At 36.1% G+C, this 72,089-nt stretch overlaps 2 protein-coding genes across 8 annotated transcripts; both read right to left on the bottom strand.

Annotated features, from left to right (window-relative positions):
• Positions 1 to 29,235: 29,235 nt before the first annotated feature.
• LOC145168860 (V-type proton ATPase subunit a2-like) lies at positions 29,236 to 56,279 on the bottom strand. The gene is made up of 18 exons (XM_079087531.1): positions 55,809 to 56,279; positions 55,266 to 55,310; positions 34,719 to 34,841; positions 34,533 to 34,640; positions 34,330 to 34,437; positions 34,063 to 34,233; positions 33,853 to 33,990; positions 33,638 to 33,745; positions 33,390 to 33,497; positions 33,142 to 33,290; positions 32,503 to 32,656; positions 32,217 to 32,377; positions 31,340 to 31,546; positions 31,062 to 31,245; positions 30,652 to 30,735; positions 29,915 to 30,102; positions 29,671 to 29,730; positions 29,236 to 29,566 (listed from the first exon to the last, which is right to left on the bottom strand). Exons 1-18 carry the CDS (start codon positions 55,920 to 55,922, stop codon positions 29,362 to 29,364), a joined length of 2,415 nt encoding a protein of 804 aa, XP_078943657.1. The 5' UTR covers positions 55,923 to 56,279; the 3' UTR covers positions 29,236 to 29,361.
• Positions 56,280 to 57,663: 1,384 nt separating this feature from the next.
• LOC145108345 (coatomer subunit beta-1-like) lies at positions 57,664 to 62,989 on the bottom strand. 7 transcript variants are annotated; one of them, XM_079045362.1, is made up of 10 exons: positions 62,826 to 62,987; positions 62,384 to 62,678; positions 62,229 to 62,307; positions 61,561 to 61,617; positions 61,430 to 61,487; positions 61,129 to 61,292; positions 60,128 to 60,339; positions 59,644 to 59,795; positions 58,960 to 59,408; positions 57,664 to 57,855 (listed from the first exon to the last, which is right to left on the bottom strand). In XM_079045362.1, exons 8-10 carry the CDS (start codon positions 59,758 to 59,760, stop codon positions 57,717 to 57,719), a joined length of 705 nt encoding a protein of 234 aa, XP_078901488.1. In that variant the 5' UTR covers positions 59,761 to 59,795; positions 60,128 to 60,339; positions 61,129 to 61,292; positions 61,430 to 61,487; positions 61,561 to 61,617; positions 62,229 to 62,307; positions 62,384 to 62,678; positions 62,826 to 62,987; the 3' UTR covers positions 57,664 to 57,716. The 7 variants fall into 7 exon arrangements, with proteins under 7 accessions (XP_078901488.1, XP_078901490.1, XP_078901489.1 ...); XM_079045364.1 differs by having other exon boundaries at positions 60,128 to 60,249; XM_079045363.1 differs by having other exon boundaries at positions 60,128 to 60,236.
• Between the last annotated feature and the right edge of the window lie 9,100 nt (positions 62,990 to 72,089).

The raw sequence follows: 72,089 nt of genomic DNA, 5'->3' as shown, positions 1-72,089 counted from the left end.
TCGAAAACCATCTTCGCGATCAGAATCAGCATATACTTCCTTTAAGTTTATTCACTTTTCTTTGATTCTCAAAACATCAACATGTGACCAAGTCACATCATGTAATAAGAATCTCAGAATAGAAACTTAACAGAGTTAGATAGTGAACTTTACCTGAAGCAGAGTCAAACTTCTTGACTTGATCAACCTTATGATCTTTCAGGTAAATAGGCAGCTTCGCAATCAATGCCCCTTCCTTTGGCAAGAGAAACATATGGACTAAATGGGAATGGTACATGGGACTATCGCAGACTTAGCCTTTCTCTTTACCATTTGGTCAACCTAGTTGACTATGGTCAAACCCTTTCTTTGGGATGAGAAGGCTTTTCTAGATATCCAATGTTACCATTGTCAATGTCCATTGGGAAGTTAATCTCCTAATCAATTTGCTTTACTAGTCCTCAAATCATTGCTGACCAAGCAAATAGATAAGATCATTAAGGGTAATGTCATAGTCTGTTTCATAGTAGTCCCAAAGGAACTCACTAAGTGACTTAGAAAGTGATTGAACATCCAACCTTCTTAAGACTTTGACATCCAACTCTCCCGTCTTGTCAATATGTGACTTCATCTCCAAGATGCGATCACACATAGACCTTGCTTGCCAATAGGGATTGAGTGACCTTTGAACTTGTGGGTTAGGGAGAATAATTGGAGGAAGTGGAGGAAGTAAAGTTCCAAGAGATTTGGGAGGATCATAGATGTCTGAACTAGATATCTTTTGGGAGATATTCAAGATAGTTGATCTAAAGTCCTTAATATAACACCCAATATGAAATATCAAGGCTAGGATCCAACAACCTATTTATAACTGGAAGAGGGATGCCGTAATCCGAGTTATAAAATAGTTGAAGGTAGGTAAATGACGATTTACCAATTTCCACCATGAAAAACGAAATATAATTAAGTTTTAATTGGATTTGAAACTCCTAGATCTTTTGAGATTCATTGAACTTTTCAATGGCATGTTTCAATCTCGAGTGTGCCCTTCAGGTTTTGTGACTGGGATGCCGAGGATCACAAAACAAGGTATGAAGTAACCATGCAAATATACTTGGTACCCTTAATATTTACCCCTCAATCGATGTGCCGGTTAACCACACGAGCTCCACCGATACTATGATAAATATTAAGTTACCCTTTGCCTACCTTGTTAAATTCAGGTTAGTGTGCCGGTTAACCACACACGCTCCACAAACGGTTTAAGCAGAGTGCAAAGTGTAATTTCATAGATTAGCACCTTATTCACATTTTCCTAAGTAACTAAGATTGGGAATTTATAAGTGTTTAGTTACTTAGTATTTATCATTAATACTTTTAATGAAGGGAGAATTATAGTCCTTGTCCTACCTGTTCGGCTAACGACCCTCCACCAGTCAAGGAAGCGGTGGGTGAGAGTGGACACCCATTAAGCTGCCATTTTATAGGCAACAACCTTATACCCCCCTTATAGACCGGCTTCGTGAATGAGGCCTACTAATGGTAAGACTGACTTGCTCTTATATATATATATATATATATATATATATATATATATATATATATATATATATATATATATATATTATTAACTTATAATATTATAAAGTATAAGGGTTGAATTTTAACTTTTAAAATTCTAAGGGCTTAACTTGGAATTAAAGTATTCATTAGAGATAACTTTTCAAATTCCAAAACTTGAGGGCAAGTTTTGAAACTATTCAAAACTCTTGGATTTTCATAACTTATGAGTTTTAAGTAAAGCTTTAAAACCTTTAATGAAGAGACTCTTGGACATCCATAACTTGAGGACAAGTTATGGAGCCATAAAAACTATTTATAAGAAAAGACTCTTCATTTTTTTTGTAACCTAAGGCATATTTATGAGTTTTTAAGATTCATAAATGTGACTTTTCATATAACTTGAGGACAAGTTAAAAAAAAACACATTTTATGAAAAACTTTTAGATTAATTAGGATTGAAAACAACTAAAACACAATTTTTTTCCATTAATCTAAACTAACTCATAAATCAAGGAAACATAGAACTTTTGGTAATCCATAACTTATGGAGTTAAATGCTTGTTTTATGATGAAACTTTTCATGTTCCATAACTTAAGAATAAGTTATGGAATTCTTTAAAACATTAACACCAAATTTTGTAACTCCATAAAAACTTTGAATCAATTTTTTTTAAAACATTTTCATATCCATAACTTATGGAGGTTTCAAAACACATAAGATCACAACTTTAAAAAAACTTTTTGAGCTCCAAAATTTTATGACAAAATTTGTAACTCCTTAAAACATTTACATCAAACTTTTAAAACTAATAAAATAATCATATCATTTTATCTTTTACTAAATTTGACCTAATTCAACTCATATAGCAAATGATTCAAATTTTACAAATAATTAGTTTTTCACAAAACAAGTAATTATCTTAAAATTTGACAAACTTCATGTTTTTTTTCCTTTTTTTTCAACTTTGAAAATCAAACATTTGCATGAATATAACAGAAAACAACCCATGGCTCTGATACCACTGTTGGGTTTTAGTATACTATAACATCCTATGGTGCACATTCAACCCTAAATACCTTGGATCTATGTTTTCTCTATTATACATGCAAATATGAAGTTTCCAAGATATTACCCTATACTAGCATACAAATATCATATACTTGGGTAATAAAATAGATAGAATACATACCTTTTTTTATGTAACTTGTCTTCATGAAGCTTGAGTGCCTAGTGCCCCAAGTGTGACACCTCAAATGGTTCACACAACACCATGAACACTTGGAATAACCTTGAGAATAAGGATACTTTGGTTCTCTCTAGTGAAATCGGCCTTGCCCTTTTGTGTACACACACTAGTTCCAATTTCACCAACCAAGGACATCTTTATATAGTGTGGAGATTAGGGTTAAACCCTAATACCCATGACCTTTCATTTCATATGATCCATGGGTTAAACACTCCATGGACTATCCATTAAAGCTTAGCCCAACCTAAATGAACTTGGCCCATCACACACATATATCTTAGAGTCCATATTTAATTAGTTCATTTTGATCACTTAATTAATTATAAATTAATTCTTGATCAATACTAATTAAATAATATGATTATATATTAATATATTAGAACTTATAATATATTAATATAAATCACTAGTATCCTTTTTCCTCATCTTGTCTATCCAATTGTCAAGATGCCATGCAACCCAAATGGACCATGTCGGGTCGAGTCAAGTCTTACCAATTATAGTTATGGACTTAGACATTAATCCAACAGCCATCAGGTTGGACACTTGAGGGCCAACTGCCCACAGTTTGCTGCAGGATCGGTGCAGGCTCCAGCACCAGCCACTTTGAGGATTACTGGCAGGGGTCAGGGTGGAGCGGAGCCTCCGAGGGCTCAGGGACGCGCATTTCAGTTTACAACAGAGGAGGTCGGGGCAGAGCCAGATGCAGCTGCGGGTATGTTTCCATTGTGATATCTTGTTATCTTGTTAATTGTGTAGTATGGTAAATCTGTCTGCCTTGTTCCGCATGTTTCATAGTATGATTGAGGATCTTAGTAGTTAGGAGTGGTAGTTAGTGTTCAGGAGGATTCTTGGTCGAAAGATAAGGTATATGATCTCGTTGCTTGGAATAGCGACTGCGTTGCGAGGAGTGTTCAGTTGAGATTCGAACTTCCTTGGAGTTCAGGTGTGCGATGGCGGAAGGGTTATACAGTGAAGGTTACTCACTCCCGAGGGAGTCAGTTCATGGATAAGAAGGAATATATGGATTAAGGGCGATTGAGCCATGCCGGTTTTGGGAACGGTGGTTAGTAGTCTATGCACTAAGTGGGGGAGAATTGGAAAATTCTCCGGTGGAACAACATGCATCCAGGGATGGTTAGCTGTTGGATTTCAGCGTTGTGTTAGCCGAGAATGTGGAGATAGACACGTGGGGCAGGGAACAGACCATGGTTTTCAAAGAAAGTGATTGTTGAGAGGCCTGGATCAGGCCGGGGTAAAAGATTCATAGAACGGATGTGGAGTTCGGAACCCCTAGAGGGCTAGAACAGACTGCATGGGAGGGATTCCCGGAAGGAATGGTTCAGGGTGATGTGCGACGGTATTTGAGCGGTCCGGATAGACTGAAGGCCAGGAGGCGTACCAGTCAAGCCGAAGGCTCAGGGAACGGTCCAGACAGGCTGAAGGCCCAGGAGGGCGGTCCAGACATGCTGAAGGTTCTGAGAGTGGTCCAGATAGGCTGAAGGCCTGGGAAGGCGGTCCAGTCATGCTGAAGACTCTGTATGTGTTCATGGATCGATAGAAGGAGAATGAGTGAATAAGTCACCATGCAATAGTAATCGATATGGTCTGGCCCTAAGGATTGATCATGATGATGGAGTCGGCCGGAGGTTCAGGGAACGGTCCAGACAGGCTGAAGGCCCAAGAGGGCGGTCCAGACATACTGAAGGTTCTGAGAGTGGTCCAGATAGGCTGAAGGCCTGGAAGGGCGGTCCAGTCATGCTGAAGACTCTGTATGTGTTAGTGGATCGGTAGAGTGGAGTTTAGCTCAGTGGCACTTATAAGTGCGGTTATGGTTGTGGAGTAGACTTCCTGGAAAGGAAATGTATGTAACTCCGGAAGGAGTGTGGGTCCTCTGAAAGGGAGGCAGTGGAGTAAATGGATGATCGAAAGTGCTTCAGCTATTGGTAGTAAGCACTAGGATTGTACCAGATATATGGAAGCACATACGGGTTGGATGCCCGTTGAGGTTGTGGCAATGTTGGATGATGCGCAGGCATGTTTTCTGTCTCCTTGGAAAAGGAGGAGGATAGTGGTTCCAGATCGGGGAATGGGACAGAGGAAGGTGATTCAGCAGGATAACAGACTCGGGAGCAGTCTGGACCGGTGCTGAGGACTGCATAAGGATATTACAGTCGGAGGTCAAGGACCTAGAGATCGCGATAGGGAAGTGTGAGTGGGTTATACTCAAGTGTGGCGAACCGGAGAGTTCGAAGGGGGACGCAAGGACAAGGTCCTTGGTTCCGAGTATGGTTTTGGGTTTGAGTTATGTATGTGGAGGTATTCCAATCTGGGGTATTCCATCATGAGGATGACCGGACCCTATGATTGATTGGACCTGATGTGTTTAGTATTCCAACCCGAGGGTTGATTGGGCCAAACATGTGTAGGGATACGAGGGTATTCCATCCTAGGGATGAGCGGACCCGTCGTAGGCATGCCAGGTATTCCAGCCGGAGGCTGATTGGGCTAGGTGTGAGTGTTGGTTTTGGTAAGGGTATTGATGTATGTACGTTTGGGTAGCCAGAGTTAACATTTGGCGATTTCGAGCCGAGATCATATTTAAGTGGGGGAGAATTGTAACGCCCCGTTCTAAGAGTAATTATTCATGGATCCCCGAGATCAAGAGTAAGGGCGTTTCGCTCTTTTATGGGCAATGAGTTTTATTCGAGAAGGTTTCGGGTCAGGGTGTGTTGCTAGAAGCGCAGGGCTTCTCGCCACCTTTACGTGGATATAAAGTTCGTCGGGAACGGACTTAGGATAGAGGAGATATTGTAAATTAAAGATATTGGCATCAATGGTCCCTAAGGGGGGGAAGTTTGGCAAAGGGGTCCCATGCATGCTAAGCATGCATGCACGTGTTTGGTTGGGTACGCCCAGCGTAAGTTGGATGTACGCCCAGCGTAATGGAATAAATGAACGCGGGAGTCCCTCGACGTACGCCCAGCGTACTGGATGTACGCCCAGCGTACGTCTATCATCCAGAAACCCTAATATTTCGGGTGTGGAGGCTATTTAAACAACTTTAAGAGCTCATAACCCTCCCTTACCCTAGCCTCCATTGTTTAGAGCCGTTTTCCCCAAACCCTAGCCAACTTCTTGAGTGTGTGAACTTTTGAAGTGAATTTGGAGTGTTTTGAGAAGAAGGTGTTGCATCTAGTGAGTAGAGGAAGAAGGCCAGCGTGTAGATCTGAAGTTTTCTGGTGGTTCAAGAGCTCCTAAAGGTATAAAGCTTCTTGCTTGACATATATTTTGTGTAGATCTAAGTGTGGTGAAGTTTTGACACCATTCTTGTCCCAAAAACCCCCCATTATGATGCATGATGTGTTTTGGTTAAGATGAGTTGTCCTTTCAGACCATTGGAGAGGTCTTGAGTAAGAAAAATGAGGTCCCAATGGCTTTGGTTGTCCCATGTAAGAAGTAGGAAGGTCTTAATGGATTAAGACCTTGAGTTAAGAGCTTTATGGACGTCCAAAAGGATAAAGATTGAGACTTTATGAGTCCTAGGCCCTTTTTGTCACTAGATCTGGCATATGGGCTTAAGTGCTTAAGCCATTAAGCACATGGAAGGATTTTTGGTGCAGACGTGCGTACGCCCCGCGTACCAGAGGAGTACGCCCAGCGTACGCCCTCTGTTGGGTTTTCAATTTTGGGCCTTGAGTAATTGGGCTGTTTATGGGCTAGCTGGGCTTGGGCCGTGACTGAACATTATGGATGGAGTAATTTAGACCCAATAATTATTATGGACCTTGGATCTAGGCCCATTTGGTGAGGTGGGCCCAATTTAGTAAATTGGGCCAATATTGGGCTTTGCATGAGGATTTGGTTTTGGGTCTTGGCCCAATAAGAGGATGATGGACTTAATGAGTGTTGTGGGCCCTTGGCCTAGAAAGTCATGTTGGATTCTAACTTGGTGATTATCATGTGATAGTTGGGCGTCCCGGTGAGTCAGCGGTCAGAGATTTGCAGGATTTCGGCAGTTGCAAGGTGAGTTATCCTCACTATATAGACAGGGTCTACGGCACCAAGGCCGGCCCTTTATCGGATGGAAATCCGGGTATTGTTGTTATGTTATTGTTTTGCTAGATCTGCATCCTGGTATTTAGGATGGTGTTATGTTAGTGACCTGGTTAAGGTCGGTACCCGGGATATAGGGTAATGTTATGCTAGTGACCGGTTAGGTCGGAATCCTGGTTAGGATGTTGATATGCTATGTGATCTGTTAGACTGTTTGTCTGGTTGAGGATTGTTATGTGATTAATTGTTGTATGTGCACATGGTTGTTTGACGGGGGTTGGGTTGAGGCGGGTCCTACTTTGTGCTGTAGGCCAACATACCCAGGGCGGACCGGATATTCCGAAGGCCCAGCTAGCGGTCCGGATAGGCTGAAGGCCCCAAGAGGGGGGACCAGACGTGCCGAGGCTCGGAGAGTGGACCAGGCCGACTGAAGGCCCGGTGCGGGCGGACCAGTCATACTGTAGACTCAGAGAGTGGACCAGGTGGATTGAAGGCCCGGTGCGGGCGGACCAATCACACTGTAGACTCGACGTACATGGCTAGACTCGGAGGGTGGGCTAGGTGGACTGAAGGCCTGGTGCGGGCGGACCAGTCACACAGTAGACCCGATGTGCATGGCTGTTCTATTTATGATATGTTATGAGTATGATATGTGTGTTTGGTATTTTGGGGGTAACTCACTAAGCTTTCGGGCTTACAGTTTCAGTGTATTGTTTCAGGTACTTCAGGATATCGTGGCAAGGCGAAGGCGTGATCGTACCGCTCCTCATGTTTTATGATTTATATGATATGGTTCTGGGGGATACTCTGATGTTTAAACTATTTTGAAAACGAGTTGTATGAACGTAATGGTTTTTGAATGATTAAAATGTTTTAATTTGGCTTAAATTTTATGGGTGTTACAGTATATATTGTATATGGAATGTTATAATGTTGGTTTAACTTATAAAACTATGTTGTTTTATTTGTAGATGGAAATGCTTCAAACAATGTTAAAAGATCCGACATATAGTGCCGCACTTGAAGATTGCTTTCGTTCGTTGCCACAACGAAATGAAACTGGAGGAAACGATGAGAGCGATGATGACGAGTAACTAGTTGTAGCATTTTTTGTATGTTTTGTTTGTGTAAGTATTTTAGAGTACTATTTTCGATATTTTGTATTATATTAAATTGGATGAGTATTTTAAATGGATGTTGGATTAATATTTTGGAATGAACAGATGTAGAATTAGCTTAATTAAGATCATAGCAGTTTTTATACTTTTTATACAGTTTTTTTCAATTTTAATGTGAAATAAAAAAAGGAAAAATAGCAATACCGACGACGCCTTTAATGACGACAGTTGGTTATTAGCGGCGACACCTCTTTAGCGGCAACGCCTGCTTATTAGCGGCGACATTTCGCAATAGCGGCGACATATTGATTCTCAGCGACAAAGCATCAACGACGGCGTTTTAGCGACGACGTGTTGCCGCTAATACTATTAGCGACGACAAAGGCTAATTTTAGCGGCGATGTCTGTTGCCAGTAATACACTAATTTCTTGTAGTAATACACTAATTTCTTGTAGTAGTTATAGCTTTCCTAAAAATGGCGATAATTCCTTTTTTGCAACACGGTATTTAAATAAAAATTATAATTTTCGCATATATTGATAACATGTCGTCGACATAGGTTTAGAAAGAACCGCGTAATTGCTTTTTGTTCTTGCTGAAGCTATGGCGACGACGTGTCGTCGGCATAGATTTTCCAAAGAAAGTTGGTTAACCTTGTATCGACGACTTGTCGTCGGCTTAGCTACATTTATAGCAACGACAATTGTCGTCGGCATAGGTGTCGTTGCTACAGGATATTACAGTGTAACTAAGTGCATCGAATATGAATCCTTAAAAACCATTTTGAATTGTTTATTATTAAATTATGTAATGAGTATGTATTTTTTATGTTTTTGGGATTTATGACTCCAAATCAATCTTATGACCCTGAATCAATCCGATGACGATTTTGCAAAACGGTAAACGATTATATATAATGCCGATCTTGATGACCTTGATTGATATCAAGAAATTTATAAAAACAATAATTTTTTTTTTAAAAAAAAATAACAATTTTCATAATTGATATTTTCTTAAACACAAAGAGAATACATATTAAATTAAGATAATACAATCTAAGACACAAAAAATATGCTAAGATAATACTAAAAAAAATAAAAAAAAAATATCTTTTTGGTAAATCAAGATAATAGTAAAAAGAATATTTAAAAAAGAAAAACTATATCATTTTTAATGATATTTATGAAAAATCTTTCATATTCGTTAGCGACCCGAAAATGACATATTCATGAACAATTATAAGTTTTCTCGGCCCAAATATAATATAAGATAAATATAAATTTAACCCTACCATCATAAAGTCATAAATACCCATAACCGTAAAATTTGTGTGATTGAGGCGTTGGCTACTGTTGATATCTCTGGATCTGGTAAATTCTTGTATTAATTTGTTGTAGCTTTTCTTATATTAATTTTCGATTTTGAGGTATGAATTAGTTATGCGATGTTGATGTTTTTTATTGGATGTTAGGTATGAATCAAAAAGCGAGGAGATGCAGTCCAAGACTAGAAGATGTTCCGGAATTGATGCACCGTATACAATCTCGGTTGTCGTTAAGAGAAGCGGCCTGCACCAGTGTCCTGTCCAAGTCGTGGCTACACGCTTGGTCCACCATCCCTAACCTCAGGTTTCATATACAAGTAGAAAGAAAGCGCAAGATGCAGTTGGTGGACGTGGAGCGCACTCTGATAAGGTATTTCGATGACAACATACCATTCCAAAGGTTTGAGCTTGACATCGATATCGAGAACCAGGAGGCGGCTTCTCTTACAGAAAAATGGATCCGAAGTGTGGCAACCAAAACTTGTCTTAAAGAGCTTTCCCTCACAATCTGTCCTTCCGGTGCCTCCCTGCATTTGCCAGCTGAGATACTCTCAGGTAAAAACCTAACTAAGATCACAGTATCAGCTGCGCGGTGTCCCAATTCCGCTGTTTGGATGACGACTACCCGTCATCCCAAATGTGTGTCCCTACGAGAACTGCACTTGTCTTGCGTGCGCATAAGTGAAGAGCTACTCCATGCCATATTTTCTTCTTGTAGCTTGCTCAAGAAGATAGAGCTTATACTATGTTCAAAGGGCCTCAAGACCATCAAGGTTGAAAACCTTCCTTGTCTTTCCCATTTACAAATAGTTACTTCGGATAGAGGCTCTACTGCTTTTGAAATCAATCATGTCCAAAATCTCAGATTTTTCGGCTGCAATGTGCGTATCATGAATCGACTGGATAAACGTAGAGGACCATTGATCAACAGTCATTCAATATCACTAGGAAGCAGCGTCACGGACTTAACTTTAGGTGGCGTTATGATCAGAGATAATGCATCTCTAGACATGATCATCAAATTGGGATTACCTTTTCTCAAAAGTTTGACCCTTGATATGGCATGTTGGGCGTTGGGGAGTTTTCATTTCACATCTACATCCATCAAGAGATTTTCGATGCTCGGGTGCCCATCCACGCTTGTCGACGTGGTACATGTTACTGCTCCAAAATTACTTTTTTTCTCTTTCACTGGCCAAATAATCCCTAGTCTCTTGTTTCCATACTCTAATCTCGAGCAAATTGAGTTTCGGATGGGACTCTACATTGACGATCTGGATGCTTATTTTTTCCTTAAGATGAGGGAAGTGTTCATGTTATCACGCAAGTGCAAAGTTATTATAACAACCTTCAACCATAACCTGCCATTGCCATTGGAGATCAACATCGATGATCTAAGAACAAGACTCCTCTTTCCTCCTGCTATCAACGTGCAACAACTGTTGTTCAAAACCATTGGGGATGAATGCATGTGGGAGCGCTCCCCGTTTTTTGATGCATTTTTTGAGATTTGCCATCCTGACCACATATCTGTATGGCCAGACTCCATGTTAAAACATAATAATCACTTTTGCAAGTTCATGTTGAGAGAGGTCATGGAGAGAAACAAGAATAAGACAGCCGCCACAACATCATATTGGCCTAGTTACCTGAAAAATGTTCAAATAAAACAACCTCATAATCAAAAATGGGAAACCCTAACCGATTCCCACACAAGCTTTCTAGAAGGACCGACTCCTGAACATCTCCCCGTCGAATTCATGCTAACATGGTGTTAACGCTTGAATAATATCTTATGTTTTACTTTACATTACATCTATTATCTATTTCTAATAGTTTTTGTAAGGTATACTAGTGATGTATCAAAAATTGTGTGTCGGTGATTAGTTTCATTTTGATGGACTGTTCTTGGTTACAATTTGTAACCCGAAAGTATGTTACAGTTTTGGTTAAGAGTAAAACTACGTTAATGTTTTAGTTAAAATTGAAGTGTTTTTATGTTGTGAATTAAAAATAAAAATATTTTTACACTTATGGTTAAAAATGAAATTATGTTAATGTTTTAAGTTGAAAATAATAATGTGTTGTGAATTAAAAATAAAGATATTTTGTGGTTTTGTATTAAAACGGAAAGTAATTTGTTGTTTTAAGTTTAAAACAATTGAAGAAACAAATAGATGACATGAATAACATGTTTAATTTAACTAACGATTATAAATTTATTATTATTTATCAATATATTTGAAAAATAATAATAATTAGAAAGGTCAGAAATTATATATATATATATATATATATATATATATATATATATATATATATATATATATATATATATATATATATATATATATAGAGGACGGTTCACTTGAGATAAAAAATAAAGATCTTGAGATTCAACGTCAGCCACAATAGGTTATGCCTAATCGTAAATGATTATATGACAAAGAGGTATAATCATATAGGATTATACATGTTTATACGTATATGCCTAATCATAAATGATTATACATATATGTATGTTCACAGATTGAGTAGTCATAAATGATTATCACAGTTTGTGGCAAAAAAGGTGGTGGTGACAGAGGTGAGGTGGTATAAATAACAGAGGTGACAGTGGTGGGGTCGGCTGATGTCAGAGATGGTGGTAGTGGTGGTGGCGGCAGCGGTTATGGTGGTGGGGATGGTGGCGGGGAAGAAAGTAACGGGCGGCACTGTATAATCATTTATATTATACCAGGCCTGTCGCGCCGGTACATCGGAGGGTTAGAGCGGCAGATTTGAAATACGTTGCTGAGATTGAATCTCAAAATCTCTATTTTATTTTTAATCTCAACGGAACCTACCTACCTACCTATATATATATATGGCTAGGTTCATATGTTGCTAACATATATTGTGTGTTTGTAAGCACAAATCTCGACCAACAGAATTAATGAAATAAATGGTCATTATATGAGAGTCTATGATATTACAATAGGGTAACATGTACCATATAATCACAGAATAAGGATATTTTGGTCAATTAACCTATTTTAAAAAAGGAAATTTTTGGATTTTAAAGAATAATTAATTTCCTTATTTTTTAAAATCTGTTTTTTAAAATTAATTCAAATTTAAAATTCGATTTTATTTTGTCAGAATAGCAAAATGGCAACAATAAACTAGTAAAGATATTTTCGATTTTATTTTTGCAGAATATAGTTCCAATTCAGATATTTTTGATAATTAACCTGATTTAAAAATTCTACACATTCTTCATATACATCCAAGTCAGAATGAGGGTCTATTATTTTATTTCTTAATATACATCCGAACCTAAATACAAATTCATACATATTCTTATAGACTAACAGCCTTATACATTTCAATATAGTTATACATATTCTAACAACATATCATCAAAAAATGAAAATAAATCTTAAAAATTAGCATTCTTAAATATACAATTATTGAACAAAAATACTTGTTCTTCTTCAATGGTCCAAATAATCCACTTGATTCCAACTATTCTTATGAAAATGCGATGTATTATCGTAAGATTGTAATTCTTCGCAAATATACTTGTTGTTGAACTCGGTTCCTAGTCTTTCTCTTGTATGATCACTATTTGATTCATTCTTCAAGCCATTCTAAAAGAATAACATGTCTTACTCGTTAGTATTACTATTTATGCAAATATACTTGTTGTTAACAAACATACTTAAAGACATTCTGACAGAATGCATTGTATACATTCTATGTTTTTGAATGTTTATACATAAAATATATTCTGCTAAAATACATTATCATTCGCCATAGAAAGTGTAAAATATCATGTTCATTCAAACTATGCTTTAGCCTACAAGTTTTAACTTATATGCTTATAGAATTCATAACATCTTTTTTTTACACAATAAAAACACCAAAATAACATAACTACACATATTAAATTCAATTCTAAAAGAATATTTCATTTCGGTTTGTTTCTTAAACTTCAATTTCTTAAGAATTCTAATAGAATAGTATCTACTTTACTTCTAACATAATATTTCAACACAAGTATAAACATAATTCTAATAAAATAGTATGTACTTTACCTTAACATATTCTCACAGAATCTTCCCAATAATTTTAAAATATCAAACTTACCTCATTTACACAAAAACCTTCTCTTTTTGACATTATATCAAACATTTGGAAGGCATGTTTTATTATCAACATTCAAAAAACGCAACAATACAATCAACATTCAAAAGCATTGATAACAGAAAAAATTGATTCTTGATTCTGATTCACTTCCAAAATCACAACTAGTAGATAGAAATTTTGAGTGCAATCGATGCTAAAAAGATAAAATACTTCCTGATTCTTATTTGGATTCCAAAATGGATGAGTAGATAAAAGAATAGAGCTTAATCGGTGAATGTCACTATCCTTAATCACGAACACAAAACCCTAGGATGATTTCAGCAACATTAAAATAAACCGATGGATTTTAAAGCCTTGATATCTCTTCTCTCTCGTCATGTCTACCCTACTCGTGATTCTTAGGGATTTCAGCAAAAGAAATCGTAAATTTCATACCATGAATCGATTATAGATTGGTGCCGGTGCTTACCGGGATCGAAAAACGAGGAACACAAAACCCTAGGATGATTTTAGCAACATCAAAAGAAATCATGTATGTCGCCTGTGAAGAAGAAGATGCATCATCTGTAACGCCGGATGGGCTAGTCAATTTAGAGACAGTGAGCATCAAAAATGAGTTTTTGATGGAATATTATTTAGAAGGATTAATCTTAACCAAGTTGTAGTATATGTTACAAGGGTTCCGTACATATAAAGAACGGCGAAATCCGAGTTATAACGAATAAGTTATATCCCGTCGAAGTTTCGTGACGGAACCGGCACGACACTACGCGACGTAAATAGTGAATTTACGATAGAGTGATTTTTAGCCTTAGCGATCTAAACGAAAGTCGTAGAATACGTTAAACCGAGAGCGTCCATAAAAAGAACGCCCAAATCTGACTTCGTATGAGGAAGTTATGATTTTTCGAAGTTTCGGCTTAGTAGTGTACAGCCCGGAACTCGAATATTAGATCGAGCGGTTTTTAGCCGACACAACCTAAACGAGAATCGAAGATCTCGTTAATATTAGCGTAACGATAAAAAGACAGACGAAAACAGACGTCAGATAAGAAGTTATGGATTTTTAACGGACCAACCGTGTCCCAGCCTGTTAAAAATATAACTTTAAAAATAGAGTCAAAATTATCCACGGAGTCTAAACGAAAGTCGTAGAGTACGATCCCGCCTACACGTGGATATAAAGAACGTCGAAAACGGAACTCGTATGTGAAAGTTATGAATTTTAGAAGTCGAGTATGCAATTTGCGAAGCTGATGCGAAATCGATGACGTGGCCGAATCCTAACTGTCGCTTGCTGATCACGATCTCGCACAAGATGCTGCTACGTATCGCCTCAGACGCCCGGCGTTCGCATCCGACGCCCCGCGTACGAAGCTCGGAACGCCCAACGTTCTCTTCTGCAGACCGAAGGATGCCACGTCGCCCCATCCGAAGCGCGCCATCTGTTGATCTTATCCGAGGCTATGCCCCGCGTCCAAGGCCTGTACGCCCAGCATGCGTCCGAGGACCATCCTATAAAAGGGCTGCAAGGGCAGCCGGCTTTCTCACCCCTTCCATCACTACTTTCTCTCTCTACTTTCTCTCACTACCCCCCTAACCCCCTCCTAAGCCTAGGTAAACCTCCTAGCACCCGAAGGAAGCCCCGAGGCTCCCGGAGTCCCGAGAAAAAGGGCCTTTCGGCTCGGAAACGATGCTCCACGTGAAGCCCGATTTTTAATAAATACCCGTTGTAAGTTAGCTACGCCTACGCTATTGTAAATATAGCTTTTATTTAATTATAGTAACGTTATTAGGACCTTATAACAATTATTTGGGCTATTATTATGAGTTATATAGTGTCGTTATAATATCTTTTTAACCACTCGCGGTACGGGGAATCTGGTTTAAAGGGCCGCACAGGGTTGTTGGATTTCAGAAGTGCTATATGCCAAAATGGTCCTGCCCTCCGGTGTTTTATGTCTGGCCCTTGTCTGTACATAGTGAGTGAAGAGTATTGTTTAAACGCCTATATAATAGTAATAATAGCTAGACTATTAATTAGTCTCGTCAAACGTTAGACTAAACCCGAGTGGTAATGTTATTAGGTTTCGTCAAGGGAAAATCGTTTTAAGAGTAACAAAGTGTTGTCCGAGTGCCGAGTCACCACCTTATCAGGTGAGTGCATAATTACTTTCATCTTACACATAGATATGAAGTATTTAATATAAATTACGTGCTATGTGTGCATCTTATCTGTATACTTGCGGTCTATGCTGGATCAACAATTTTATACATGTTTTAAATGATTTAAACTGTATATATACTTTATATCTACAAAATATGTTGGGTAAAACATGGGTAGATGAAATATGAGTCGGATGATGAGATGAAAGGTAGAATAGACCATGAGGTAAGGGTGAGAGGTGGACGATGTGAGAAGCCTTTTACCCAAATGATGGCCCCGTCATCTAGCAGAGTATGGATGACAACCACAGACTATTCTAGACAGTCCAGTGGAACACTAGCAGGCTCGCAACCTGTAGGTGCTGTGAACGATGTGTTCACCGGTGTACTCTAAAAATCCATTGACATGTATTGCGAGTGGACTCTCGAAAACGATATTGTCAATAAACGAGATAACCCTGGCAGCTGCGCCTAAAGGACAATACCGACAGATGCGCCTCATAGAGGATGTCACAATTTTGGCAGCTGCGCCTAAGTGATAGAACTAGCAGCGGTGCTTGACAGCTGCGTTATTAACAACGATGGACTTCGTACCTATTCCTTAGGATAATCCTTAGGAATGAATGAATGGGAAATAGCTGATTCTTAGGGTATATCCTTAAGAATAGGGAAGATAATGGGGATGGGAAATTTGGGTTGATTGTTTGATTGTTTAAACATAATAATTATATTATTGTGGGTTGAAAACCCTATGTACTCACCAGGTTTCCCAACCTGACCCACTCAGTTTAATTGTATCACAGGTGTCGATATGAGGTTACATTACACTGAGAGACTAAGGAGATATAAATCACTAGTGATAATGAATGTAAGTTCTGTTTATGCTTATGTTTCTGTATTGACGATGACATCCCAATGTTCTAAAATGAATAAAATACATTTCTTCGGGAATGCTTTGATAACGTATTCATCATGTTTTTCTGGGAACAAATTCCGCAACACTTTTCTTTAAAAGGTTACTCTGATTTTCAAACAAACATAAACAAAATCGGTCTTTTCTGGCCGTGAAAATGGGGATGTCACATCATCTGATGATATAAGAGATACTAGGTCAAACATTTTTATTTTCTTTCCTTAATTGCAGAAAATCTATTAAATGGTCTCATTAATTAAAAGTACAAAAGGTCCAAATTACCCTTACTTATTTAATAAATTATTTAGTTATTTTCTAATTTGTGATTGGTACATTCAAAAACATAATAGTTGTTAGAAACATTTGGACATACCTCTCTCTCTATGTATATATATATATATATATATATATATATATATATATATATATATATATATGACGATGTTCAAATGTAGATGAACATCTATTGTGCGGACGTGTGGACAGTGTTATTATGTGAGAATGACTAAGAGAATAAGTTGTTTGGTAATGTGAATACGTTCAACCTTACATAACTATTGTATTTATCCTGCATTCTCACTAATTAAATCGTCTATAAGGTTATTATATATATTTTTATGATTCTCATTCTGTAAGAATGTGTTATTGATAATCATATTTCAGTAACAATGAAAATGAGTGAAAAACGATACGTATGAACAAAAATGAATAATAATTAGTGACAATGCATGATAATTATGATAATTGTGCTAGGTTGAACGTATCCCGTTACCAAACGACTTATTCTCTTAATTATTGTCATTGAATAGTACTGTCCACACACGTCCGCACCATAGATATCATTCATATATATATATATATATATATATATATATATATATATATATATATATATATATATATATATGACAAAATTGCAAGAATAGTCCCTGTGGTATGTCGGAAATTGCCACTTTGGGCAAAACGGGTTTGGACTAGCACCAATGGTCCAAAAGTTTCCATTTTGTTGCTAGTTTGGTCCATTTTGGTTTGATTTTTTATAAAATGACGATTTTGCCCTTGTATTTTCTTTTTTTTAATTTTTTTATTACAAAAATTAAAAAAAGAAAAAGAAAAAGGAAAAAATACTCTCTCTCTCTCTCTCAAACGTCCAATAAAAATTAGATCTATGATGTTTTCCCCAAACACACACACACATCAAATTGTCGGACGACCACCTCCACCATCTATCGGACGACCACCTCCACCGCCTACCGGACGACCACCGCCACCGCCTACAGGACCACCCTTTTCTTGTCAAAATGCCACCGGACCACAGGACCACCACCATTTTCGCGAGATCTGTTCGCCGCTGCTGCTACCCTTCGCCTACAAGAAACCACCACCACAACCTTCACTTATTTCTCCGGCCAATCCATCTGTCTTTGCAGAACTAGAGAACCACCTCCTACTTTCTCCGATGTCCCTTACAAAAAAACACCATGTACCGGGAACGACAACCCGCCACCATAACTAGGGTTTCAGAGCCGCCGCTACTAGGGTTTTCAGATGCGGTGGTCATTTGGGAGGGAGGACGGCATAACTTCGTCTCTCTCCTTCTCCAACGACGACGCCTTCTAATCAGATCTTGAAGATGAAAACCCTAGTCCCGGAACGAGAAGGGTGGCGACGGAGGTTGGTGACGGCGGTTAGGGTTTCAGGACATGTGAGTTAACAGAAGAAAGGAAGAGGGCGGCGAAGTTAATAGAAGAAAGGAAGAGGGCGACGGAGGTTGCTGACGGTGGCGGTGATGGCGGAGGGTGGTGGAAGTTAGGGTGAGGAGATGAGAGGTTCCATCGAAGAGAGAGAGAGAGAGAGAGAGAGAGAGATATTTTTTCTTTTCTTTTTTCATTTATGTAATAAAAAACTGAAAAACAAAATACAAAGGGTAAAATCGTCATTTAAAACCAAAATGGACCAAACTAGCAACAAAATGAAAACTTTTGGATCATTGGTGCTAGTCCAAACATGTTTGGCCCAAAGTGGCAATTTTCGACATACACAGGAACCATTCTTGCAATATATATATATATATATATATATATATATATATATATATATATATATATATATATATATATATATATATATATATTATTCTTGTTTGATATTAAGTTACTATCGGCTTCGCCTCTCCGGCACCTTCATGAAGGGTGTGATCCAACCTCCAAATGGTCATCACAACCGGATGTTTTATAATAAACTTTAACGAAAATCAAAACAGTTGATTAACAAATGCTTATAATGATAATTATTCATTTATCACGCTTATAGGCAGTAGTTTTTTTATGTTCATTAATAGTTTTTTATGTTCCTTAAATTTACAACTGTTTGATTTTTTCTTGTTCTTGTGTGATATTTTGTGTGTATGATTTTGGGTTTCCGAGCTTTTGCTTATACTTTAGGAAAATTCATTTAGTAGAAGAATATACTTATAATTTATTTTTGTATTTGTCTAATAGATCAATAGGAATTTTTTTTATGAATTTATTTTTAAAATTATATTTTTCTAGAAGGTCAATAAATCTCAATTATGATGCATATTAGATTTCATTTTATATATTTTTTCTATTAGTTTTTATTTATGTTTTGTATAATATTTTGTATATTTATCAATTCTAATAAATCAAAATCAATTTGCCACATGTCATTGTCTCGTTACTTTTGACACTTGTAATTTTGTGGGTTTTTTTAGATTAATAAAATCCACATGTCAAATTCTAGATTTTTTTAAATTTAAAATTAAAAATCCACATAATACTTCTATTTAAATATGATAATGTATTAAATATTTTAAATATGATGAATTCTAATTAATACGAATTTTCCTTACTTAGTTTAGGTCTTCAATTTCTATTTATATCTCCTTTATTTGCTTAAACATAATCTTTCATTTTTTTTGAAAAAAAGAAAATCAAATTTCATAAGCCACATATTCATTTCTTTTGCACCAATCGGAGAATCATAAATAAAAACATTAGGTTGAGGCTTCTCATGCAATAAAACAAGTGAATTTGATTTTAAAGTTGTGTATTATTGTATTTTTTGAAAATACTTATACTTATATATGCAAAATGCAAAGTATCAAATGTAATAAATATTATATTAAATTGCAATTAATATGTTTTTTTATTTCTTATTTCAAAATTTTATTTTAAAAAAATACTTATTATTTACATTTTAATATTTTATTTTCTTAAATCAACCCGTATAATACACAGGTTTTACACCTAGTTCATTAATACAGAAGACAATTGTTGGTGCCGATAGTTTTTTATTTATTTATGCATTGTATTGTTGCATTATAAAACCATAAAGTTGTGAGAACCCATCCGGAATGGGGAAATCCTGAATCATGGGTAACAAATAGGTTAGGTTTCAAAAAAATTGAAAGAACCTATTTTTGCCAGATTTTTATCCGGTTCGAAAAACCCATTTTAAATACTTGAATTCAATTAGATCATTTAATGTAGCAGAAAAAGGGAAATATCCAGAAAAGTCCTAAAATTTTACCCAAATTTATGAAAAAGTCTCAAACTAAATTTTGTTTACGAAAAAACATGAATTACCGGTAAAAATGGCGATTTGACCCATTTTTCCCGGTTTCATTACTTACATGTTTCATTAAAGTCCCATTATTTTACCCTAATTTACGAATAAGTCTCAAACTAAAATTTAGTGATGATTTGACCCTTTTCGCTATGTAACATACATTTTTACCGGTTTCATTGCTGACTCGGGCGCCTAGTCATTAAATGAGATGATGAGATGGTTATGTTGAGTTATATAATGTTATGTTTAGCATAAAACTTGATATCCTGATGTATTGTATCAAAGCAGAAACAAGATCTAACCAAACACACAATGGTTATTATTGAGAAAAACTAAAGCACAAAAAACTCAATTGGTTCACACTTGATATCACAACTCGATAACTTAGCATGTATATATATAGAATACAAGACATAACAACCTTGCATCTATTTAGGATCCTAGCATCAATCCTTATCACTATCTAATTTGTCAACTCACAAAACTAGATAACTCCTATTATACCTCATCGTATATAGGATAATTCAGAAATTTCCAACAATCACCTCCGCAATTTCTGAATCTGCATAGTAAGATCTTCAACTCCCAGTAGCCTCCTCATTTCTTCAAATTTAACTCTCGCCAGTGCCTTTGTTAAAATGTCAGCTTTCTGTTCATTACCACACACATGCTCAACTCGGATCTCCTTTTTTTCTACCCTCTCACGAATATAGTGATATCTAGATTTGATATGTTTGCTCCGTTTGTGAAATACTGGATTCTTAATTAACGCAATAGCTGACGTATTGTCAATCTTAAGAGCCACCTACTTCTCACTTGTCCCAAACACTTCTTCTATCAAATCTTTTAACCAAACAGCTTGACAACTTGCTGCTGAAGCAGCCATATACTCGGCTTCACATGAAGACAATGCCACCGTATCCTGTTTCTGTGAACACCAAGTAATGGGTGACTTTCCAAGATAGAACACATGCCCCGTAGTGCTTCTTCCATCATCTTCATCCGCATTATGACTGTTGTCACTATATCCCATTAACTTTCCATGATTCCCATGTGGATAGAAAATACCATACCTGACAGTTCCCTTCACATACCGTAGTATTTGTTTAACCGCTGCCATATGTGATACTTTTGGTGTTTGCATGTAATGACTAACGATTCCAACCGAGAATGCAAGATCGGGTCTAGTTTGTAATAGATATCTCAGCCTTCCCACCAAACTTCTATACTCAGTAGCATCAACCTCTTTTTCATCTTGTGCTTTTGAGAATTTTTTATTACAATCCATAGGAATCAATGTAGGATTGCAATTACTCATCCCTGCATCTTTTAGAACTTTCTTTGCATATGCTTCTTGAGTAACAATTACACCCCTCATGCTTTGGTATACTTCAATACCCAAGTAATACCTAAGTATACCAAGGTCTGACATCTCGAACTTGGTTGACATTGCAGCTTTAAACCGCTTAATGATATCTACACTTGAACCCGTTACAATTAAGTCATCCACATAAACACCTACGATAATCAAATCATTACCGATCCTATGTCGATACACAGCCTGTTCTTGCACGCAACGTTTAAATTTCATACCTTTTAGAATACCATCTAACTTAATATTCCATGTTCGGGGAGCCTGCCTTAACCCATATAACGCTTTATCTAACTTGTAAACCATTCTTTCACACCCGGCTTTAACAAATCCCTCAGGTTGTTCAACGTAGACATCTTCTTGAAGCTCACCATGAAGGAATGGCGATTTTACATCAAGATGGTGAATCTCCCATCCTTTTGATGCTGCTAGAGCTAACATGATCCTCACCGTTTCAATGCGAGCCACCGGTGCAAAGACTTCATCAAAATCAACTCCCGCTTGTTGCAAGTATCCTTTTGCGACTATCCTAGCCTTATATTTGCTTATTGCTCCACTAGCATCACGTTTGATTTTAAACACCCATTTTAGTCCTATCACAATTACAGCCGACGGTCTTTTAACGAGCCTCCATGTCTTATTTTTCATAATGGAATCAATTTCCTCCTCCATTGCTTTTACCCACCTAGGGTTTTTCACCGCTTCCAAGAAGCTAGCTGGTTCGTCTTCATTCATTGATAAGAAAAGAAAATGATATTCAATAAATAGATTGACAACATAGTCATCAAACCTTCTTGGTCGCTGAATCTGCCTTGACGAACGCCTTAGTTGTTCATTATTGACCTCATCGTCAACCTGCAGCTCGTTATTGACCTCATCGTCAACTTGTGGCTCGTGAACAATATTATCAGGCTCTCCATCATTAGCATCCTCTTCATGCCGATTCTCGTTTTGGTTTAAATTACCCATAACAGGCCCTGCTCCAGTGTCTACGACCGTTTCCCATTGGACCCAAAACATTCCAGGCCTCAGCTCGTCTTCAAGCCCACTATTCCAAGTCTAAGTGGCCTTCTCATCAAAGACGACATCTCGAGATACGATTATTTTTCTGGTAGATGGATCAAATAGTCTGTACACCTTGGACCCGACTCCGACCCAAAATAGACTAATTTCTTTGATCTATCATCCAGTTTTTTTAAGTTTGGACCCAATACTTTAGGTAGACCATTTACTGTCTTCTTTTTTGCCATCGATGTTAGTGTTCCAAAGTTTACGTGGCCAAGCCTTGCATGCCAAAGCCACTCAACGTCATCCAACCTCCCATGCAAACATACATGTTTCCCAATAGCAATCTGAGTCTTATACAAACGATTAACTGACCTCTTCACCTTGAACAGTAATGTGTTTGTATTATCATACAAGCATAAGTATTCACCCTTCATGCTAACTTCACAGCCACACTCTGTTGCCTGCCCTAGGCTGATAATGTTTGTCTTTAAATCGGGAATAAAGTACACATCAGTTAAAAGCTTTTGCCTACCTTCACGAATTTCGAACAATACCGAACCTTTTCCGTAAATCTCAACATGTGAGTTATCACCAAACCGAACCCTACCTCCTATTCGAGTATTTATCTCACTGAAGTAAGAGCGATTACCACTCATGTGATTGCTTGCTCCATTATCAAGGTACCAAACGTCATTGTCACCCGTTTGTGAGTATCTTGATGGAATTACTGCAACCTCGTTTAACAACATAGTTTCGAACAGGGTTTCTGCCATGAATACCGCCAGATCTTGCTCATCAACTTCACCGAGATTAACCTCCTGTTGTTTGACCTTACGTTCCGGACAACGATTAGCGAAGTGTCCGAATTTATCACACCGATAACATTGGACTTTGGAGTGATTTTTCGCTTTACCTTTTACTTTTTCTGTTTCACCACCGGCTGAATTTAGTGACAGGTTTTGTTGGTGAGTTTTCCCGTTATTATTCCTACTTCCACGACTCCGTCCACCGCCTTTACTCTTCCCGTGATTGGACTCATTGTTCCGCGATGACGACACAGCTTTGTTGAGTAGGAGTTTGCCTTGATCAATGGTTTGAGAGTCGTCACGAGTCCTCTCTTCGTATGCCTTCATCCTTCCAACGACATCTTCAAACCCAACTGACCCAAGGTTTAAGATTTGCTCTATAGAAGCAACTATGTGGATAAATCTTCTTGGTAAGCTTGTTAGAAATTTTTTAACCATCTTCTTTTAATCAATCGTTTCCCCAAGAGAAGATGATTTAGACGCTATACCTGACAGTTGGCTCGCATATTCATCAATTGTAGCCGATTCCTTCATTTTAATATTGTCAAACTCGGTAATTAGGGTTTGCAATCTAGCCTCCCTCACCCTGTTTGCACCCAGGTTACGGGTTTTTATGGCGTCCCAAATTTCTTTTGCCGTATCCAGCATTCCAACTTGCAAAATAGGATCTTCAGGTATCGCCTGGAAGATCACGGCAATAGCGACGTTGTTCTTCTTTGGATCAATTTCAGCAGCAATGTTATCCTTCTTTGGATCATTCGCTCCCGGATCTATGACATCCCACACCTGATGAACATTCAATATCACTTTCATGCGAATTGCCCACACAGTATAATTCGTTGCATTCAACATTGGTACTTGAAACGAGAAAGACGTTCCTTTGTCGCTTCCCCCTGGACCAGAAGACGATGGCGTATCTCCCTCCACCATGTCTTCTTTTCAACCAGGCTCTGATACCAAATCAAAGCAGAAACAAGATCTAACCAAACACACAATGGTTATTATTGAGAAAAACTAAAGCACAAAAAACTCAATTGGTTCACACTTGATATCACAGCTTGATAACTTAGCATGTATATATATAGAATACAAGACATAACAACCTTGCATCTATTTAGGATCCTAGCATCAATCCTTATCACTATCTAATTTGTCAACTCACAAAACTAGATAACTCCTATTATACCTCATCGTATATAGGATAATTCAGAAATTTCCAACATTGTATATTTTTTTGGAACATAAAATGCATCCAATGAAGACTATAATAATTACATAAACTAGCAACAATTGCGTTATTTTTTAGATTTATAAGAAATATCAAATTGTCTATCTAATCTTATGTAACCCAATATATCCATCTCATCAGACATCAACTCATTTTCTGCAATTTTTTTCCTGGAAACACACATTTGATTGATTTCATTGCTGACCTAGATATATAGTCATAAATGAGCCGATGAGATGGATATCAAATTTTATAGTAAATGTATCATTATATAACCCATCGTATCCATCTTATCAGCTAATTTAACGATTAGGTGTCCAAGTCAGCAATGAAATCGATAAAATACATGTTACGTGAAGAAAATGGTCAAATCATCACTAAATTTTATTTTGGGACTTATTCGCAAATTAGGTTAAAATAATGGGAGTTTAATGAAACAGGTAAGTAATAAAACTGGTAAACCGGAAAAAAGGGGATCAAATCGCCATTTTTACCGGTAATTCATGTTTTTTCGTAAACAAATTTTAATTTGAAACTTTTTCGTAAATTAGGGTAAAATTTTAGGACTTTTCTGGAGATTTCCCGCAGAAAAATACCCTATTGATCCACCACTTCTAGAAATTGTCGTTGGTGCAAGGATTTGGGAACTTCCCAAGTAAGTTTTTGGCCCTTAAATGATTGCACATGAAAACAACTTTTCTATACTTAAAAGTAAAAAATAAATAAATAAGTAAATAAAAAAATAAATTTAAAAAAAAACGCTATTTTGATGGTTTCTTAACCATCATGAATGGCCGAAAAAAACACCTTACCTCATAGCAAGGCGGTGAGTACCCTTATATAGTCTTTCATATCATATTCATCTCTTCAACTAAGAGAGAAAGAGAGAGAGAGAGAGAGAGAGAGAGACTTGACCCAAATTTAGGTTTTCTGGTAATTCCAGGCTCAAAACAAGGAGATTAGCACCACCCACATCCATATTAGCATCCCTTTGGAGCCATCCTATCACCATAAGTCCTCTCTAATAAATGAATGTTTTTTTTTGTTACTTGTCATACTCTTATTCATTTTCCCAAATGTTAATTTGTTATTATTTTAATTTTTTTTCCACATGTCATTTTATGAGTTTTTCTATTTTATTAAATTCCATATAATATTTTAATGTAATAATTGCAATAATCATCTCTAATAAATGAAAGTTTTTTTGCCACTTGTCACACTCTCATTCAATTTGCCAAATGTCATATTGTGGTTATTTTAATTTTTTTTTCCACATGTCATTTTATGAGTTTTTCTATTTTATTAAATTTCACATAATATTTTTAATGTAATAATTGCAATAAATGTAGTAATAAATGGAAATTAATTTCATTAATAAACTTATCTTTTAATTTCAAAATTCCCAAAATTAAAGCTCATTTTATTTAAATTATTATTTGTTTAAATTTAAAAGATAAAAAACATTTTCATTATAATAATTCATTATTTTTCTTATTTTCTTATTAATTCAAAGTTCTCAAATATTTTGCCCTTTATATTAATTTTTTTTTAAATTAACACATGTAATACATGAGTCTCACAACTTAGTCCTAATAAAAGAATAGTTTTTTGGACGCATGGCAACTTTCTACAGCTTCTATATGACACGTGGCAAGTTTCTACAACTCCTGTAATTCTTTTTCCTACTCAAATATCCCAGTCAATAAATAATTCTTGATCTCATAATATCCCTAAATATTAGCCACTAAATTTGATTACATCAAGATTAAGCAAGAAATCAGGGATTCTAATCATATCCATATTTAAAATCGATTGGTGTTCTTATTCTTCTTGTATACTACTTGTGTCATGGATATTCATATTTCTGTGTTTGTTTGGATATGTTGCTCTTTTCCCTTCTTCGACATCTTTTTTTTCAAGGTTCCTTTAATTCTTCTATATTTCTATTTTTATTTGATGATTAATCATTTTTTAGAAACGACACTTCAATGAACACAATTTTTGATAATCCTCCATCATGTTTATTCTTTTCTGAAAGCCTTCATTGATCTTCATCTTTACCTTTTGAAATTAGGGTGTCCTTAATGTTGGTGGTGCCTGTGAGTAGTGGTGTTGGTTTAGCCAGCAAGGAAGGTCATGTTGATGAACATTGTGGATGATGAAGGTATTAAAGATTGGTCCATTAACTTTCTCTTCATTTTACTTATTTACCGTAGATGATGATAGATAATGAAGAACCTTGGTGGCTCTGCTACATCTAATGGAAACTAAACAGAAAGGTAATCACTGGAAAAGTCATAAAGACTTTCTACACATGCATCGATTTCCCATTGAACTAATAGGTGTTGATGGTTGGTCCATTAAAGTAGTTGTTGTTACATGTTATCTCTTTAGAACTAAAATTGATAAACCTTGATACGATGCTTTCGCCTTTTATCTCATTATCTTCTTCTTTTTGAATAAGCAATTAATTGACAAAAGAAAGGTAAAAGATTTGGGGTTGAATCCAAATGAAGAAGCAACGTTGCATTTTAAAAATCCTTTGGTTTACTTTACATGTAATTTCTTTTAAATTTTCATTTTTTGTTCAGGTTGAATAGTTGTACGGATGTGTTTTTGTAGGTAAGACTTAAAGTTTGTTTATATGTCTGATGATGATGGTTTACGAAGGATAAAACGGATATAGTGGAGGTTGAGGTTATATTTGGACAGCACGACAAATCAAAATGATTAAGATAAATAGAGATCTCTACTTCTCTGTTCTCTACAATATCTTGGTTTCATTTTTCAATTTATTTCAATTGTTTTACTGTGATAATGATTTATTTAAAATTTGACTCATTTTTTAGAAATTTATGGATGTAATTAGGATATGATCTTTGTTGGCTTTGTGTCAATATGTTTATGTCACCACTGCTACACTACCACCTCCACCTCTCTCCAAAACCTCAATTTGATCTTCAGTACACCTTCTAATAGGTGAATGAAAACGGTAAAAATGACCTAAAGCAAACTCATATATGGCTTTATAATATTGAGGACGAATCCAAAAAGGGAATTATGTTAATATGTATTTTATACTATAAGTTATTTTGAATAAATGTTTTACGAAGTTCAAATTTAGTGAAGTAACATGATGTTGTGTTTTTTTAGGCAAGAACTAAATTAACCTTATAGGGGAATTGAATCAACTGATTTCTAGCGATTTCGTTTCATTGTATTTTTAAACAAAAACCCGATTCTAGAATTGCACTTCCAAATTTTATTCTTATTAGGACCTAATACATTCAAAAGTTACCAAATTTTCTTCCAATTATTGCTTATATATCAATTTAACAACAGGTTCTCTCTTTTTTTCTCCATTAACTGTTATCTAAATCCTGGAGTTGGTTAGAAGAGAATTAAGTTGTATATCTTGGAAAGCACATTGAGCAAGGTAGGTTCTCTTATCTTGAAAGAGTTATTGATCTTCAATGATTTGTAGTTATCTCATTAGGAAGCCTGTTGATTGTTTGTGTTGGAATATTTTATGATATTTTTTTGTTTTCTGATTATTTGTTTGGTTATTTTGTTTATATTATTCAACAACTTAGATGGCTAATGTAAACAGTGGAGATTGGCAAGAGGAATTCTATCAAAAAGATGGTTCATATGAAAGTAGATTTGTGTAAGTTTAGACATATGTTAGGTTCAACATTTTGTAGATTTGCTTAAATTTGTGTTGCTATTGCTTGCTAAGTTTTGTAGTCACATCTTTACATGAAAATGATGATCAAGCAAAGTTTGTAAAAATGAGTGAGCTGATGGTGGCCGTGTTATAGAAATCAGGAATTATCATAGTTAAGATGAATGTGTGATATCGAAGTAATTTAGTAGGATCGAAATGATTTAACTTAACGGCTTAGATGTAAAAGTTATACAAATCAACATTTTCTCTTTAACATGGTTTAGTTTGTACGAAATTGGATCGAAGTGGAAGTTACTCAGTATGAGGTGCCATCATAAGGTACTTGGATTATATCTCATACCACACATGAAAGGTATTCCGGTCATTTTACACAAACATTTTAACATGTATGATTTGTTTAATTGTTACACTCATTTACTTAGCCATTGGTATTATATGTTCAATTACGAATATTAAAAATTATACGTTCAATTACGAATATTAGAAATGTACTTTTACTTTTTTTTGCCCATAACTAAGTACGGAAAAAAAACATATTCATGTTGTGGAAGATTTCTAATGCAATGAAAAGCAAAATATGTTTTATATATACTCTATTGTCGGCACATATCCTGGAATACACCATTCACTTTAAGCTTCACCTAGAAAAACTTATACAAAGAAGTTTTTGCACAAAGAAGTGTATGTAAATTTATGATTAATCACTATATTTTGTATTACTATCAATGTTATTAATTTATCAATCGTATATTACATGGGTTTTAACCATCAAAATTGATTTTATTTTGTAATCGTGGTTCCCACGGGTTATAACCTAGTATTTTTATAAACTAAAATTTGTTTCCATCAATATATTATATGTGGACAATGACAAGAAAACCTGTTAACTTGTGTCATGTAATTATAATTCAAATCAGCAGTCTACTAATTATAGATTTCTGAAAATAAAATGTGGTAATAATAAATCATAACAAAGCACAACGTGTTGTATAAAGAATAAATGAGAATACAATTGCTATAATAAAAGGAATGGAAAGTACCTTGCTATTTTTTGCATCAAGTCCTAGAAATAAAAAAGAAAAGGTAATAGAGTCATCAGAGGGAAAATCAACCTTCTGTCACTTATAGTAGCAACAACATCTTCATAATAGGTTGTTTGCATGTATGCCATTATTCTTCGTTATCACTAATTAAAGCAAATGAAAAGGGGTAGAATTTGTAGCCATCTCCTTGGTAGAATTTGTTTTGGAATTCAACCCAATGAAGTCTCAAGGCATGCAGGAAAGCACTGAGGGTTTCCATTACTAGCAACACACCCACAGTTGCAAAAATAAATACGATAATACCAATTATAAATATCGTCACACTGTTGTATCTGTAGTCAGAGAATATTATTATATTAGTTGAGACATTAATTAATTGGTATGATCGAGTTGAAAGAACTATTGTTTAGATCATGAGGGCAATATGGTAACTTACCCCCAGGAAAGAACTAGAACCTTCTCATAAAATACACTCGAAAGCTCCGAATGTGCTAGACTGAAAATAAATAAGATTAAAAATTAATTACGATTCAGTTGTAGAAACTAGAAACAATGACAGTATACCATAGATATATGAAAGGTAAATTATAATGTTGTTCTGATCCATCTTTTTTTTTTTTTTTTTTCATTTTAATCAATTTTATAAACATTTTTAAACTTCGAAGAAGTTTGTAAGTCACCTTAGAGCCCATAGACGAAGGTAGGAAGCAGTGTTGGATACTGAACCAAGAACAAACTCAATTGTATGTATTAGTTGATGCACCAAAATTTCACTAAATTCAAACTCCTCACGTCGCCCATTATTCCTCTCTTGTTCAAGATTTTCATCATAGCTGTGAAGTGGTTGGTAGGCCCCACCTCGGTGTCTCTAATAAATTAATAATGTAACAGTACACTAATTATTTTAAAGAAAATAAATTAATAAGAAAATATCAATTTAGACCATCTCCAACTCATCTCCATTTTTTCCCCCATAAATGGAGTAAATAGTGTTTCTTCTCCAACCCTACTCCATTTTCTACCCCATTTTTTATCCCAAAAAGTATATTCCTAGAATATTCCATTTTTATAACTTATATATATATATATATATTGTCAAATACATCCCTCTACTAATTAAACTCTATATTTATGATTAATTAATATAAATTAGTATATAACATAATATTATAAATATTAATTATTGCATTTAAATTATAATTAGTAGATAAAATAAACTAAAAATGTATAAAATAAAAATAAGAGGGACTAAAATTGGCAACCAAACTTCACCTCCATTTTTGGAGATATGCATAAGTATTCCCCCATATATGGGGGATACTATTCATATCTCCAAAAATGGAGATGAAAATGGGATAGGGTTGGAGAAGAATGGGGGAAGAAATGGAGTTTGGGGGTGGGTTGGAGATGCCCTTACTTCTTCATGTTGTTTCTTCAAAAGAAATGGCTTTGGAATCAGCATCCATGGTACAGCAACAAGTGCCATAAATAGCAGCAGTAACTGACACAAGAGGAAACAATTACAATTCATTTTAGAGTAAAACTAGGGTGATATGGTCGTAATCAATAAATTTTCTATTAGGCAGGGACCATTTTTGAAATCTTTTTAAAACATATTGACCGTTTCTGTTAAGAAAATCTGCACAGGGACCTTTTCTGTAAATTACAGGGAGAGTTTTTGTAATTTATTTTCTACATAGGGACCAAACCTGCCAACATACAAAAGTCTTAAACACATTGACCGTTTCTATAAAAAGAAAATCCGCACATGTCGATGGTTAAATATGTAATTAAATTAGTGAGTTTTTATGTCCGAGTAAATGAAACCTGGAAATATTTCTGGCCGAAAAAAAGCTCATTATCTTCTAAATCGTCCATGGGACTGAGGAACATGTATATCATTACATGGTATAAATCAGCTTGTGAACCCGTGCACCATTTCAAAATAATTAATAGAGAAAGGTAGCCAAATAAACTGTTGAGAAATATCATTTGGGGGACAAACTGGTACCTGAAAAAAGACATAACATAATAGATTGTACTGTGTTTGTGTTTGGATTGAGACTGATGTAAGTTGGATAAAAAGTACAGTTTATATTTTTTACCAGGTGTCGATATCGTTTCGAAAAAACTTTGCGTTAAAATAACTTAAAATGATTCCAAGGTTCATTTGAGCGACTCCGAGTAAGATTGACATTTTCATTTTGAGGGAGTTGAGAAATGGTAATTCACTTCGGGTTCCATGCCAAACAGGATCCACACCAAATGGGTAAGTATCTCGTACCTTGATCAATCCTATAGTAGTCGCATCTCTACAATAAAGTTTTGGGTTTATGTTAAAATCAGGGAAGGAATAGAATGATTCATTGCTCTAGAATTATAAAAATAAAAGATTGTTTGTTTAATTATGTTTTGCCTAATGGAATGGACCATTCTTGAAAGAATGAGACTTCCTTTTATTTTGTTTATTTCCATTCCTTAGCCACGGTATTCTTTTTACATTGGATCATGGGATGAAATGGAATGAAAAGTTGCAACAAAGCCCAATTTTATTTATATGATTTTTAATGAAGCAAATCTTTTTAACAAGTTTTTTATTATGTTAATCAAACTACAATAATATTATGTAAAATATATGAAACTATTTTTTTTATTATAACTTATTTGGGTTTTAATGAGCTTTTAGGGTGGTAATTTTTTTTTGTTCATTAACTACTATAAACTAATAAAAAAAATTGAGCTTCTTGCAATCTAGTGTTTGGTGAGACCACTAAAATAGCTTATAAGCTAACTTTTTAAAAAGATATTTCAGATAGTTTGTTGATAACCTCAAGGGGTTTTCCTACAAGTTTTACAAATATGCTGTTATATGTTAGTTTTTAATTATATATGTAAATGTCCTTTTATTTCATTTTACATTTGGAAAAAAACTGGCGTTTTAGCTAAAAGCTAGCTTTTCAACTGGTCTGTCGAAGCACAAACCTGCAGGAAGGATCACGGCAGGCATACGCGGATTGCCCAAATAACTCATACGGGACAGAAAAGAACTCGTTATATATAAATCCCGTGTAAATCGAGAAAATTGACATCATTATAATAACATAACGACCACCAAATGCCATTTCCATGATATCTCCTAGTTTCTGTTACCCATAAAATAAAACAAAATTCAATGACCTTACATAAACAACTAGTATATTCATAAAGTGAGGAAGGTAGTTTTTTCTTTTTTTATTAAATTAGCATAGAAAAGCAAGAACAAAAATACCTGACTGGAGTATGTTTTTTCTCTTAGAATAAGATACATTGTTGCAAGAAATAAGCATATACCATGGCCCCAATCTCCAAACATGACAGCAAACAGGAATGGAAAAGTAACAACTGTGTATACACCAGGATTTGCTTCTTGGTACTTTGCCACCCTAAAAACAGTAAATAACTTCATGACTTATTAAATGACTTAATGGAGTCATAGATAAATATATGGAATGTGGATCTTTCTTTCCGAATCCTTTTTCGAGCTTTTTCGTTGAATATATTACATCTTATGTTATCAATGTTATATTTCAAGATTTTTTGTTCTCAATTTTTCTACTAATATACTGAAAACTGTTTATTGGTTGTTTAAAGGGTAAAGTGGTAATTTACTCACATTCAAGACAATTTATTTGATCCAAAAAGGAAACACTCTTTATGTATATAGCACTTACTCTAGAGAAACATCATAATCTAATCAGTATTTTATCCATCCCTACTAGTCAAGGATGTAGGTTTTTTTATTTCCTTTATTAATATGAGTCTTTTCCCTTTTTCTGTATTACGAATATAATAATGTTGTGTTGTTGTAACATTGTTTTCACACACTAAACAAACTTACAATAGTGTAGAAAAGAAAGCAAAAGCTTACCCATAAGCATTTACGATCTCTTGAAATGAATTAGTAAATTTATTTGTGCGCAAATACGTTGGGGGTGATTCCTTAGAAGTCAGAATCTCAAATATGGCGCCTATTTGTGAGTTACTATCCACAGTTGCTTTCATCAATGCCTTCTGGATCTAAAATAAAAAAATAAAGATTGAAAGCATTTAATATCATTAAATCATATCATATATATTAATGACAAACTCTTCATGGAGATTGTTTACATAATATACCTGACTTGTAGCAAAAACAGGACACCACCCTTCAGCCACAAGACACTTTTTGGTCACATCAAAACAAAGCATATTCAAAGTGTAGTAAATTGATTTCTCTTTCTTGACCTTGCATTAAGTAAAACCACAAGTTTTGGAAAAAGTATTAGTGATTAAACAAAATACTACAAGATTACAGTTAAATTAGTTGACATATATACGTTGCTATTTCTTGGATTTAACCCCAAATTTAGACTGATGAAACATACCAGATTGTTCCACTGTTCATATTGATGACTAATAGCATGTACCACGTGTCTCCAGTGATGTTTTCCAACATCAATAGTGGTTTTTAGCTCCGAAAGTTTCCCAGTTACCTATATAGAAATTTAAATCAACAATTTTATCTCTGTTTTCCTCAAACATATATAAATAAATAAATTTAATCAATTACATTAAATCCATAACCAAAATGAGCATATACCTCTGTAACCATCTGCTGTTGTTTTCCTATGTCATCAGTAAACGGATAACGATTTGCACCAAATGCATCACATATTTTCAACACCTTGTTCTTAGCCCTTTCTCCAGAATGGAATACAATGAACACATTTTTCTCCACCTTTCAAAAGTGAAAACAAAACATTTTTCAAATCCCAATTTACTTTTTTTTTTAAATGAATTTGAGTGTAACCTTTTGTTCAGAAACAGGATCAATAACAGGCTGTTCAATGGAATATTGCTTTAAGAAGACATTGCCTCTTGTTGCACGAAACAAGATCCTTTCAAAAGCCATTGATTTATCTCTTTGGATAAGACCACTCACATACCCCAGCTTCACTTGCTTTGAAAGATCTGTTATTTCCTTAAAGAAAGAAAAAAAAAGCGAGTGTAATCACAAAGTGGGATTGGAATGGAATTGAATTCCGATTCCAGTGAGAAGTTAATAGTAAATGAGTACTTGTTCTAATAACAGAGGGCTATCGAGTGATCTTTCTACACGTCTATGTTCATGTTCTCTCTGCTGAGCTGTAGCACTCCTTTGAGCAGAATTAAAAACCTCACCAGCCTGAAACAGAAAGGAAGAATATTCCCTGATTTTATAAACTTGAAAACATATACATATCTGGAGGAATGGAAAGAGTAATTACATTCCATTCTTACCTTCTTCAAGACAAGTTTATATTCTAGAAGTTCGTTATGAGCACGTTGTAGCTTTTCAGAGTTTGCATTCATTTCTATGAGCTCGAGTTCTTGTTCTCCAAGTTTGACCTAAGAGTTGACACTTAAATAAGTTATGATATGATAATAAGTTAACAAGTAAATGCATGTTAATTAGGATTGTTTTACTTCGAGCTCATCTAGACTGATTTCTGAGACGTGTGTTGACTTTGTTGAGGGGATAAAACCGGCTTTACACATTTGATCCTTGAAAAAGCGTAGCTTGCGTGCCATCTCCTCACACCTTTTAATCTACATGGAATTTATTAAATGTAACAGATTATGCATGGAAAAAGATTTATCTAAAAATCAATATTAGGAAAAGAAATGAGTATATATTTCATATATACAAATATATACATTTAATCTTAATCTTAATTTTGTTTTAAACTTAACATATGACAATCGTTTGGATATTATATTATTAGGTGTAAAACTCGTATATTACACGGGTTGATTAAAAAAGATTATATATCAAAGTGTAAACAATAAATATTTATTAAAATAAAATTTTGAAATAAAGAATGAAAAACATATTAATTGTAATTTATTATCACATTTATTACATTTAATACTTTACATATAGAAGTATAAGTATTATGTGATTTTAATTTTAAAATTTGAAAAAATCTAAAATTGACATGTGGATATTGTATTATTTTTAAAATATCACAAAATGACAAGTGTCAAAATTTATGAGAGATGAACTGCGCAAGTTCGATTTCCTTTCTGTTCGCTTTTTAAATTAACTACAAAAGTTTTTACTTGTCTTCTTAATAGACGTTTCTTCCAATCTTCCGCCACCTCGTTTCAAAATATCATAAAATACTTTTTTCCCCACAAATCCAATATATATATATATATATATATATATATATATATATATATATATATATATATATATATATATATATATATATATATATATATATATATATATAATACTAATAAGGTTATCATATTTAATTAACGAAAAATTGTAGCAGAAGTTGTAAGTTTTTAAGAAATAGTCTTATGTTAAGTGCATGTCAATATTTTAAAAAAATATCGTTCATATTTCTAAGTCTACAATTAAAAGTTTAAAGTTCATATTTCATTGTAATATTTGTCAAAAGAACACTGTAAGAAAAATTATTTATTTTAATCTAAAAAGTTTAGTCTTTTTAAATGCAAAAACAAAACTGTGCGTTTTTCAAAACGATTTGGTTCAACTGTTTTTTCGTTTTGAATTGTCAAGCTAACAGTTGTACTGGTTTTAATACATGATTGTTGACTTTTTTTTTTTTGGTCTTGGCTTCAAATTGACTTGGACCTAAGAGTCTGTGACATGAGCTGCGAAGGGTTGGTTGTAGGCTTGCACAAAAAAACCGGTTTACGATCCGAACCGGTGGCCGAACCGAAAACCGGTTCACCCTTGAACCGGTCCACTGTTGAACCGATCCGATGTCGAACCGAACCGCCGGTTTGTAGTAATTAGGACTTCTAGCCATTCGAACCGGTTTTGAACCGGTTTATGCTGAACCGATCTAGAAAACCGGTTTTGAACTGATTTTGAACCGGTCTAGAGAACCGGTCTTGAACCGGTCTTACAAACTAACGATGCATATATTAGCCATGATATCCTAAGAAACAAAACAAACATTGTAAAAAAGAAGCAATTCCGTCCGATTTTTTTTGAAATGGTTCACCGAACCGGTTTTGAACCGGTTTAGGAACCGGTTTTGAACCGGTTTATGGTGAACCGATTTGAGGTGAACCGGTTTGTACTGAACCGAACCGGTTTGTATAGGTTCGAATTATTTTGGTGGTGAACCGGTTTGAAACCGAACCGGTTTAGGGGTGAACCGGTTTTTGACTTCGTTGACCAGAACCGAATCGGTTTTTTGAACCGGTCCGGTTAAAAAAAAAACCGGTTTGTGCATGCCTAGTTGGTTGTGGGGCTGTCTATTGGGCCCATGGGCCCAAATATGTTGTTATATAAATTGAAGATACGCCAGCCCAGCTAATATAGCGGCTATTTGGATTCAAGGCCTTTCTTGAGAATGTAGAGCTGTAAACGAATTGAACGTTAACGAACTGTTCATGAACCGTTCGGCGGGAAGTTCGTTTATGTTCATTTATTTAATAAATGAACGAACATGAACATAAATTCTCGTTCGTTTAGTTAAACGAACAAACATGAACAATGGTTTCATTCGTTTAATTATGTTCGTGAACGTTCGTTAATATTGTTCGCTTATGTTCGTTTATGTTCATTCATTTAAGTTCCTTTTATGTACATATTTGTTCAATTGTGTTTGATTACATTACTATATTATATGTTCGTTTATGTTCATATATGTTAGTTATGTTTATTTATCTATGTTCGTTTATGTTTATGTATGTTAGTTATGTTTATTTATCTACGTTCATTTATGTTCGTTTAGCCAGTTCACGAACATAAACGAACGAACATGAACAATGTAAAATTTTAAACGAACGAACATGAACACGAAAATTTGTTTGTTTATTCGTTCGTGTTCGTTCATTTGTTTGGCTAACTTAAACAAACGAACATGAACATACCCTTGTTCGTGTTCGTTCGGTTCCTTTACAGTCCTAATCAGCAGGAAGTGAATTCTTGATTTTACCGTAGATCCATAGTTTGACAAGCGAATCAAACTTATTCCAAGGTTCAATTGGATCTTCATGGGAAGTCAAAAGATGATCCGTGACTTTGAAAGTGAAAGTGAGACGGTGAATCTTAAAAGCGAACATGGATGCAAAACATGGTGGTTAGGGTTTTGCTAGGGTTTGGCCCCAAAGATTAGGTTAGATTTTATTTTTATTGAAAAAAAAAACAAGACACATCTAAATTTATAACTTTATCTACAAATAGAAATCAATATTGGTATATTTTCTTTCAAGATTCTATTATAGTTCTAAAAAATAAGAAATAATGAAAATAATAGAAGTTCAATTTGTTTTGGATTGAACCTATTTTTTATAATCTTAAAAATATAAATGTTAATTATGGATCATAACTTATTTAATAAAAGGTGGAGTTTCTAATAGAATAACAATAATCAAGTAACAAAATTGAATTGATTGGGTTGCTAACAAAGTAGCAATAACATGTAAGAAAAATTGACTTGGTTGACTTTTTTGGGATCTGAAATTAATGGCAAAAATATGACTTCAAATAGGTTTATTTGTTTCCTAATTTGAGAAATCTCCTGTCTTATCTTTAAGGCTATGGTTTTAGGATAATTGTTTTTTATGTTATCATAAATATTAAATAGAGTCTAACCCCCATCAAAATGATATATAGAAGAAAGAGAAATTAAATATCATCCTACTAGGTGTTCCTACAAATCCTCTTACCAAATTAAATTGTGACATATATAACATTGCTCATTTAATAAAATTTAATGATATTTTAGTATACTAATGTGACACATGTCATTATTTAAATAGGTACGGAAATTTGTGGAAACAAAAAGTAGAAGGATATTTAATTTCTCTAGAAGAAAAGATAGAGAGCATTCTTTGATGTAAGGGATATATATATATATATATATATATATATATATATATATATATATATATATATATATATATATATATATATATATATATTAGCATAACAGCATACAAATATTGACGATGTCTAGTTTGATTATAAGCTTGATGACATCATCATTGAATGTGCCAAAATGATTTCAATGTCTTCAAATTCGAGGGAATACAAAGAGTTTATGAGAAACATGGTTGTTCAGGGGCTCAAAACGGCGTTGTTTTGTTGTTTTGTTGATTTTATGAATCTTTTTTTATTTATGGCTAGTTTCGATAAATGATTAGAGAGCTTACCGTAATCAATTTCCATTTACTAGCATTATGCAAAAAAGTTTTATCTTTTTCTTCTACAGATATTATTTTACTTTGTTTTTGGACCATTTTGAAGTTTAATAATAAAGGTCCATTTGAGTTATCTTTTTGTTCTTTGTGTTTGTATTGGTTGTTATCGACCATTCATTTCTTTCATTATCTGGGCATCATTCTTTCTGCTTACATTGCTCACATGGTATCAGATCATAGGAATGCATTCCACATCCTATTAAGTCACAACGAAACAACAACAGAAGTCACCAAAAGCATGACACCAAACAAGCCAGCCAACTCTTTCTTTTAATTCTCATTTGAGGAATTCAATGAAAATATTTTTTTGGAATATGCTCAATTGATTATATTGGTCATTGATGGAAAGGGGAAATTGGGCTCATACTTATCTAGTTTGTGGATCGCTTCGATATGAGAATGAGGAACGGGTATGGGGTTCACTAGATTGGATGTATCGGGTATGAAGAGGGGTAGACTCATTTCAGTACGAACCGGTACGGTGTACCATGAAGTCCGGTACAATGTACCCAAATGTAAACCATTTTTTAGAAACGTATTACTATATATATACATGTATGATAAAACATGAACATTATACCAAAATACCAAATACCAAAAACATAAATTATAAAACCTTTTAAGTCTTAAGTACCAAAAGATTAAATATTTTAGCATAATCTGTTACGGGAACAATACCAAATCGCCCGGCCGCTTTGCAATTAATTGTGTTGTTTGTTACAACTTGTAACACATTGCTTGGTCTAATGCTATCGATGGCTCCAAGAAGAAACTTAGACATCGTAGCCCTCATTTTTTACACTCCAAAAAAATCATCCAAGTACATAAACACATGAATTAACCGCAAGAACATTGATGAGTAGACTATGTTTAACATTAGACCGCCAATTCGAGACGAGTGAGACTGTATGTACCACGTTGAAAGATCTTTATGCCCGAGAGTCATTATAAAATGATATTTGCTAATGACATATGGTCCTATAGGATCACCTTTTATAGCAAGTTACTACTAATTTGATTATTTATTAATATAATTTGATTATTAATAAATATAATCCATAGTTACCTAATTCGTTGATAAGGCCGCGTACCTCGTACCAGATCGTTGTGTACCGAATCGGGGTATGAATTCGTACCAAGTCGCTCTGGGAACGAGAGTCGAATCGGAATTTCAGCGTACCAAATCGATGATTGGCAATGGGCCGATAGATTTTCAATTCGTGTGTGGGACGATGAATTTTGTGTACCCCTTCAATTGGAATCGCGATTGGGACGCCATGTCAGTGTCGACTTTCACTTTGGCGGGAATTAATGAGACGCTTAGAAAAAGTGGTACGTCTCCTCGATCTCTAACTAATTCCTCTGTAACAGGAATAAGGAATTGATAACGTTGATTTCATATTGATTTGGACAGATTACAATCAAATATAAAGAAAGGGATAATTACACTTTGATACCCTAAAGAATAATAATAATAACAATCTGATTCTAAACTACCAACTTAGGTTAATATTCCCCCGCAAGTTCAGGGCGGTTAGCAATCTGCAACTTGGAACGCAAAAACTCAAACTTCTGAGATGACAGGGGCTTTGTAAAAATATCAGCAATTTGGTCGTTTGTAGAGATGAACTTGACATTTAGTTTTCCCTGAGTTACTTGTTCACAAACAAAATGATAGTCAACTTCAACATGTTTAGTACGAGCGTGAAAAACTGGATTAGCCGTGAGATATGTCGCACCAAGGTTGTCACACCAAAGTGTGGGTGCCGTGCTAGCCAAACCAAGTTCTCGAAGCAAGGACTTCAACCAAATCAATTCAGCAACAGTATCTGCAATAGCCTTGTACTCGGACTCTGTTGAAGATCGAGATACAGTTTTCTGCTTGCGAGCAGACCAATAGATGAGATTCGAACCTAAATAGATAGCAAATCCCCCCGTGGATCGACGATCGATTGGGCAACCTGCCCAGTCAGAGTCTGAGAAGGCCTAAAGATTGGAGTGCCAATTGGAATCCGAAAAGGCTTGAAGCTGATACCCCGTATTATGTCGAATCCATAATCCCAAGTCGATGGTGCCCTTAAGATAACGAAGGATGCGTTTGACACCGGCCCAATGGTTCTTAGTAGGAGCATGCATGAATTGGCAGACTTTGTTAACTGCAAAGGCAATATCAGGGCGAGAAAGAGTAGCATACTGATGAGCTCCAACTGTCTGCCTGTAACAAGAGGGATCATCAAGTAAGGGGCTATCATCGGGTAACAACACGTGAGAGGTGCTCATAGGAGTTGATATTGGCTTGCACTCGGCAAGACCAGCACGGTGTAAGATCTCACGAATATATTTCCATTGGGAAAGAACCACGTCAGAACCCTTGTGAACAACTTCAACTCCCAAAAAATAGTGTAGTTGACCCATATCCTTAAGTGAAAAGAGAGAATTGAGTTTCTGAATGATTGAGGCAACAACAGTGGAGTTGTTACCGGTGATGATGATGTCATCCACATAAACCAAAAGATAGACAAGAGAGCCAGATGAGTTTAGTATAAAAAGGGAGAGATCCGTTTTGGACCCATAAAATCCCAACTGATGAAGCGCAGTAGACAACTTTGTAAACCAAGCCTGAGGAGCCTGCTTGAGGCCATACAAGGACTTATGCAACAAGCATATGTGATCAGGTTTGGTTTGATCAATAAAGCCCAGAGGTTGGCGCATGTATACGGTTTCCTCAAGATCTCCATGAAGAAAAGCAGTCTGAATGTCTGACCCTATAAACCCGTTTACAAGCAACAATATTAGCATTAGAGACAGGGGGCACAAGGGTACACGTGTCATTCCTATGGAGCGCAGATAGCTCTTCGGCCATTGCTTGACGCCATTCTGAAGACTTGTTAGCAACGGTAAAGCTGGTAGGTTCAAGGGGAGGAGATGTGGGGGTGGAGGTGGTGTAGGCAGCAGGGTTGTATCGATCTGGTTGTTTAGGATTAGGGCGAAGGTTGGATGGCCGAGGCCGAGGAGCTGGTGGTGGAGGTGGTAAGTTGGTATTAGTTGGTGGAGGAGATTGAGATGATGATGGTGGAGATTGTGGCGGCGGAGATTGTGGTGATGATGGTGGAGATTGTGGTGGAGGAGATTGAGGAGGTCGGGGTGGTTCAGATGGAAAACCGGGTGGGTCGGGAAAATTAGAGATGTAAGGAGAGGTAGAAGGTGGTGGAGGTGTTGGTGAAGGCTGATAAGGAAAGACGTGTTCATTGAAGCGAACATGTCTAGCAATGTAAATCCGATCAGTGGATGGATCAAGACAACGATAACCATGGTGAGCAGTGTTGTAGCCAAGAAAAACACAAGGAGTAGACCGGAATTCAATTTTGTGATGATTGTACGGACGAAGAAAAGGAAAAGATTGATAGCCAAAAACTCGTAAGGAGTAATCAGGTTTACGTTTGAAGACATATTCAAAAGGGGATTTTTTGGATGAGACATGAGAGGGGAGGCGATTTATGAGGTATACAGTTGTTTCAAAAGCAAAGTTCCAAAAGCGTTGAGGAAGACTGGAATGAGCCAAGAGAGAGAGTCTAGTTTCCACAACGTGACGATGACGGCGTTCAACAATGCCATTTTGCTCACTGGTGTGAGGACAAGACCGCCGATGAATGATGCCAAGGTTGCGACAGAGATTGGTGAGAGGGCGAAATTCACCCCCCAGTCAGATTGAATACATTTTAGTTTAGTGTTGAATTGACGTTCAGTGATGGTGATAAAGTTTGTGAGAATGGGGTGAACATCTGATTTTTTAGTTAAAGGATAAATCCACATATAACGAGTATAATGATCAACACACAAAAGAAAATAATGATGACCATCAAAGGATGGTTCGGCAGAGGGACCCAAACATCACAATAAACAAGATCTAAAATATTAGTGCTATGAAAAGTAGAATCAGGTAAAGATAGTTTTGATGATTTTCCACATTGACAAGAGGAACATAAATTATTTGATAATTTGTCTGAAACAGGTAAGGAACAATGAGAAACAATAGAACGAAAAACTTGAGCATGAGGATGTCCTAAACGTTGATGCCAAATGTTTGAAGAGGCTTTGACAGCAGTGAAGGAAACCTTGGGCAGAGACTTGAGTTGTGGAAGACGAATGGAGTATAAACCCTGCTCACTGGGACCCGAAAGGAGGGTAGTGCGAGTAGACTCGTCCTTCACAACAAAATAAGAAGAATGAAATTCAAAGAAAACATTGTTGTCAAGACAAAAATTTTGAACAGATAAAAGATTTTGTTTTATTTGAGGAACATGAAGAATGTTAGCTAAGGTAAAAGTTTTGTTTGGTGAGTAGATTGTAGATGAACCAATGTGACAGATGGGTACAGAGTTACCGTTACCAACAAGTAAGGAGTCATTACCATAGTAGGCCTCGGAGCTATCCAAGCTAGATAGGTCTGGAGTGGCATGATGAGTTGCACCGGTGTCGGGCTTCCAAGTGGGTCCAGACGTGTCAACCTCTGAGCGTGTTGTAAAATTAGCCTGTAAAGCAGGTTGAGACTAGTTCGAATGAGCTGGACACTGAGATGGTAAGTGTCCTATACCACACCTGTTGCAATGACCATAGACGGTGTTTTGGGTGGAGGCCCAAGAAAACTGTCGTGTGCCACTGCTGTCCCGAGAGGGATTAAAACCACCACGTGAGTTGCCACGAGATCCACGACTGCCTCGGTTATTATTGAAAGACCGAGAACCAAAATGAGCTTAAGGACGTGGAGATTGAATGGGGTTTAGTTGATAACCCAGCTGAGTGGCCATCAATTGAATACTTTGTAGTTGTTGTTGAAGATGATCAATATTTGGTTGTTGAACCGAAGGAGTAGCAACTGATGATGATTGTGTAACCGAAGTATTTGCCAAGAAGGCTTGGGGAGTGGCAATCATCATTTTTGTGAAGACATAATCATGATCACATAGAAGGCCATGTAATTCATTGAAGCTGACAGGAGGCACACGAGCCAATCAGTTGGCCTTGAGACCATTGTATTCCTCTCGAAGTCCTGTAAGGGTGAGCATTACCAGATCTTTGTCCTTTACTGGTTCTTCAATGTTAGCAAGAGCAGTAGCAAATTCTTGAGCTCTGCTAAGATATTCAGCCGGTTTTTCATCACCCTTCATGGTGATTCTCAGAAGTTGACTTTTAAGAGTAAATTCATGAGATAAAGTAACAGATAAAGTAACAGGAGCATAAGCCCGTTCAAGTGACAACCATACCTTGCGTGATATTTTTCCCTGAATATGCTGATAGGAGTCTTCAGAAACTGTTGAGATGATGAGCATACAGATGTGAGCATCATTACAGATCCATGGAACGTAGCTTGGATTATCGGTAGTTACAGATTCATTGGTGACTTTCTGTTCAGGGCAGGGTACAGTTCCATCAACATAGCAAAAAAGATTGTGAGAGGTGAGGAAGTATTCAATCATGGATCTCCAATAGCCATAGTTGGTCGGTTTGAGAGAAAAGGAGAACATGTGAGAGTTGTGAATGGTTTTCTCCTGATTTGAGAATTGAATTATTGCTGCCATGAGTTTGTAATCGGTGATTCAGGACTCAGGATTACGTGATTGATGTTAGTTGGCAGGAACAGGGACTGTAATTGCAGTTTGGATTTTAGGGTTGCCGCTTCAACTGGGATTAGGGTTAGAGGAAGGACGCTCTGATACCATAACAGGAATAAGGAATTGATAACGTTGATTTCATATTGATTTGGACAGATTACAATCAAATATAAAGAAAGGAATAATTACACTTTGATACCCTAAAGAATAATAATAATAACAATCTGATTCTAAACTACCAACTTAGGTTAATACTCTGTACCAAACTATCAATATTATGGATATAAATATATTGTGATTCTCTATTTCTATTATCTAATTCCAAATCTGTTCCAATTTCTTTAATTTCTCTTCTTCTCCAATTTCTCTACTGTTTGACTCTGTGATTGAGAAAAAATGGTGTTTGGAAGAAATGTCAATACTCCAGCAGATAGTGAAACACAAGGCGACACCCACATCAGTGAAACACAAGCAAATTATATTATTAATGTTGATGATGAAGTACAGCAAACACAACAAAGATCAACAGCCCCTAAAGGAAAGGATGCAAGCAGACCACTTTTAGAAGAAGTTACATTTAGTGGTGCAGGAAACAGTAAAAATGCTGGAGGTTCTAAATAGTGGGTTTGTAACCACTGTAAAGGCAAATTTACCAGCTCGTACACCCGAATCCATGTCCATTTTTTTGGACCTACTGTAGGGAAAACCGTCGACATTAGAAGATGTCCGGTCATGGTTAGAGATCAACAGAAAAGAGAAAGTCTTAGGAAGAAGGTAATAGAAGCAGAAAACAGTGGAGTTGCAAAGTGTTTGATGAATTCTGTTCTCTCTAAAAATGCATCTTCAAGGAAACGCATTGAAGAATCATTTGGCATATTAGAGAGGAACCCGGTGGACTTGAAGATAGTTCGAGGATTATGTGCCAACGGAATCCCTTTCAATGTTTTACGTAACCCACAATTCCTTGAAATGATTGGCGCCATCAAGAATGCATCAGGTGGATAAAAACCCTCATCGTGTGAAAAAGCGAGAACCGTATTACTTGATGAATGTGTTAGGGACGTTGAGAAGGAGCTTACACTGATTAAGGACACGTGGATCACACAAGGAGTCTCAATAGTCTCGGATGGGTGGTCTAATGTGAAACATAATCCACTCATCAATGTCCTTGCGGTTAATTCCCGTGGTGCAACGTTCATGTACGTGGAAGACTTTTCGGGGGTTGAAAAATCGGGGGTAGAAATTTCAAAGTTTCTACTTGGAGCCATCGATAATATTGGACCAAGTAATGTATTACAAGTTGTAACCGATAACGCGACTAATTGCAAGGCTGTCGGGCGGGAGATCGAAAGGATACACAAACATATTTTTTGGTCCCCATGTTGCGTGCACACCTTAAATCTCATTTTTAAGGACTTGGTGAAGGAATTTTATTGGCTAGCGGAGACATATAAGAGAGGCAAAGGTATTATCAAGTATTTTATTAACCACACACATGCCTTATCATTTTTAGGGAAAACTCAACACTAGAGTTATTGAAGGTTGCAAAGACTCGTTTTGCCTCACACTACGTAATTTTGAAAATATTAATGGAGTGTAGGGAGGCTCTTTCTACAACCATTGTTCTTAATTCTTGGCGGGAATGGGTCAAAAATGGGGACGAACCCACTCGAATAGTTGGGGCAAAAATCGCCAATACAATCAAAGATGATGAGTTTTGGGACGATGTTGAAAATATATTGGCTATTACAAAACCAATATTTTTGCTACTAAAATTTTGTGATGGTGAAGGTCCCAAAATGGGAGAGATTTATGAAAGGATGGACAACATGCTAGGTGAAATAAAGGATGTCATCAGGGAAAATAAATACGCAAGTTATTACCCTCAAGTTGAAAAAATTGTTTTGGTTAGGTGGGAGAAGATGACAATTCCCCTTCATTGTTTGGGATTTGCCTTAAATCCAAAATTCTATGATAAGCACTACCTAGAAAAATTGGCACCCGGTGGCATGACACGAAAAGCTTCCAACCAAGACAAATAAATTGTACTTGGTGTTATGGAGGCATTTAATTGAATTGCGGAGAGTGAAGAAGAAGCAAAAATTTTACGAGAACAATTCGTGAAATTTCATATGAAGAAAGGAATTTACTCTATGACCTCAACTCAAATTAATGCCGTAACCATGGATGGAATTGATTGGTGGGTAACTTATGGATCGGAGACTCCGGAATTGGCAGATGTGGCAAAAAGAGTACTCTCTCAACCGATTAGTAGCTCCTTGGCGGAGAGAAATTGGAGTACATACTCCTATATTCATAACGTGAAGCGAAATCGTTTAAATTGCAAGCGAGCGGATAAACTAGTTTTTATTCACTCAAACATTAGGCTTCTATCCCGTTTTTCAGAATCTTATAAATCCGGACCCCTAAAAAAATGGGACATGAATCCAGAAAGCGATTATATAGAAGGTTCAAGTGCCCGATAGGAGGAAATGGTTTGGGAGAATCTTGATGAAGAAGGCGTGGAGAACGGGAAAGGAAAAAGGCAGCGGTTAGACTAGAAGTTTTATGCTTGGTAATTTTGTATCGTTCCTATTATTGTAATTTGTAACAGATTATGATTTTCTGTTTCATCTTTTGTCTGTAATGTGTTATCTGTTACATCTTTTGGTACTTTGTTACATCTTTTGGTACTTAACAGTTAAGAATTGAAAGGTTTGATCATTTATGTTTTTGGTCTTTGGTAATCTGATATAATATGTTCCTGTTTTATCATACATGTACACTACTATGTTTCTAAAAAATGGTTTACATTTGGATACACTGTACCGGACTTCATAGTACACCGTACCGGTTCGTACCAAAATGAGCCTACCCCCCTCCGTACCCGATACGTCCAATCTAGTGAACCCTGTACCTGTACCTCGCTCCCGTACCGGAGCGATTCGCGAATTAGGTAACTATGATATAATTAACACTTGTATTTAATTTGAATATTATTATTTTGTGAAAATAATATTTTATCATCATATAGGGAATTATTGTTTTTAGAAAATCATAATAAAAGAGAACATTAATTAGTTGTGTTCAAAAGGCATGAATATATAACTCATGTACAAATTAAATGGACACGTTGAGTAACCATTTAGTTAGACATGTAACTAGTTAGTTGGAAGATTGAGTAAAAGACACACAAAGCATCACTTCTCCTTCATGTTGTCTTGAACTCCTCTAGGAGTAGGAGAAGTTAGTTTGTTTGACTTATGTTGCTTCCATACTCTCTTACAAGCCTTACTCTTATATTTAATGAAGGTATGGACCTTATCCACGCATAAGAAGTATATAAAGAAAAGTAAGTGACAAAAGGTAGCTAGTTTTTAAAACTATCCTCCTTCTTGGCTGCCGAAACCGAGAGCTCGATGAGCTATTTCACTCTCTTCATTCTTGCAATTTGGTGCATGAACTAAGTTGTTATAAGTTTCTTTTCCTTAAGACTTATTTTGTATATGCCTTAAGGATTAAGAACAACTTAATACAAGTGAAGACTAATATGTTTTAGTAGTTGATCATTGTTTGGTGGATACTTCTAGAGAGCTTCTCTTTTGTAGTTTTTGTCATCACTTCATGAACTTCCAATCTCCTATGAGAATCAAAGACTTCAAAGGTTCTAATCTTTTTCCTTCTATGGTTGATTTATTATTTCGTTGATTGCAAAATGATCTTTAGTGGGTTAAAATGATTTTAAATTTATTCTAATTTTAAAGCTTCTGTTTCTATTTTTAGCGTTTTTGGGAAAACGATTTTGAATAAAACCCAACAATTGTCTTTAACCGATGTTAGCTCCTTCTCAACGTCCCTAACGCATTCATCAAGTAATAGTTCTCGTTTTTTCACGCGATGGGGTTTGTATCCATCTAGTGCATTCTTGATGGCGCTAATCATTTCAAGGAATTACGGATTGCGTAACACATTGAAAGGAATTCTGTTGAAACATAATCCTCGAATTATCTTCAAGTCTGCCACGTTTCTCTCTAATATGCCAAATGATTCTTCGATGTTCCTTATCATTTCTTCGATGTTCCTTGAAAATGTATTTTTGGAGAGTACGTAATTCTTTAAACACTTTGCAACTCCACAGTTTTTTGCTTCTGTTACCTTCTTCCTAAGGCTTTCTCGCTTATGTTGATCTATAACCTTACTAGACATCTTTTAATTCCGATGTTTTTTTCCCACAGGAGGTCTAAAAAAATAGACATGGATTCGAGTGTACGAGCTGGTAAATTTGCCTTTATAGTGGTTATAGACCCACTTTTTAGAACCTCCAACAATTTTACTGTTTCCTATACCAAAGAATGTAACTTCTTCAAAAAAAAAATTGGTATGCTTGCATCCTTTCCTTCATGGGTTGTTGATCTCTACTGAGTTTGTTGTACTTCATCATCAACATCAATATAATCTGGTTGTGTTTCATTAATATGGGTGTTGTGTTTCACTATCAATATAATCTGGTTGTGTTTCACTAATATGGGTGTTGTGTTTCACTATCTGCTGGAGTATCGACATTTGTTCCAAATCCTATTTTTGTTTTAGAATGGGATGATAGAAATCGTGAATCATTATATGTGTATATACATAATATTGTTAGGACGGTACAATTGAATTCGTTAGAAATCGAGGAGACTCACCATTTTTCTAAGCGTCTCAGTAGTTCCCGCCAAAGTGAAATTCGGTGTTCCGATCGCGATTCCAGTTGAGGCGGTACACCAAACCAATCGACCCATATGCGATTTTACAATCAATCGGTTCTATCCAATTATCGATTTGGTACGTGAAGATTTATGATCTGATTCACATTCCAAGAGCAATATAGTATGACTGTCTACCCCATTTCGATACACCATGATCTGGTACGATTGCTAACCTGTTTCCAAAGAAACACATTGAAGAAACTTTTGGCATATTAGAAAGAATCGTGATGGATCTCCACATATAAGAAAGGTAAGGCTATTGTGAAGTATTTTCTTAACCACGCCCATGCCTTATCATTTTTTTAGAGAAAACTCAAAGTTATAGTGATTGAAGGTTGCAAAGACACGTTTTGTATCACACTATATCCTCTTGAGAAGCATATTGGGTTGTAGGGAGGCACTTGCAACAACTATCATTCTCAATTCTTGGCGGGAATGTGACAAAAGTGGGGATGAAAACACTCAATTAGTTAGGGAAAATGTCATCGATATGATTAAAGATGACGAGTTTTGGGAAGATGTTGAGAACATTTTGGATATTTCAAAACCCATTTATTTGCTAATTAAGTTTTGAGACGGTGAAGGTCCTTAAATGGGAGAAATCTACGAAAAAATGGACAACACGCTAGATGAAATCAACTATTTTATGAGGGAAAATAAATACTTAAGGTACTACCCTCTAATTGAAAAGATTGTTGTGCCTATGTGGGAGAAAATGACGATCCCATTCCCACTTCATTGTTTGGGGTTTGCTTTAAGTCCAAAATTTTATGATAAATACTATCTAGAAAAGTTGGCTCCAGGTGGCATGGCAAGAAAATCTCCTAATAAGATAAAGAAATTATACTTGGCGTTATGGAAGCATTTCAAAGAATTGCAGAAAATGAAGAAGAATAAAGGATGTTATGCTAACAATTTGTGCCAATTCATACGAAGAAAGAATTTATTCTAGGACCGCAACATAAGTCAATGTTGTGACAATGAACGGAATTGATTGGTGGGCTACATATGGATCGGAGACTCCGAAATTGGTGAAGTAGCAAAAAGTACTCTCCCAACCGAGTAGTAGCTCTTCGGTGGAGAGAAATTGGAGTACATAATCTTATATCCATATTGTCAAAAAGGAATCGTTTGAATTGCAAGAGAGCAGATAAACTTATATTTATTCACTCCAACATTAGACTCCAATCCCGTTTTCCAGATTCTTATAAATCGCCCCCCACAAAAAGTGGGACATGAATCCAGAAAGTGCATATATTGAAGGTTCAAGTACTCGCTTAAAAGAAATGGTTTGGGAAGATCTTGATAACAAATGCCTTGAGAACGGGAAGAGGGAAAAGGCAACGACTAGATTGGATTAGAAATGTTGTTTATGTTTTCTGTTTTGTACTTTTGTTCCTATCATCTATTTTGTCCCTATTTTTAAACTTTAAAGTTAATGTATCTGGATGTTATAAATTGGGTTTCTAAAGTTTAGAATCTACAATTAATATTTCTGGTATCTCGATACGTAGATAGATCATTGTCAACATTTGTTGGAAAGGGGAATGTAAAACTTTAAAAAATTGTCCTCCATATTCCAAGTTTATATATCTTGTAATCTGTTATATGTTAGCTAACTCACAAAATTGCTAATTGCTTAGCTACTTTTTTTTTCCTCATATTATATTTTCATGATCCGTCACTAGGGAAGACGATTAGCAATGGTAAAGAATACAAGAGGATCTATTATTTTGATGAGGCCAAAAGTTACCTCTAGGGATAATGAAATAATACTATTGCATTTAGAACACGTCACACTAATTTCCACTACATGAATCATTTACTCACGTCAATAAAATCGTTCTTACTAAAGATTTTGAAAAATTGAAAATTGTGTAAAAGCAAAGTTAAAAAAGAAACCTTTTCCATTGTTAAAATTGATTCATTTGGACATGTGAATTGATATTTCATCATTTTTGTGATGATTCAAGCCAATATATTTATATATTTTTATCGAGATAAAAAGATAAAGTTTTTTTATACATTTAAAACCTACTTTAATCCAAAAACAAAAAAAAAAATATTTTAACATGGAACTGACTCTTATATTTCCCGTTAAAACTCTTTCACTTGGTATACCACAAAAGCTTATTTGTGTTCTTATTTTCGTAGTGAAATTTATGAATAATAGGATTTGAGAATCTTATGGATGAATACTAACCTTATTACATCTAATGTGGTACAAATGTATATAAACCAAACAAATATACAATATTTAGGAGCAAGGAAGTGCTCTAGTGTGTTCCAATTCATGTATAAGACTCATTAACATATGTAAGTGTATTATTACTATAACCTTAGAGATCAAGTGCTAATGCTTTTCTAGACCTTTTAATTCAGGTTCTGGAGCCTTCCAAGGCTTTCGTTAAGCTATTTCCCTCTCTTCTTTCTTACAATTTGGTGCATGAACTAAGTTATTATAAGTTGCTTCTCCTTAAGACTTAGTTGGTATATGGCTTAAGTCTTAAGAACAACTTAATACAAGTGAAGACTAGCATGTTTTAGTAATTGAGTATTGCTTGGTGGATACTTCTAGAGAGCTTCTATTTTGGAGTTTTTAGCATCACTTCATCAACTTCTAATCTCCTTTGAGAATCAAAGACTTCAAAGGTTGTAATCTTTTCATTTATATGGTTGATTTATTCTTTCCTCGATTGTAAAATGATCCTTAGGGGGTAAAAAAAATTAAATTTATTCTAATTTTAAAGCTTTTGTTGCCATTTTTAGTGTTTTCGGGAAAACGATTTTGAATAAAACCCAACAATTGTCTTTAACACATGTTAGCTCCTTCCCAACTTCCTTAACGTATACATAAAGTAATAGTTATCTCTTTTTCACGCGACGGGGGTTTGTATCCATCATGTGCATTCTTGATGGAGCTAATCATTTCAAGGAATTGCGGGTTGTGTAACACATTGAAATGAATTATGTTGCCGCACAATACTCGAATTATCTTCAAGTCCACCGTGTTTATCTCTAATATGACAAATTATTCTTTGATGTTCCTTGCAGATGCATTTTTGGAGAGTACGTAATTCTTTAAACTGTTTGCAACCCCACATTTTCTGCTTCTGTTACCTCTTCATAAGGCTTTCTCGCTTCTGTTAATCTCTAAACATGACTAGACATCTTTTAATGTCGACGTTTTTCCCCACAGGAGGTCTAAAAAAATGGACATGGATTCGGGTGTACGAAAGGGTAAATTTGCCTATATAGTGGTTATAGACCAACTATTTAGAACATCCGACATTTTTACTATTTCCTAAACCAAAGAATGTAACTTCTTCAAAAATTGTTTTGCTTGCATCCTTTCCTTCATGGTTTGTTGATCTTTCCTGAGTTTGTTGTACTTCATCATAAACATCAATATAATCTGGTTATGTTTCACTAATATGGATGTTGTGTTTCACTATCTATTGGAGTATTGGTATTTCTTCCAAATGCCATTTTTTCCAATCACATACAGTAGAAAGATTGGAGAAGAAAATAAACTGGAACAGGTTTGAAATGGGATGATAAAAATCGTGAATCGTTATATGTTTATATACAAAATATTGTTAGCATGATACATTTGAATTCATTGGAAATCGAGGACTCGACATTTTTTCCAAACGTTTCATTAATTCCAGCCAAAGTGAAAGTCAACGTTCCAATTGCGTTTCCAGTTGAAGCGGTACACCAAATAAATCGACCCATATGCGATTTTATAATCGATCGGTCCTATCCACTTATCGATTTGGTACGTAAAGATTTCCAATTCGATTCACATTCCAAGAGAAACCCGTGCACCCCGTTTTGATACACTGCGACGTGGTACGACTGCATAACATGTTTCCAAAGAAACACATTGAAGAAACTTTTGGCATATTAGAAAGAAACATGATGGACTTGAAGATCATTCGAGGGTTGTATGCAAACTAGATTCCATTCAACGTGCTACGCAACCCATAATTTCTTGAAATGGTTAACGTCAGCGAGAAAGCCTCGGACAGCTACAAATTTCCATTGTGTGAAAAAGTGGGAACTGCCTTACTTAATGAATGTATTAGGGATATGGAGAAGGAGCTAACACCGGTTAAAGACACATGGTACATATAAGGACTCTAAGTTGTCTCAGATGAGTACTCTAATGTTAAACATACTCCATTGATCAATGTTCTTGCGGTTAATTTGCATCGTGTAATGTTTACGTACTCTAAAGACTTTTTAGGGGTGAATAAAACGGGGGTAGCGATTTCTAAGTTTCCTCTTAGATCCATCAATAACATTGGACCAAGCAATGTTTTGTAAGTTGTAAAGTATAACGTGGCTAATTGCAAAGCAGCGGGGTGGGAGATCGATAAGGTATATAAACATACTTTTAAAGACTTAGTGCTCAAGTTTTATCGGCTAACATCCACATATAAGAAATGTAAGGCTATTGTGAAGTATTTTCTTAACCACACCCATGCCTTATCATTTTTTTAGGGAAAACTCACAGTAGAGTTATTGAAGGTTGCAAATACACGTTTTACATCGCATTATATCCTCTTGAGAAGGTTATTGGATTGTAGGGAGGCACATGCAACTACTATCATCCTCAGTTCTTGGCGGGAATGGGTCAAAAGTGGGAATGATCGTCGATACAATTAAAGATGACGAGTTTTGGGAAGATGTTGTGAATATTTTGGCTATTACAAAAACCCATTTATTTGCTAATTAAGTTTTGTGATGGTGAAGGTACCAAAATAGGAGAAATATACGAAAAAAACTGACAAAATGCTAGGTGAAATGAAAGATGTTAGGAGGGAAAATAAATACTAAAGTTACTACCCTCAAGTTGAAAAAATTGTTGTGGCTAGGTGGGAGAAAATGACAATCTCATTCCACTACATTGTTTGGGGTTTGCTTTAAGTCCACAATTTGATGATAAATACTATCTAGAAAAGTTGGCTCCATGTGACATGGCAAGAAAAGCTCCTAATCAAGATAAAGAAATTATACTTGGTGTTATGGAAGCATTTCAAATAATTGCAGAAAATGAAGAAGAATAAAGGATATTACAGGAAGAAATTGCACAAATTCATATCAAGAAAGGAATTTATTCTTAGGACTGAAACACAAGTCAATGCTGTGACAATTGACATAATCAATTAGTGGGCTACATATGGATCGGGGACTCCAGAAGTAGCAAAAAAGTACTCTCCCAACCGATTAGTAGCTCTTCGGCGGAGAGAAATTGGAGTACATAATCTTATATCCATAATGTCAAGCGGAATCGTTTAAATTGCAAGAGAGCGGATAAACTTGTATTTATCCACTTAAACATTAGACTTCAATCCCGTTTTTCAGATTCTTATAAATCAAGCCCCCATAAAGTGGGACATGAATCCAGAAAGTGCGTATATTGAAGGTTCACAAAAAAGCTAATTGCTTAGCTACTTTTTTCCCTCATATTATATTTTTCAGGATCCATCATTGGGGAAGAATATTAGCAATGGTAAAGAATACAAGAGGATCTACTATTTTTATGAGGCCTAAATGAGTATTTTGCAGTTACCTCTAAGGATAGTGAAATAATGCTATTGCATTTTGGAATGGGTCACACTAATTTCCATTACATGAATCATTTACTCACGTCAATAAAATCGTTCTTACTAAAGATTTTGAAAAATTGAAAATTGTGTAAAAGCAAAGTTAACAATGAAACCTTTTCCATTGTTAAAATTAATTCAGTTAATTGATATTTCATCATTTTTGTGGTGATTCAAGCCAATATCTTTATATATTTTTATCAAGATCAAAAGATGAAGTTTTTTTATACATTTAAAACCTATTTTAATCCAAAAAAAAAAAAAAAAAAAAAAAAAAAAAAAAGGTTGTATTTTAACTTGGAACCGACTCCTATATTTCCGGTTAAAACTCTTTCGCTTGGTATACCACAAAAGCTGATTTATGTTCCTATTTTCGTAGTGTAATTTGTGACTAATAGGATTGAACCATTAATTTGAGAATCTTATGGATGTTTACTGACCTTATGACATCTAATGTGGTACAAATGTATATAAACCAAACAAATCTACAATATTTAGGAGCAAGGAAGTGCTCTAGTGTGTTTCAATCATGTATAACACTCATTACCATATGTATGTGTATTATTACTATAACCTTAGAGAGCACTTAAGTGCTAATGCTTTTTTAGACCTTTTAATTCAGGTTCTGGTGCCTTACAAGGCTTTCATTCGTTTGACATACTGTGTATAATTCTCAATGAGGACTATGACACTGGAGCAGGAATTTATACTCTTATATATATGTTTTGTTAGGCAATATTGTAATATATGAACACAAACGTCATCAAAACATACATGTGAGGTCAATGATAATGTTGAACATACCTGAGTAGCATATGTTCTCTGGAATGGGCTCTTTTCCATGTTGAGCTACACAAGTAGAATAGAAAAAGATTATCAGAAAAAATAGGTTCAGTATACATATAGGTAAAATGTTGTAAAAGTAGATTAAGTAACAATAATTTATTGGTTGTGCTAGATATGATCTCTAAACAGGTAAATGATTATAATATTCTTGATTAAGCCCAACACAAACGCACAGAAAAGAGAAAAAAAATTACTTTCTATATATATACGTCGACACTAGGCTTATGTAGTAGGTCAATCGACTAATTATCAGAAGTATCAATCAACCAAAAGGAATTGTCAAAGACTGAAACAGACAAAATGAGAAAAGGAAAACCCTAATTACGAGATCAGATTATAACTATTCAGTCAATAAAAGATGAAAAATCATGTGTAATAACGAGATAGATGAGGTTCATTACTCCCTCCGATTTGAAAAAACGAAACTGAAACAATCCTGAATCAATAGGCATAATAAATGTCAATTTGTTATTGTAAATAGATTAGAATAATAAAGCATACATCTTTAAACTGAAAAAGGCCGAGTTCACCGAGATACGAAATAACTCGATGAGCAGATTCTACAGGAATGATGACCCGGGTTAACTGCATTGGCTCTGATCGGAACAGATCCATCGTAGAATGACGTTCTCCTTCGGCCGTTTCGATCTAATTATTGATCACTCTCAACTCGAAATAAATCCAAATTCTAATAAGGTAAGATGATCGATTATGTGGTGTTTAATGTTTTTCCTCCGTTCGGACGCCGGAGGTTGTAAAATTGATGGCCGAGGTTTCACCGGCACCACCAATTGTGTAGAAGATTCCGGCAACAGTAAGGTTGTTGTGCAAACATATTTGATTGTTTTGATCTCTGGTTGTGATTTATAATTCGACGTAAATTGGCATATCTTACGGATGCACCCGAACGTCCGAACCTTCGTTCCTCTTAGACTGTGATATGGTGGTATGTGAGTTGATGCGTCATCTGAAACGGTGACGTTTAGCTCGATCCTTTGAAGACGCGAAAATATGTTCCAAAGGAATTTCTTTATATAAGCAAAATACAATAACAATATAACATAACTCATTGAAATTTTAGTTTTTTTTTAAAGGTTTTTGCTACTATAACACAACAAAGTTTGACGAATTTATATATTTAGTCATTCAAATACTTTTTATGCACAATAGATCATTTACATTGCATTTTACCTGTTAATTAGGTGATTGAACCTAAAATTAGCCGGTTACCAAGTTAACCAGGCTTAGTTGGCATAGTGATGTGGCAATAAGCAGTCCATCTTATAAAGACATACTAGGTTAAAACCCGTGGAACCCACGAGTGTTAATTTTAAATAGAATTTAAAATTTAATCATGTAATAAAATAATATTTCATTAATTTAAAAAACTTATGAATTGTAATATTGCATTTTTAATAACTTTGTGATTTTTAAATATTTAATTATACAGTAAATGGTAAGTATTTAATTAGAAATGGGTCGGAAGGCATTTTTTTTCTATTTGAGAATTGTGACTCAAACCATTTCAAGTTTGAATGTGTAAAACCAAATAATACATGAAATGCACTGTTGACATCAATAAAATTTTATTACATGAATAAGCAAAGTAAATATATAAACCTTATAAACAAATATATTCCTCGTTATCAAAGAAACAAATGGCAATGTAGAATTGAAAATTGAATGAAGTAAAAAATGAACCTCACTTTACAAAGGGTATGAGGCTGAGCATGTATCAGGTTCCATTAATCCTCTCTCTCTCTCTCTCTCTCTCTCTCTCTCTCTCTCTCTCTCTATATATATATATATATATATATATATATATATATATATATATATATAGGGAAATGATCAAATGAGAACACCTAAAAGATTGAGAACGCGAGAACACTTCTGGACCAATCATATTATAAGAGTATATTAGTAATTGTTTATTTATTTTAAATTAAATCAAATTAAATTCAAATCTTAATTTCCTAAAATTTAACGATAATGATTATCTACCTAAAATAAAATATGAACCGATTTTTTTTATTTCTTTTATTAAAGGATGGTAAAGATAATTTATATTATCTTTTTTTTGTCAAATAAAAATTCCTTTTTTTCTAATTTAATATTCATCAAAATAATTTCAATCATATTTGAATAACACATTTGTAATTATAAAAATATATGTTTGTAATCCTAAATAATAAATCATAATTTAGAGATAACATTTATAAATGAATAAAAATAAAGTACTAATCATACATGAATATGCTAGCAAATAAAAAAAATCAACACATTAAAAATTATATTCATAAAATAAAATTTTCAAAGATTGAGTTTATACATTTATATATTTATATTCATAAAAGAATATCCCAAGACTAGTTTGATACATTTATACATAATTATATTCAACAGTGATTAAACCACTTCAAATGAAAAAAAAATTGCAAAATTCATCCCTATATCAACCATTTTCTTGAATTTGTCACAACCCCTTCCTTCTCTTTGAATCAAATGGCTCGCAAGCTTGTGTAACGAACAGGAGCAGACACGATATCTAAAATGAATGATTAGTAGAAAAACAAATGTTGTTATAATCATAAATGATTATTATCAGCGTCTTTTAATCATATGTACAACCATTTTTATAATCATAAGTGATTATAACGAACACAACTGACTATGTTGATTGAATTTATTCACCACTGTAGTGAAGGATATCTGATTGCTAGAATTTGACCTACGAACACAATAGAAGGAAGAATCAAAAGTTACCAATTGTTGATTTATAGCTTCAATTTCATACAAAATCCTGTCAAAATTTCTCCCTCTTCTTGCATCGCCAATCACGCACCCCCCCTTCATGATCCTTTTTTTCCTTCCTTGTCGATCGACTACAGCGACATCAAGAGTGAATCGGTACTGTTGAGTTCATCGTAGCCCAAGGTGGAATGAAGGCTTCCTTCCCGTCACTCCCTTTCTCTCGCTCGTCTCTATTCCCTTCCTCGCATCGCAGGTGTGTTGTCCGATATTCAGGATGTTGTGTCCAATTGCGATCGTCTGAGGGGTTCGAAGAGGTTGAAGAGACAGAGGGAAGAGGGGAAGGAAAGGCGTCGATTCTTCGGCGACCCTTGTGGCTTAATCGTCGTCATCAGCAGCGCACAAATGGGGGAAGGAGCAAACAACAAAAAATCGACATTTGGGGTGAAATCAGGAACCATCATCATTCGATGTGGATGGTTCATCTGTCGAGCAAGGGAAAAGGAAAACGGAAGTACTTGGGATCGGCTGTGTGATGAAGGTGTCGATTGTATGGTGTATGAAATTAGGTCAACGGAATAGAGAGGCAGAGAGTAATTATAGGAGTTTAGAAAATTAGGGTAATGTTTATTTACCTGAATACCCTTTATAATTTTCTTTAATTTGAAATTTAAATTTTAAATGTATTAATAATTAGAAAAATAACAATTAATTATAGCCACACATCTTAAAAATTAGATGGTCCAGATCTGTTCTCGCGTTCTCAACCTTTTAGGTGTTCTCATTTGATCCTACTCTTATATATATATATATATATATATATATATATATATATATATATATATATATATATATATATATATAATTAAAAATCGTATGCTGCAAACTGCCCAAAACTTACCTGAATATGACCCCAGCTAGAGAGATGTAATCCATAATGTCAATATGAATATCATTGAGGACAATAGCAGTGCACTTCAACAAATTTGAAGTTTCATGAACAAAGTTTCCAAATATGACCCCAATCTCAGTTGATGACGCCTTAATGTTTTCTTTTATCTGCTTTCTTGATTTAGGGGCAAGGGTGTCAAGTTTAAGGTCACCCATTGTTGCCAACTCCAGACAGATACTCTGAAGGGTTTCTTTGGTTCTGTTGATAATAGTTACAATAAGTACAATATCATAGCGATTAACAGTAACATATGCTTCAGCATAAGCTGGATCACTGAATCCAGTGAGTTGGAGAATCCAGTTGAGTTTATTTGTAGCATCTCCCTCTTTGATAAATTCTCCACTTGAACGTTTTAGATCATCTCCAACCTCATCCTCCAATTCCAGCTGGCTCATTTCCTATAAGAAATAGCAATGTACTTTCAGTTATTTGTTTTCTTATTGCAGTTTTTTTTTTCTTTTGATTTGGAAAATTTATCAAACTATAGCAATGTCATCCAAGTACAAGGCAATATGAACATTCAGATCAGTTATCAGAATTGGTCCAATAGAAAAAGGAGAGCTTATCTAAGTTTTAATAATGTTTCATGATTTTAGACAATTAACAATGTTATAATCCCAAAATGTTACATACATTAGTTCTAGGTTGCATATTTCGTCTATAAATTAGATTCTTCTTCTGATGAAACCAGGTAATAGGGCTCGAGCAAAGTCTTGGAGCACCACCTACAAGACCTTTAGTAGGTGACATTCAGATCCAATCCCAGCAACAGGTTGGAGTTCCATCTTAAGTCACATACAAAAAAAAGTATAAGATCTTATGAGATAATTACAACAGTTTGCACACACCATCAAATTTTGTTATTGCATGTAACTTTGAATTTCGATAACATGCTGTAAAACATAGATTTTTTAAAAGTTTTCTCAAAAAGGTGTTGCACTTTGAAAAAGGTACAAAATTATGGCATTGTACTTTCAAGAAATTTCTTATTAGATCAATATACTTTCAAAGTACAGTGTTATAATAGGAACAAAGGAAGTAGGATGTTGTAAAAAAACGCATCAATGAAAGTACATTACTATTACTTGCATCCAACACTAACAAAAGAGCAACTTACAGAAACATTGATGACATTAACATAGGTTTTCTCCTTTTGTTCACAATGTTGATCTTAATCTGCTACAAAAAGTTGACTTTTGGAAGCAATAGTGGTAGAAAGTGCAACCCTATTGGCAAATCCTTGCATTAAAATAGCTCTTGAAATCAACATTTTGAGCTTTCAGCATGTATACATTGAAAAATTTAATCGATAACATGTAAAATTCCCATCTACCCGTACATGTGGCAAGTAACATCACAGAAAAAAAAATGTTTTTTATATTAGAAAACAAATATGGGTAAACATGACAATCAAAATCTAAGTAGCATTTTACGGTCATTTAGGCTAAAACTAAGATATTTTTGGTTAAAATTTGGTGTCAAAAAGTTTTCCCTTGAAGTTTCGTATTTTTCTGATGTTTTTGTAATCTTTTTTTCATGTTGTTCAAAGTAAAATGATTATTTTTGGAAGAAAAATGTTGGAATAGTGGTCTTTGTTTGAGGGTTTTTTTTAATATTTTTGGTCCATTCCAAGTAAAATGAGTACTTTTCGTCTATGAGTATGGTTACTTTTTACAATATTGGTCTCATAAATATAGTCATGTTACTTGGAAAAAATATGGAAAATGTTTCAAAATCTCAAATAAGGACCAAAATTACAAAAAACCAATTATTATCAGGGGCCGAAACTGTAGTTTACTCTAAGAACTAATTAGAAGCTGTCAAAAAGTAAACATGGGCATATACCCAAGCATTTCAGTTCTGTGTTTTTCTTTCAGATATATTGCATTTGAGGAGATCCATTCGGGTTTCAACAAAAAATGGGTTATAATAATATAATATTTTTTCTTTATTTATCAATTTAATTTCATTTGGATTTCTAATTAAACATAACAAAGTAAAAAGTATCATATAAATGACTAATCTCATTCGTTTGAGCCAAGTAAACATGACAATGAAATGGTTCATTCCATTCCATTGTTCATTGAATTCCATCATATTAAAAAGAAGAAGCAACACCTGTATTTTGACTACTTTCTGGAAAGTCAACTTTGACTTCTTTGAAAGACCTTTGATGTCACTTCAAAGTAAACCATATTCATATCGTATTATCCTTCACATTTCTTTTGTTGCATTCTCCCAAAAGTATGTGCATCGTAGTCAAATTGTATACATGCAGTAGCCTGAGTTGTATGGTTCTATTAAAAGAAATACCCTAACTTTTTTTTTTTAAATGTATCTATGAAAAGATATCCAAAAAGCCAATAACAAATATAAGAAAAACAAATACTTGACATAAAAATAAGGTTTAAGATATTACTTGGGGTGGTTTCTTGTTTAACCGCAAGCCAACACAATATCTGTCGATGCCCTTCATTCTAAAAAAATATATAAAAATGTTTCACAAAATGATTATAAAGAAGCAAACATGGAAGTACTGCAAGGACTTACTTTTGAAGCATCAAGAACCATTAACACAATGTTTGATGACTTTGAAACTGCAATGACCTGAGGTTAAAAAGAATAAAACAGAAAATCTTCTCCATAAACAGATTTATAAGAAAGTACAACAAAAAAGGCAATAGGAGTGTCAGCTTCTGTGACTTATGTTGCATCAGTAAGGATCTTATGAAGTTACATCTCCATGGGAAAAACACAAAACTAAAATGAATCTAACAGAACCCAAGTTTTAAGTAAATCAATCAGTTCAACAAACTTATAAATAAATAAACTAATCCACATAAATGCGTTGGGTGAAAGCCACAATGTGTGGGAGAACTTCAACATGGAGACAAAAGCTTCAATTGGATTGGAAACACAAAACATAATCATACTTGATGCCAGAAAGAAGACTGAAGAAGAGGATTGGAGGTCTAATGATAAGCATATCTAAAAATATTGAGGATTAGAGAAGAGAAAGGAGGTCTGATGATAATATTGAGCAAAACACTGGACTTGAAACACAAAACAGAATCATCCCTGATGCCAGGTAGAGGATTGGAGAAGAGAAAAGAGGTCTGATGATAAGCATATCTAAAAATTAGGGTTGAAACCTGTAGGATTACCTTCAGCTAATCGACTAAATAGGGAAATTGACAAAAAAAAAAGGAATGAATTACCTTCATAATGCTAATTTATTCAAGATTTTCGGTGATCCCTCCTTGATTTCTCCTTCCATGAAGTTCATTGTAACATAATCTACACCATATTACAATGAATAATATAACCATTTGAGAAAAAACATGAGTAGAGATAAACGAATTAGGAATTAAACCTAGTATGGATCTTCTGGCTGTTCTTTGATCCTGAGAATTTTGGTATACTCATAGACGAATAACCCTTCGTATGGATCTACTTCTTCGTCATCTTCAAAAATCAGATTGTGGAGGTAAAGCACGAAACAACGACCGAATCATCGAATAACCCCCCAAACATCCGGTCCTGAACTTGACAAAATTGACCTAAATTCATCCAAACCCATTATCTATTCTCTAAAACCACACACAGACACATCTTCAACAACTTGGCACTTGACCCAAACCCAAAATGAAACTGCTCGTCACCTGTGACTTCATGCATTAAAAGGACACTTAAATCGAACATAAATAAAAATAATAATAAGTCATCAAGGTAAACAAATCCCTTATTTTAGCTCTCCGATACCCCTCAAGCTTCAGATCGTTAAAGAAGAAAAAAGATAAAGAGAGAAGCCTCACTGTTTATTGCGATTTAATTGTTGATTTGGAGATAATACTGTTTCCTGATTTGTTGCTGTGTAATTGTTGATTCTTTGGAATGTTAGGTTTTCAGAATTAATGATTTCTTGATATAAATCACGTAGCTGATTTGAATTTCAAAAGAGTAGAAGTGGAGTTAATATGACATGCGATTATATAGCAGCACAAGGATAGAGTTGGAATTTCAGTTTGATAACATGGGCGGGAAAAAAAAGTAGGAGGAGAGCAGAGAAAATGTCACGTTGTGATATTTTATTAGAAGAGAAGATTGATATTGTAATTCCTTTTATTTTTTTTAAAATTGAAAAAATAAAAAAAACTCTATATTGTTCGGTCTCTTTCACACACCTGTGAAAGAAAACTTTAAACTGCGTCTTACTCCAAACACATGCGCCTTACTCCAAACACGCACACACGAAACAAACCTTTTCTTCCTCCTTTGGCGCTGCTTCTTCAGCCGACGACGACGCTCATCTATGTGTTTCTACAACCCAACGGGGGTTCTGTGTTAATTTGATCTGTCATTTAAGTTATGAATTTCATATTTGTAAGCCATTTGATTTCTAATTCCCGATGGATTTCTTGTTTCCATAACCAGACATCGTTTTTATTGCATATAGTCAAATCGTTTACAAAAATTAGGCGTTAATGCTTTGATTTTGGTGTACAGAAAATGCATTCGATCTTGGCAATCTATTTATCGCTGGGACATCCTAGGATACAAATAAAGAACGTCTAAATCAATATTTTAGTAGGGACCTTGAGGTTTTGGAATCAATGGTTATAAACGATCGAACTACTAGTCGTGCTCATGGATGACAAAACCACAATGATTAGAAACATTAATAACATCAAGACTTCACCGGGGCAATCACGAAGGATAATCGTAGGAACGAGGTTCAGTTGAAAGGGTCAAAGTATCGATCTTCATTTTTTTCTGATCATAGGTTGCAATGGATAGTGCTTCTATTTTTAGGTATCTTCATGTGTATCCAACATTTTCCCTTTAATCAAACCCATGTATGTTCATTTGTTGGGTTTTGTAGTCGATGATGTTGGGTTTTGCAGCATTCAACCTGCAACTGATTTCAATCAAATGACTATACTGTGTTTTGTAGTTGGTGATGTTTGGATTGCTTGATTATGGGTTTCGTTCTCTGATTCATAGGCGGGGTGTGGTCACTCATATGGATGTCGTTGACTGCTATAGTGGGTCACACGGGTCGACGCCGTTCGACATCGTTTCCTCTCCCATCTACAAACTTATCAGGTGGCGGCAAGCACCACGTTTCAATGTCGATGTGACTCAGTAAGATGCTTCAATCTCACTCACTTTCTCCCTCTAACTCTTTCTCTCTATCTCACTCACAGTGGAAGAATGGGTGTCGGAAAAGAGACTTTGCAGGCAGGTTTGGGTTCATAGGAGGGGAGAACGAGAGAAGGAGGTTGCGATAGATCTAAAAAGAAGATGGTGTTCGTCATCGCTACCTTGAAGGGAGTACAGTTCCACTCGAAGGAGAAGGAAGTGTATGTGGCCTTCATAATTTTTAATGTGTTTTAAAAGTAAAATGTCACATCAGTAAATTTACCGATTCTTCCGGTATCAGGGAACAAAATGGTGTAATTGATATGTAAATTATAACTTTAGTGACTAATTTTACACAAAAAAAAAAAACTTGAGTGACTAAATGTGTAAATTGGCCAAACTTCCTTGTGCTACAGTGCCAAAAACCCTTCTTTTAATTGTTTATTATGGGGATCTTGTAACATCCAAAAAATCTAAGGGAAAAATTTCATTTTTAATATAAGAAAACACTTTAATAACTTTGTTCCAGACATTGAAAATATTTCAACAGAGTCTAATCCCAAAGATCACACATTGTGGAAAAACATGGGTGTATGCGCTGCGATCGTCCCGAGCTCCTTACTTGAAAAATGGAGGTACCTAAAACCAAAACTGAAAACCGTAAGCACGAAGCTTAGTGAGTTCCCCAAATACCATATACCATACATATAGATCATATCCATACATGCCATACATAACCGTGAGCCATACATATCAATCATAGTCATATAAGATGCTATGTGTCGCACATAGTCTTGCCGTTATGTCACGGGCCGCCTCGTGGTCTTTCTTGTCAAGCCAGGGGCCACCCCCTGGGTCTTACAGACAAGTGTCAGGAGCCACCTCCGGGTCTTCCATGCAAGTATCACAAAGACCACTAGCATACAATCTACTCTACTTAGCTAATAACATACATTGTGCCAGGAGCCACCTCCTGGTCTTTCATACATAATGCCTAGGGCTAACCCTCGGGTCTTCGTACAATACATAAACCAAATGGTACGACATTGGTGCCTTTGGCCCGTATAAACAGTGAGGAGACTCACCTCAAATGTCGGATGATAGCTGAAACGTCTCTGCTCCGGAATCAGCTCTACTCAATACCTAAACCAAAACAATCCCTTAGATACCATATCATGCTCAGTACCCTTTTAGTAGTCAACCTTGGTCAAAGTAAAAGTCTAGGTCAAAGTCAACGCTCCGAGTTGAATCAACTCGTCGAGTTACCCCTTCAACTCACCGAGTTTCCATGAATCACAAAATTGTGATTTCGCGATCCAACTCGTCGAGTTCTTCCATGAACTCGTCGAGTTCTTCCCTATCACAGAATCAGGACACTTCCATTCAACTCGTCGAGTTCTTCAGTCTATTAACCCCTTCTAAACACATTAATCTAGTATTCCTCATATCTACACCCTATACTTCAGATCTCGACTGGAAATGCCTCTGGAAGGGTAAAGTTTCCAACTTTACCCATTAATATCCTTCCTAGAGAGATTAAGCTCAAACCCTAACTCCAAAAAGGCTTAAATCTAAATCCAAAAGTCCTCAAAACTTCAAGATAGGGCATAAGAACATAGATCTGGACTCTAGGGACTAGAAGGGCACGTAAAGTCTTAAACTTTAACCACATGCATGGCTATTTGGAGCTTGAAAGGTTAAAACAAGAGCTTAGATGTTGCATGGGGCTTCTAGGGCCATAAAGTTGGCACCTTTATGCCATGAAAGCCCCTCAAGACCCTAGATCTGAAGTGTTCTCCACTTGGGACGTCCAACTCCTCAATAATCATCTCCTTTGGACCAAAACAAACAAAAAGGACACTAAATGGAGATCTAATCAACTACTTGGCAAGTTTGAGACTTGATTACCAGAAAGTATCGATAATGGAGTGAGGTTTCTGGATTTAGCAACTCCTCCTTGTTCCTTCAAGATTTCGTTCATTCCAAGAGCTTGAAGCACCCACAAAAACACTCAAAGTGGCTCACAATCACTCAAATATTCTTTAGGGTTTCGAGGTTTAGGGTTAGAGACTTGGAGGTTGGAAATTAGGCCAAACCCTAGGGATTAATTTGTTTAAATAGGGTGTAAAGTCCCGATTTTAGGGTTTCCCAAACCCCGTCCAACTCGTCGAGTTGATCCTCCCCAACTCGTTGAGTTGGTCTTCCAAAAACACGCGGCCAAACTTTCCAACACGTCGAGTTTCTTGCCGAAACTCGACAAGTTGACCTTTAGAAATGAAGACTATATTTCCTTAATTTTTCCTTCTAGATTCCGGGTGTTACAACTCTCCCCCACTTAAAATAGACTTCGTCCTCGAAGTCCACTGCAATCACCTACCCCGAAAACAGCTCACGCGCTACGCATGCGGATCTCGCTATTTGCCATGAACCAACTGATGTTTTCCCACGAGTACTGACACCCACCATCCTGAGGGTACAACCACCACCCCGGGTAATCAAAGGCCTTCCCAAGGCAATCGAAACTTCTATCCTGGACATATCATCCAAACCTTCAACCCTTGCAAGCCATTTCTACCTTCTGATACCTGAGATCTATAATAACTTGACTTCCCGACAGCTCGCCCATGCTGAAACAACTCTCTGTCAATCTCTCAACTGATGGAAAACCAGTCACAACCCTTCCAACTCTGATCATACAACGAATCCTTGGAGCAATTTTTCAAGCCTGGTGAAGAACGAATCCTCAATCTCTCAAACCAAAACAATTCCTACTTCACCTGAAATTCGAAGTCTAAGTCTTAATAGCCTGACTCCTTGTCAGATCTGCCACCACACCAACCCCATAGAGTCTCGCATCATACAAATTGCTTCCAATACGTGATCACATTGCTACCTCGAGCGAAGCAAAATCACTGACCATATACCGCTACAGAGCACTTATACTCGACAGAAGGGTCAGATAATCCTTCGAGTAGAGGATCCATCCATGCAATGGTTAGACTCAGACGAGAGCTGCGTAACAGGGTCAAATCAATTACTTTAAGATTATTTAATCTCGCTGTGAGTGACTTAGCTTTACCCAAGCAATCAGTTACTCCATCCATACATGAAATCCTAAAACACTAATACTGCCAAGCATATCTGGGTACTGGCCTCCCCTTCGGTCTATTTCAACCGGATACTGTCGAGCATATCTGGGTGCTCGACCTACCCCTTCGGTCTAACCCGAACGGATGTTGCCCGAAACACTAGAACTATCGGAAACAGCATGTTGCCTCTAGACTGCTTTCTAACTCCACTGAGGCCTCCCTGGTCTCAATTCGTTGGCTGGTCATCTGGAATATCGGGTTCTAGCCCGGTTGTTGAGCCAAAAGAGTCCCACACAATTGCCCTTCCCCGTAACTTCTGAAGAGGACTTCGGCTATCGAAATATGTCCTAAACGTATTGCTCATGGCTCCATTATTCCTTTTGATCCTCCCGATCATAACAGTCCGATAATCTGTCGCAACTGAATCTAATACGAAAAGTGAATGCTACTAGAACCACTGTAGTCTTACATCACGCCTGGTCTCCAACGACCTACCACTTCCTGAGTCCAATCATATTGTGGCCTAAACCATCTGAAGGAATCCGTGAGTGAATCACAGATCTGGCACATTCTCACTGCCGAATAGGAACCGGTGAATGTTACGAGCCACCCCGCAGTCTTACAGCACTCCCATACTAAATGACCACTAGAGAATGCTACGGGGTCACCCCGCAGTCTTACTATACCACTATACTAACGACTAACTAACAAATGCTACGGGTCACCCCGCAGTCTTACAACGTTTCTACTCTATCTGCCAACTAGTGAATGCTACGGGCCACCCTTCAGTCTTACAACACTTCTACACTACCTGCTAACTAGTGTATGCTACGGGCCACCCCGCAGTCTTACAACACTTCTACACTATCGGTTGTCTAATGGATGCTACGGGCCACCCCGTAGTCTTACAACATTTCACATGCTATCTGGCCACTAGTGAATGCTACGGTTATCCCGCAGTCTTACAATACTTTCCATGATGTCTCAACCGCTGATTGCCAATCCAATCACATCCAAAGTCAAGCACACACATGATCTAACATCCCAAACTGAATTCATGTCCTGACTGGAATCCCTAACCTGGTTCCCCATAGTCTTCTATCACACTCCAATCAGATGTGGTTCCAAAACCGGGACGTTTTTTTTAACTTTCCACCTACACTATTCCCCATTCGAACAACCACTTGGGCCGCTTTCCTTTCCCCGATAGGGATACGAGCTCATCCTATCTTGCACTTGCTTTTGACCTGGATACCCGAACGATTCTCCCCCTCTTCGATTCTACTAAGTCTCCACGGCATACGAGAAATGGAAGGATTTTCGATCCCTCCTACCTTCCAATGATCGATCTGTTGACAATTGGCGCTTACCAATGCTAGCGACCCATTACTTGCCAAACTTAACATAACATACAACCCTTGAAGACTAGATGAACACTTTCTGAATCCCAGCAATACTGCTAACTCCAAATGCCTTGAATTGGTACCACACTTAAATCTTGAATTCCAAAAGACAGATGCTCTGACCAATGCCTCGACAACAAGCCCCTTCCCTTGGCGCTTCCAACAGGCACTCCAAGAATAATCACTACAACCACTGAATCCTGACGGTGTTGAATAACCATCCTACGGACCCTGACCGCAAGCATTCACATAATGCTCCTGAACCGATCTCGACCCTATCCCAAGATAACACTGAACACTCCAATCCAGCTAAAAGGGGAACGACCTTTCACTAACCACTTAGTAATTCATGGTATGCAATTGGCATATGACATTTCTTGAAAATATAATCCAAACACAAACAGGGAGTTAAACCCATAGATACACTTACCCAAAACCGATGCAAGACAACCACAAAATACAGATAGAACCAAAAAGAGCAAAAGATACATACCCGCAACACCGCCTGCTGTAATCCTGGTCTCTCTGGCATGTCATTGCAAATTCCGACTCCTCTCTGTTGGGGCTCCTGCTCTACCCTCTTGTCGATCAGTGATCCTCAAAGTATCTAGGGCAGGCGCGCTCATTGATCCTCCCCTCGTCGTCGGACAATCGACCCTCTTGTGGCCCACCCGATCGCAGTGAAAACATAATGGGCTTGCCCCTTGAGGGAAATCCCTGCTGATGTGACCAACCCTGCCACACTTGTAGCATCCCGAACCCCTGGACGACAAACTCCATCGTGCTGTTTCCCGCATGTGCTAAACTGACTTCGGCCCTGTTGGCCTATCAATCACTGATATGAAGTCTTGGGTCTCTTCTCGGAACCCTCCCAGGTATGTAACTTATCATACCCTCTCTTCCATACGTGCTCCAGATCAATCTCCCGCTCACATGCTCTAGCAATCATATCATTTAGGGTCTCACACCCCGAAATACTCATGAATTTCCTGATATCATCCCGCAGCATATCATGATACCTCACCTTCTTCATCTCCTCATCTGCTACATACTACGGTACCAACAAAGCCCTTTCCCGGAACTTGGCAGTGATCTCTGCCACAGTCTCCGTAGTTTGGCGGAGATCCAAAAACTCTCACGCCAACTGCTGTACCTAGATCGCTGGTGCAAACTCAGCTCGGAACCTGGTCGAGAAGTCATCCCATGACATAGCATCGACCGCATCATCACCCAACTCACTACCGATCTCTTCCCACCAATCATGTGCCCGATCCTTCAACAGGCAGGAAGCATATCTGACCTTCGCCTCCTCGGGGTAGAAACTCATCCTGAACGCGTTAGCCATATCTGGTAACCACTTCCTACTGACAATGGGGTCCCTCTCCCCATGGAATGCAGGAGCTCCACAAGCATGGAACTCCCGGAAAGACAGTGTGCGAGCTCCAATGATAGCCATAACCTCCGCACGGAACGCGCCCAAGCGCTCATCCACTATTTCTGAAACACAGCGATAAATCTCTAATGAAATGAACTCCCACAACTGCTCACTAATTGGCTCATTGCCGGCACCTGAGCCTGAACCCGAAACTGGACCATCTCCCTGAGAACTCATCTCCAAACTGAAATACGACATACCAAATGTCAAAACATAACCAAGGGCCCATCTCTCATAAGCTTCTTATATTTTCCAAGACTCTCACCGATTCGAGTATGGATCCTATGCTTTCAGTAGTACGGGTAAAATACTACCTTCCACACCTATCCATACTTTCCTCAGTAATCCTCCCGAATCTTCTAAGTTACTTCCTCAATCTGATGCACCCAAAACTCACTAAACCGCACTTCTATCCCACTGAAGCATATCCTATGCTTTCCTAGGTTCCCGAACCCACCCAGTATTCAGCCGCTGAAAGATTCCCAATAATGTCAACTAGCTACCTCATGAATATAGTCACATGAAACAGAGATCAGATAATCATTCGAGTAAAAGACTCAATCCTACCACGGTTGGACTCAGACGAGAGTTGCGCAATAGGGCTAAGTCCATCACTCTGACACTATCCAGCCCGTGCCACATGTGACTTAGCATATTCACTTAATAGCTATCTCACATTTCTAAGAGTCCCACAAAGCACAAAGCAAACAACATTCAGACTGTAACGACCCAAAAATCAAGGGTAAAAATTTCAGTTTTGAATGTAGCTAAAGCATTGGTACCATTTATTTCAAACATTTCAAATCATCATTAAGTAAAATATTTATCATAGTTTATCCCAAAATCGTTCATTGCGGAAATCATAGGTGTGTCACTGCGATCAATCCGAGCCCTTCTTTTCCAAATCGATGATACCTAAAACCATAAACAAAACTGTAAGCACGAAGCTTAGTGAGTTTCCCATAGCATACCACACACACAATCCACATATCACATATCCTTTTAGCTATAAAAGCTACCTATATCACATAAGCCATGCATACATAAACCTAGGAATGCAATGGGCTACCCCACATGGTCTTACATCAAACGTGTCACGGGCTGCCCCACATGGTCTTTACCTAGGAATGTCATGGGCTACCCCACATGGTCTTACATCCAATTGCCACGGGCTCCCCCCGGGGTCTTCCATGCAATAACACACATAATCACATACATGTCATATATCACAGAAATATCTACATATAATACAAACATAAACATGTAAGGATGCTGTGGGCTCCCCCCAAGGTCTTATACCATAGTGTCATGGGCTACCCCACATGGTCTTTACCTAGGAATGCCATGGGATACCCCACATGGTCTTAGATCCAATTGCCACGGGCTCCCCCCGGGGTCTTCCATCCAAGTATCACAAAGACAATTAACATACCACATAGCATATAATCACTAGCATACCATTTAGCATAAAGCTATCTATCATACCACATATTCCAACTACAGCTAGTGTACCACATAACATAACATGGGCCGGCCTTGGTGCCTTAGACCCATTGGTATGGTGAGAAGACTCACCTGGCATTGCTAAAGCCCCACAGATAAAACTCCCCTTGCTGGTTGACAGATTCCCGAACTGTCAACATCAAACAATACCCAATTAATAATTGGGTTCCAACACATAACCACAACTCTATACTTGGGGTAAAAGACTACTTTACCCTAACTCAGCTTTATTCAATTCAAGGCCCAATTCAAAGCCCAAAAGCCAAACCATGGACCAAAGTCCAACACATGGCCCAATTTTCCAAATTGGGCCCAAACCTCTATATAGGCTTATCTTAAGGCCCAACCAATTATTCCAGTCCAAATGATTAGCATTCTGATGGTCCAATAGCTAATAGTCCTCAAGGCCCAATTATGGCCCACTTATGGCCCAATTTTCCAAATTGGGCCCAAGCCTCTCTAATGGGTCCTATCCTAAGGCCCAATGATTTCCTTAGTCCATAACAT

Source organism: Lactuca virosa, chromosome 4, assembly GCF_052849685.1.
Source record: "Lactuca virosa cultivar CGN04683 chromosome 4, Lactuca_virosa_CGN04683_v6, whole genome shotgun sequence".
Taxonomy (NCBI): domain Eukaryota; kingdom Viridiplantae; phylum Streptophyta; class Magnoliopsida; order Asterales; family Asteraceae; genus Lactuca; species Lactuca virosa.
Note: the sequence above shows the minus strand (reverse complement) of the source record. Positions and strands in the feature narration are given on the sequence as shown.

What these genes read in the sequence shown, in the direction of transcription:
- LOC145108345 (XM_079045362.1), bottom strand. Translation starts at nt 59,760, where the DNA reads ATGTCACCTACTAAAGGTCTTGTAGGTGGTGCTCCAAGACTTTGCTCG. An exon ending in ATATGCAACCTAGAACTAAT is followed by an intron (nt 59,409 to 59,643) that starts GTATGTAACATT and finishes TATTTCTTATAG; the next exon opens with GAAATGAGCCAGCTGGAATT. An exon ending in CTAGCTGGGGTCATATTCAG is followed by an intron (nt 57,856 to 58,959) that starts GTAAGTTTTGGG and finishes CATTCATTTTAG; the next exon opens with ATATCGTGTCTGCTCCTGTT.
- LOC145168860 (XM_079087531.1), bottom strand. Translation starts at nt 55,922, where the DNA reads ATGGATCTGTTCCGATCAGAGCCAATGCAGTTAACCCGGGTCATCATT. An exon ending in AGAGAACATATGCTACTCAG is followed by an intron (nt 34,842 to 55,265) that starts GTATGTTCAACA and finishes AATTCCATGTAG; the next exon opens with ATTAAAAGGTGTGAGGAGAT. An exon ending in GTTCTAGTTCTTTCCTGGGG is followed by an intron (nt 29,567 to 29,670) that starts GTAAGTTACCAT and finishes CTCTGACTACAG; the next exon opens with ATACAACAGTGTGACGATAT.